The sequence below is a fragment of the Chelonoidis abingdonii genome, chromosome 1 (genome assembly GCF_003597395.2).
Source record: "Chelonoidis abingdonii isolate Lonesome George chromosome 1, CheloAbing_2.0, whole genome shotgun sequence".
NCBI lineage: Eukaryota > Metazoa > Chordata > Testudines > Testudinidae > Chelonoidis > Chelonoidis abingdonii.
Genome location: NC_133769.1, coordinates 68,814,101 through 68,865,266, shown reverse-complemented (window position 1 = coordinate 68,865,266; position 51,166 = coordinate 68,814,101). Strand labels below are relative to the sequence as shown.

The window sequence follows — 51,166 nt, the reverse complement described above, 5'->3', positions numbered from 1 at the left end:
CTGTGCGGGCGCTGGGCTGGCACGGGATGGGGGGGATGGTACAGGATCTGTGCGGGCGCTGGGCTGGCACGGGATGGGGGGAATGGTACAGGATCTGTGCGGGCGCTGGGCTGGCACGGGATGGGGGGGATGGTACAGGATCTGTGCGGGCGCTGGGCTGGCACGGGATGGGGGGGATGGTACAGGATCTGTGCGGGCACTGGGCTGGCACGGGATGGGACAGGACCTGTGTGGGCGCTGGGCTGGCACGGAATGGGGGGATGGTACAGGACCTGTGCGGGCTGGCACGGGATGGGGGGATGGTACGGGACCTGTGCGGGCACTGGGCTGGCACCGGCTGGGGGGGATGGGACAGGACCTGTGCGGGCACTGGGCTGGCACGGGATGGGGGGATGGTACAGGACCTGTGTGGGCACTGGGCTGGCATGGGATGGGGGGATGGTACAGGACATGTGTGGGCACTGGGTTGGCACAGGCTGGGGGGGATGGGACAGGACCTGTGCGGCCACTGGGCTGGCATGGGATGGGGGGGATGGGACAGGACCTGTGCGGGCACTGGGCTGGCATGGGATGGTACAGGACCTGTGTGGGCACTGAGCTGCTACGGGATGGGGGGGATGGTGCAGGACCCGTGTGGGCACTGGGCCGGCACGGGATGGGTGCAGAACCTGTGTGAGCACTGGGCTGGTACAGGAAAGAGGGATGGTGCAGAACCTGTGTGGGCACTGGGCTGGTACCGGAAAGAGGGATGGTGCAGGACCTGTGTGGGTACTGCACTAGCATAGACTTGTTCGTGTGGGCACTGGGGTACTGACCTAGAGTACAGGATGGAGGTTGCATGCTGGTACAAGAACTGTGTGGCACCAGGCTAGCACAAGATGTGGGTGGCTTATGGACACTCATCCAGTAGCGGGTCTCTTAACTGAGACGAACTAAGGGGACATAGCACTTTGTTCTTATTTATGTAGTACAAGAGATGTATGAGGTGTTCGGCAGAATATGTAGAAAAATAAGGTTCTTGCTCCAAAGAAAATTGATTCAGACAAATATGATCCAAGGAACAAGTTTGAGATGAACTGGAACCATAGTATTTATTTGTAAAAACGTAGTTAAAACTTAAAATAGTATGCATATTCTAGGTGGTATCCTTGACATGTGAATTGGTTCTGTATTTGCACTGTTTCTGTGCATTACTGTCAGAAAATAGAACAAAAACTTCTTGCTTACTTTAATCACTGTTGTTTTAGAAGCAGAGTTACCTACCTGCTTATCTGACTGATTATGCTTTACAATGTGCCTATGGATATTTAAGTGCTGGGAGATCTGTTGCTGTTGGGAGCTAGGTGGAAAAATGGCACTGCTCACAGTGTATGTCCATTTGCTGTAGGGATTGAGTGAATATAAGAGGAACTTCAAATGGAAAAAGTCAGATCTGTCAGAGTTTTGTAAGCCTTCACAAGAGCAAAAATCCTCAAGGGCTGGACTTCGATCTGATCAGCTAGGTAAGCTATTAGAAATAACTGCCATAACTCATACATCATCTTTGCGCAGAGCCGAGGTTTTGCAGAGGTTGAACTTCTAGTTTACATTATTTATATAAAGCCAGAAATGTACGTCATTTAATGGTGTATGTCAAGCCCTAAACATAGGCACAGAGTTAGCACAAGATGGGTTGTATTGCAGGGGTACGGGGTGGACGTAGTAGTAAAGCAAATTAGTTATGATGAAATAGTTAGGCAGTATTGCTCTTTGCATGAAAGAAGACAGAGGCAGAAATGGGAAGAGATGAGTAGGAAAAGTTTGAACTAGCATAAGAGATTAATGAAGGGGTATAGATATGAAATAGTCTGAAGAGTGTACATACAGGTCTGTCGAATCTTACGCACATTTAATGTGCGATTTCAGCTTTACGCGGTTGGCAAAAACAAAAACAAAAAGAAGAAAAATAATTTTAATACTATGCCTGTAGTGCGGGCGATTCCACCCACCATTACACTCAATGTAATTTTGACTATACATGATTTTTGCTTTACATGCTGACTGCGGAACGTAACCCCAACATAAGATGCAACAGACCTGTATTAGAGTAAGGTTGGTTGCCTTGTTTGAGCTTGACATTTAAGCATTATAAGAGCTATCTACTGGTAGTAAAATTGGTTGTCAATGTAAGCACCAGGCAATTTGATAGGATAATTACTTGTCTTGCCAAAGCTACTTTCCACGTCATCAACTTCTGCTGTCAGGGTATGTCTACACTAGCTGCCGGATCGGCGGGTAGCGATCGATCCGGCGTGGGTCGATTTATCGCGTCTAATCTAGTCTAGAGAGCTCTCCTGCCAACTCCTGTACTCCACTGTGAGAGGCGCAGGCAGAGTTGACGGGGGAGCTTTGAATGAATTTAGCAGTGTTGATTTTTAAGTTAAACAGCTCCCACCACCTCCTTTGGAAAGTCCTCAGATGGAGTTTTGCAGGTGGCATTTAGAAATCACCTGGCCATCAGAGTTTTCTCTGTGTGTGTGTCCCAGGACACAAAATAAGAGGTCGGAACTATGTAATCTCTGCTGGTTCTCTCTGGTCTCGCAAACCAATGTGGTCTTCAAGTGGCCAGCGACAGCAACTCTCTCAAAGAATTTCCAAGAAAGCTACAAGCATTCCCTTTGATTTGAATCCAGTATTGCTAACACCAAACATTCAAAAATCATATCTTAGCCCCGCAGTCACAGATTTGGCTAAAATCTCAATTTGAAAAACTGGGTAATTTTTATTGCCTTCTGATTTGATCCTTTGTAAACTTGTCACATTTTCAAGCTTTTTTCCATAACCATGAGGGCTAGAAACTTTAAACTAAGATTCTCATCTAATCACATGCCTCTGGGAGCTAGGGATTTAAACTAAACATCAAATATCACAAGACTCAAAATCATGTGGGTTGGCAAAAAAGCCATCTGTTTTCATAGCTTTTGTTGTGCTTAGGTTATGTCTCCCAGGCCTTTGCTTCCATTTTATGCGTCCACCTGTTTTTCTAGTTACATTTAATCACACACATCCTTGGAACACTACTCACAGACACAGATTGGTGTCTCCACAGACTGCTAGTGTTTGGCTCACTTTTGGCTCTTTCTCTTGAAATGCATACTTAATAGTTTCTCTTAACAGATTGTGGCAATTTAAGAATTACTCATAACAGTAACCCAAACAAACAGATAGGTCTGCTTGAGTGCTGAAAATTTCATTCTGCCATATTCCCAGTGTTCCTTCAAAGGTTACATTACTACTAATGGCATTTATTTGCTTTGTGGCCTAAACATTCTATGCATCTGACATTTTATATGTGACCTTCTGCCTGAAAGACAGTTTATTCTCTTTCCAGCTGCATCCTAGTTCTCCATAGATTAGTTTATGTATTCTGCAACTATTCATCTCAGCAAAATAGAGTCCTTTGTTAGTTGTTTAATACTCTCCAGCAGGATTCTGTTGTCACACTTTATTTAACTACTTTATGTTTAACCACCCATTTTCCTCTTAAAATGACATAGTAATTTTGTTCTTATCTTACATAAGACAGCTATTTTTTTATTGTTTAAAACCGTCTCAGATAATCTGTGTCTCTTTTTTGTGTAAATATGAAAAGATGTTTCCTAAGCTTTAAAAATATTGTGTAATGTATTAAAGATATTAAGATATTTTAAAAGCTACTCTAGAAGATTTTGTTTTTTAAAAGAAGGAATCTGTGCAGGTGTCTGTGCAGAATATTATTACGCATATGGTAACAGGTCACTTTTCTCCAATGACTGTAAGGTGAAAACTTATTCAGCAATGCACCTATTCAACATGCATAAGTAGTTTAAGAAGTTCCATACCATGATTGGCCAGTGCAAGTTGATGATTTGATAATTTTAGTCCAATTAATCTTCTTAGTGGCTGCGGGTTAAATTTCTGCCCTCAGCTATGCACACTGACTCCCATTGACTACATTGAAAGTTGCAAAAGAGGTAGAATTTGGCTTATACGGCTAGATCGTGTGACAGGCTAAGCACCCACTCAGCTGGGAATTAAAGGCACTCAGCATGTATGTAAGAGTTCAGCATTTCACAGGCTCATAGTTTGTAAATTGTCTTTGCTCAAAGATATACAAAATTTATTAAAAATCAGTCTAGTGTTATATATTCATGTTCTCATCTCAGTATGTTAACATTCTGATCTTATGTTCCAGTGTCTTTAAATTCTAATAGACGTATTTTATTGTGCTCAAGCTTAATGCATGTTTTGTAGGGATCACAAGAGAGCCAAACTTCATTTCCAAGAGAAGGGTGCCTTACTTCAACCCACAGATTTCAAAGTCCTTTGAATGGAGAGGGGACAGCGATTTGGAGGGATATTTGGATGACGCTCCAGAAATTGAAGGCGCTGGGCCTGCAGAGTCACACACAGATAACAACAGTAATGATAGAAATCTGGAAAACATTGAAACACCTGAAGCACCCAGGCTTCCTAAAAAAATTCGGTCCCACTCTGCAGATTCTAGAATTGAATCAGCCATCACCCTTACAGAAAACAGTGGGAAGAAGTTGTCACCCCCAACTCCAGTGAATCAAAAAGCAGTATTTGTACCTCCCAAAAAGCACTTAGAAAAAATGGATAATGGGGTAGGATCATTAGAAAACCTTTTTCCCTTTCTTATAGTCTATGGTTGAAGTTAGTAATATGACTATTACAGTAAATTAAATACAGTTAAGCAAGCTTTCATGCTTAAAACTGTTTCTTATTTTTGTTATAACTTTGTCTCTATGCAACTCTCTGTATTTTGACGTTAATCTATGTTAAGACTCCATTGTGTTGGAAGAACTGTTTGTTAGGACCAGATTCTGATTCCACTTAAGTCCAAGTTTTACCATTTATTTGAAGTGAATAGAATTTAGTCCATAATTTGTAGTCTTCAAAGATGTTGTCAAGAATGAGATAGCATATCTTTCATTGAGTTAATTGGCCTGATCTAAAGATTATAACAGTTTAGTTAAAAGGAAATTCCAGCAACATAAAGTAGAGGAGAACAATAAATGGAGATTTTTCTGATTTATTGACAGTTTCAAAGAGTACTGCAAAAGAAATCAGGCATGAATATTTCACCTTCATATAGTTTCCCCAGAAATTCTGAATATCAAAGGCAGTTTTTATGGAAATCCCCCCCAAAAAACTCTCCAATTCTTGCAGCTGACCAGGTAATTTTAAAGAATCTGAAATATATAATTTAATTTATTAGTCAAGAAAGTCATTTAATTACCATAATTTCCTTATATTTTGTTGTGGTAGATTGGTATGTTATTTACAGTGCCACTTTTGTTTTCTAATATGTAAAAGCACATTAATTCACATATGATCCATTATAAAAGGATCTGATCCTGCATTCCCCTGTGCAAGCAAAACTCCCATTGCAATTTCATGTACTTTAGTGAAAATTTTCCTTGTGTAGGGTTGGTCTGCAGGATCAGTTCAATAATAGGTAGGTGTTGTAATATCACATTGTTTAAATGATGAAAGACTTCACAGAGAGCTCCTTTTCATTGAGATTCTATTACTAATCTGTATGATGCTCTCCTAATTGGTGCTCATTAAAACTGCTGTTCCATAGCGAAGAACAGGAAGTCTGAAGCAGTAAGTGTTTTTTTTTTTGTTTTTTTTTTTGCACAGTTTACTCCAAAAACATATAGCATAAGGGCTCTGATCCTACAAATGCTCACAAGTGTGCTTAAATTTATTACTGTTTACTACAAATTTGAGATCAATGGGACTACTCAGAATAGTAAAGTTATACACATGTAAAGTGTTAGCAGTATCAGGTTTTAAGATCAAATTTTTATCATGAGATTTTAGTGTTATTAAGAGACTATTGTACCTTGACTTTCTGACCTATATCTGTAAACCACCTAACAAAAAGTACATCTGAATATTACAGTAGTAGAGATACCTGATCTTTGAACAGGTGTATTAAGAATACCCAAATTATCTTGACCTCAAGATAATTGGTCAAATCCAAGCTCATATAGCAAAGCTGAGGAAAATTTCATCTCTGTGGCATATGGCGTGTCCTTTAAGTCTCAATAGTCTGTGGGAAGATCAGGTCTAATCAGTTGTAATAGTCAAGCAAATTCTACATCTTAATTTATAACACAGAATTAATTGCAGAAAAGGGAACGGATCAAATTACTGTGCAGTAAGAGCTTTATTTTAAACCATGAAAGAGTCTATCAGTACTTGCTGACAAGGTGTCATGTAGGTTTTATTGTATATTGTTTCAAAAATTTGTGATCTTGGAATATAAATCTAAAAGTGAATTGCAAAGATTTGTCAACCACCTTCGTCCCCAACCAAAGAAAATATGCTTTTTTTTTTTTTTTAAGTCACAAATAAGGAAAAGTAGTTGGATCTAGACTTAGAGATTTCTCTGCATTATATCCCTGCTAAGAAATAAACTTAAAAATAATTACTGAAATTAAGTCATTTCCCCATTTATCCTATAAATCTAATAGGTAACTTTGCCACATGCAGTATTTGTTCACCCTTTGCTTCTCTGTATGCATATTGGAGGAGTCACTAAGGTAACTGATTTTGAAAATTTGACCTTAAGATTAGCAAATTAACTTTTTTTGTTTTTTTTAAATTCAAAGGTTATTCACAATACAAGTAAATCCATTCCCCCATTTAAGTCTTCCGCAATTATCCCTGAAACTGAATATGAGAGAAGTTTCAAAGTTTCTCCTCCAGCAATGGGACCAAAACTGAGGTGTGATTTGGAAGAGAGAGAGTTTCCTGTATGTACACCAGTAAATATCTCTCCTGAAAAAAAGGTATATACATCTTTGAATGGTATTTCAGTAATATGTTTTTAGTGTTTTTTTCTGTTAGGTTTTATAATTATTACATTTGACATTGCAGTCCATTGGGAATGGTTTTGCTCTAAAAAGAGACTCTAAAAATAACATTGTGGGGCTCCATGGTTGCGTGTCTGTGATTTCTGTGTCAAGTACGTTCAGTTTACAAGTGAAAAGATTTTTCTTTTTGCTAACTGCCAAACCAAATCCTTAGCTTGGCTCTGAGATTCTTTCATTTCTGTGTACTGCTGCCATCAATAAAGATTCTGCCAGCCAAGTTATGCTCAAGAAGGAGTAGAATTCAATTAACTTTCTATTGAGTGTGATGGTTGTTTAAGTCTAACAGGAGTAAAAAGCAATAATTTTTTTGTAATCACAAAAGCCCAAAGCTATGCATTTGAGCATGTACAAGGAATAAATCCAGTGTGTGTAAAGGTACCAATTTTACAGTCAATTTTCAGACTATAGTTACATTTAAAAAAAAAAAAAAGGGTGCAGGGATTGTAATTTTTATTCAACTCACTTTTTAAATTGATAGCACATCATGTAGTATAGATAGATTCCAGTGTCTAGTTCAAACATTAGGATGCGTTTTGTAAAGCCCAGACAGCAGTCAGCTGCCTTTCAGGTCTTACGTACACTAAGCTATTTTGCCAAAGATTTTGTACCATTGCTATTGCCAGTTCAGCTGCACTACCACCAATGCACTTGAAGTTTAGAGAAGCTGTGGGTTGTTGATGCCAGGTTTGGTACCAATTCATCTTGATTGAGTTGGTTTAGAATACACTATGGTAAAAACACCGGTGGTGACAAGGGCTTTTCCCCAGTAGCAGAGCTGAACCAATTATACCAGTAGTGGAAAATGTTTGGAAAAAAAAATCAGTGGGGACACAGTCTTCAGGGAACATAATGATAGTCTTTTCATTAAAGTCAGATCCACTGGAACAGTAGTATTCTGTCCAGCTGAAGAACCTTGAAGTATCAGAGGAAAGTAACCTCAGTTCCAGAATACTTACTTTGCACAGTAGTAGGATAAACAAGATTTTTCTAGTATGTTGCTCACTGTGTTTACCCCATTTTAAAACCATACAACGTAGGTTATGCATTCTCCAGCAATGAGGTATGGATGAGACTCTGTTCAGTCCATCATATCTGTTTCTTGATAAACCAGCTTGTGCCCTCTCTTGCTTCTCTAGCAAGTATGAAGAAAGTCTGAAAAGTTTGGGGTTTGGTTTGTTTTAAGTTTTCTGCTTATTTTTAAACATTGGAAATACAGGTCACTGTGTACCCTGGAAGGAAACTGGAGAATTAAGTAAAATTATAACATTGCAAGAGAAGAGACAGATGAGCAAATGAAGGAGTAACACTGTCTGAAACTTTTTTTTTGATACATATTTATCTTGAATGTTGAATATATATTGGGGAGAACAGTGTGTTTCTAAAGATTCATCACTCCTGCCCCTTCAATTATAGTTTGCTCTCGCAATATACATCTGAGGGCCTTCAGCAAAACCAGACAACCACGTGTGACAAAGCTGTGTTTTCAGGTAAAAAACAAGCAAGAAAAATGAAAAATTTGAACAGGGGAAAAACCCTCAAACCTTTTTGTAAAGGCAGCAAAAAAGGGCACAAGCCCAGTTTTCTAAAAAATCCTAAAATTCTTCTCAGGTCACTTTCAGGGGCTTTCTCACAAAATAATAAAAGAAATGCAAAAATTCCTTCCACTTCAATGCAACATCAACTTTTTTTTTTAAATGTCAGAAATGCAAAGTTAAGATTTATATAGCAGTATTAACTTAGCCACCTTGCATAGTGCTATTTTATTCCTGTGGTTTCTTATTAAATGTGTAGTTTTATGTTAAATGTATTCCATAAAGTATATAGGATGTATGATGTGGCTGAGTGAATGTTGCAGTAGGAACCTGAATATTGGTATTTCCAGGCTTTGAGATTTTTTCAAAATAAACAAGCTTAATGTTGCTTTCTTGTAGAGTTTTTGCATTAAATATATGTATGAGAGCTTGTCTACATGTGTGTTAGTGCACACTAGCATGTTGTGCACTAACTGGCCATGTGGACCCTGCTGGCGTACACTAAAAGTTCTCTAGTGTGCACTGAATAGCTGGCTAGCCAGTAGTACTGCAGAAAAGAATTGGGGATTATAGTGGATTTTAAAATGAATATAAGCCAACAACATGATGCAGTTGCAAAAAAGGCTAATATGATTCTGGGACATATTAACAGATGTGTCATATGTAAAACACAGGACGTAATTGTTCCACTTTACTGAGCATTGGTGAGGTCTCTACTGGAGACTATGTCCAGTTTTGAGCTCCACATTTTAAGAAAGGTGTGGACAAATTGGAGATGGTCCAGAGAAGAGCAATAAAAATGAGAAAAGATTTTGAAAACCTGACCTGTGAAGAAAGGTTAAAAAAACTGGACATGTTTAGTCTTGAGAAAAGGAGGCTGAGCAAGGACCTGAGAAAAGTCATCAAATATAGTAAGGGGTGTTATAAAAAGGACTGTGATCAATTGTTCTCCATGTCCACTGAAGGTAGGACATGATGTAATGGGCTTAATTTGCAGCAAGGGATGTTTAGGTTCGATATTAGAAAAAACTTCCTAACTATAAGGGTAGTTAAGTTCTGGAATAGGCTTCCAAGAGAAGTTGTGGAATTTGCATCATTGGAGATTTTTAAAAACAGGTTGGACAAACAACTGTCAGGGATGGTTCTAGGGTTACTTGGTCCTGCCTCAGCACTGGGGGCAGGACTTGATGACTTCTTGAGGTCCCTTCCAGCCCTATATTTCTATGATTCTGTCTTTTTAAAATGTTAAAGTAAAAGGCTAGTATCACATAGAATTTAAGTTTGTAGAGTTTGTTTAGTTTGTTAGCTAATGTGGTATTTCTAAAATTGTCTTTGCCGTAGAATGAAAGGAAAGAAACATTCCTAAAGCCAGCGGGAGATTCACCAAAACAAGGGAAATCAGAAACAGAACAGAAACCACCTAAACAAAAAAATAAGCAACATATTACTCAAAAGCCTCTCTCTTTACATACAAGTCTTGGGTATGTATATATAGGAATACCGAACTAAGGTATTCAGCACTCTAATATTGTGAGGGATGGTGGGCATTCATCATTTTGACCTTGAAATCAAGTGCATTACCTTAGCATATCTGTATAACACCTCATATTCACATACCTCTTTTTTTCAACTTCATACCAGCATTGTGATTGTGCTTGCTGTGTATAAACCAAAACACGGCAGCATCCTCCACCAGCTCACTCTGGATCACTGCAGTGCTGGAAATAAACGCAGGAATTTGGTTAGTTCTCCCAGTCCAGTCCCCTATTGCAGCTGCTTATCTTTCAGTGACTGCTTTAAAAATGTAGACTGCTAACTCAGTCACCCGTCAAGCTGCTCACTTACTGTTCGCATGCTGGCTCTGAGGTTGTTCTCTGCTCTGCCCAGTCCCCACCACACCTCAGCATAGGAAGGCACACAAGCTTAACATGAAAACTTTCCTGAGCCAGAGTCACCTGAAAAACATGGAGAAAACTGAGTTAGTCAGATAGTGCTGTGAGTATTGCATACACCTTCTGCCTTTCAGCATTTTTTACATTGCCAGGATTGCCTTGGCAGTCCATACATTTTTTTTTTTTTAAAGCAGCAGCTCCTATGCTTCTGAGATCTGAAAAGGAGAAAGAAACCCCCAGAAAATGGACATTAATCAAAAATGTACAATCTACCCCTACCACCTTCATTCTCTAGTAAATCCATGTGCCTCCCCATTGTTCTTCTTCACCCACTTGTCTTTTTTAAGGTTTTACTGGGATGGGGTGGCTCAGTGTCTTCTGTACAGGCTTGGACCACTCCTGTCTCTGGACCTTGGAAGATAAGTTTGTTTTGCTACAAACCACGAAAAAACACAAAGGCAACAGATGCATTTATTCATGGAAAAATAAGTGAAAATAAAATGAGATTAGGCTCCTTAATTCTTTGCTCCTCAGTGTTTTGGCCTTCAGGCTCAGAGTCACTTGGCAGTGGCTTTTGAGGGAAGGCTGGTGATCCTCTGTCATGGTATCTGCTTTTGTAAGTCTGTAGCCCCTGCCCCTCATGATCCTATGGTGGCTATTTGTGCAGGATAGAAGCATTCAAAGCAGTTACTAGAGCAAACCGAAATTGTGAAAAGATGCAAACACTCACAGAAAGAATCTGCATCTGATATGCATCAATGCTTTGCAATATATACTCCTGAAACGGAATGACTAGTGTGGATGCACTGCAGTGTTGCCTTTTGAACTGGTTCATTCATACCATCATAAGTAGAACAAAAGGGACCAAGTTGTGTCAGTTTCAGGGGAGGTAAAACAGGACTCAGTTTGGCAAAAAGTTAGGACAGATGCCAACTATGAATTTTCCTCCATATTAATATATACTGGGTTAATTTTACTTATTAACTTTTGCCTTTTATAGTCCATATTCCTGAAGAGGTGTTGGACAAAAGGGTTATTTCAAGTTTGTGCTGAAAATGAAGTTAGTTGTATTTTGGGTCAAGATTAAAAGAGGATGATTGAAGTGCTGAGCACTTTAAGTAGACAGAGCTAATTTCTGTATGTGCTTGTATGTATGTATATTTTGCATAAGGGGAAGTGTGAGCTTTTAGTACGTGCTGAGCTCTTTTGAAAATCCCATTACTTCTTTAGGTGCCTAAATATGAATGAGCCTAACTTGAGGCACACATTTTTCAAAGTTTTGGCTTTGGAATTTGTTTTTAATTGTCATGCAGCTTTTACCCTGCAAGAGCACTTATAATTATATTTATGTAATTATGACATTTGTTTTTAGTCTCATAGATGATAAAAAAAATCAACTTTTACTGTTTTCCCCCCATCTCTTAATGTTCTAGGAAGGTGAACACTGAATATAGATCAAAATTTTTGTCCCCAGCTCAATATTTATACAAAGATGGAGCTTGGTCACGTATCAGGAGAAACATACCAGATCAAGTGAGTATCCATATAAAATTTTCTAAGCATTCTTTTAGGGCCCCAGTGAGCAATGTCCTGAGGGTCCTCATCTCCCATTGAGAGAATTCAGGATTCATCCCCTTTGTAGAGGGACCAACCCCAAGGTATTCCATTCTATCAAATCCTTGCAATATCCTTGTATGGTCTATGGGGCAGGCATTGTGACTCCACAGTGGCCCTCTCTGCCTAGGACATGCTGAGAAGGTAGGTTCCAACTAGCTATGACCAAACCAAAATGGAAATGTAATTGATGTGGTCTGTGGGAAAGGCCTCTTGTTCTGAGTTTTTGCAGATTTGTTGTCCAGAGAAACTAATGCAGAGGGAGTGAAAAGGTATTGCGTCACTTGCTATACCAAGCAAGTTTAGTTTTCTTTGTTGAGTTAAAGATACATTTTGCCTAAATATGTATATAGTATTGTATAGGGAACTAATTTTGTAGTTTGTTGAGATGTCATTGTAAAATTTTAGAACAACTGAACCTCATAATAATTACTGTGAAACTAAACTCACGAGGACCGAAGGGGATTAAAAACAAACAGTATTTTTTACTTTTGGTATGTATTAAACCTCAGCTTAGTACAATTAAAATTTTAGGAATTTCAGAGTTATTGAGCACACTCTGATTGCAAGTGTTACGGAAACCCTTTGCTTTTAAAGTGAAATACCATTTCGACCATGACAACTTCCCATGCCTGTAAGATTTGAGATACTGTGGAAGGAGGGAGTTTGAGACAGTATGTGGCTGCAAGATGACCCAAACTGGTATGGAGTGGATGAGGGCAAGGAAATAAAATGTTTATCTGCAAGAATCTTTTTTCCTACTACTTTTTAGTCTAGCCATGCAGTACGTATCAAAGTCACGGATGAAGATGCTGTTAATGGAGAATTACTTTGTGCCTTATCAGGCAATAGTGATCCTTATTGAGGTCAGGTGGAGAGTTGTAGGAGGTAAATATGTGTGGCCTTTCATTAGAGAGTAAGAGGAATGAGCAGATTACCACACTCTAGGGCAGTGTTTCCCAAACTTGAGACACCGCTTATGTAGGGAAAGCCCCTGGTGGGCCGGGCCGGTTTGTTTAGTACCCCGTCCACAGGTCCAGCCGATTGTGGCTCCCAGGCCAATAGGTGCTGCCAGAAGCGGCGGTCAGTTTGCCCCTTGGCCTGCGCCATTTCCACCAGCTCCCATTGACCTGGAGCAGCGAACTGCGGCCAATGGGAGCCGCGATTGGCCGGACCTGTTGACGGGGCAGGTAAACAAACCGGCCCGGCCAGCCAGGGCCTTTCCGTACACAAGCGGCATCCCAAGTTTGGGAAACACTGCTCTAGGACAATAGACCTATGTTTCCAGTTGAGACTGGCATTTCCAGTGTCATGGTATCATTCCCCACTCTGAACCTTAGCGTCCAAAAGATGGGGTACCAGGATGAATTCGTCTAAGCTTGATTACCAGCTTAGAACCTGTAGCGCTGCCACCAACCAGGAATTCCAGTGCCTGGTACACTCTGGTCCCCCCAAGACCTTGCCCGGGGAACCCCAAGACCCAGATCCTCTGGATCTTAACACAAGGAAAGTAAATCCTTTCCCCCACCGTTGCCTCTCCCAGGCTTCCCCTCCCTGGGTTACCCTGGAAGATCACTGTGATTCAAACTCCTTGAATCTTAAACAGAGAGGAAAATTCACCTTCCCCCTCCTTCTCCTTCCCTCCCAGACTCTTCCTGAGAGAGACAGTAATCCTGACACAGAGAGAAATTAGCTTTTTCTCCTCCTTCCCTCCTTCTCCCCACCAATTCCCTGGTGATCCAGACCGTCCCCTGGGTCTCACACGAATAACAAAAACAATCAGGTTCTTTAACAAGAAACTTTAATTAAAGAGAGAAAAACAGTAAAATTTATCTTTGTAAATTTAAGATGGATCTAGGTAACCAGGGTTTTTCAGCTATAGACACTGGGAATACCCTCCCAGCCTAAGTATACAAGTACAAATTAAAATCCTTTCAGCAAAATACACATTTGAACTCCTCCCAGCCAAATACACATTTGCAAATAAAGAAAACAAACATAAGCCTAACTCGCCTTATCTACCTAGTACTCACTATTCTGAACTTATAAAAGCCTATATCGGAGAGACTGGAGAAAAACCTGGTTGCACGTCTGGTCCCTCTCAGAACCCAGAGAGAACAACCACCAAATTCTAACAGCACACACAAAAACTTCCCTCCCTCAAGATTTGAAAGTATCCTGTCCCTTGATTGGTCCTCTGCTCAGGTGACAGCCAGGCTTACTGAACTTGTTAACCCTTTACAGTCAAAAGATATGTAAAGTACTTCTGTTCTATTAATTTCTACTATCTGTTTATGACACCCAGGAAGATTTTTTTGTTTATGGGATGTCATAGAGAAAGCTGGTTGAAAGTCACATGGGAATGAAGAAGTTCCATGATGAAGTATTCAAAACAAAACTGGTGGAATTTTTTTCCTAAGAGCTTAGTATCTAAAGGATTTGGGTTGGATGGCTGAAAAAACTGGTACCTTTTAATACTAAAATATTATTAACTAAAATGGAATGTCTGTATTTTACTAATCTCATGTTTATATACACACAGACACATGCACACTCTTCTCTCCCCAGATTCTCTTTTACTTATGACAATATGTTTTTATAGTGTATACTTCAAAAGTTAACTTTCCCTTTTATCTTCCTTGACTGGGCTCTGCCATTCAGATTCTGATTTACACTTTGCCTGTAAGGATATCAGACTAGCTCTGCATGTGGACATAGAGCAGTATATAGCTTTTAGAGCAGGGGTGCAACAGCACTCCCTAGCTTGAAGTGGTTTCCATCATATACATGGTTTACAGTTCGGTTCAGTGGCTTTCAGCATCCCCACTAGAAAAAGTGTTCCAACACCGCTGTCCTGGAGGGGTGCTCTCATCTTGCTTTGAGGGGTTTAATCATATGGCACTTATTACTGCTACTGTGTCTGACTAATATCCCCACACAATGAAATGAGGATACAGTATAACCCTTAGTCTCTGAAATAGTTTCACTTGGGAGGCTTGCAGTCATTCTAACTGTACCTTTTAATTAATTAAAAATGAGTTGAAGTAGTAAAGGCTGAAAAGTAAGTTAAAGCTGGGAATTTATCACGCTCCAGGAGAAAAGGTACAAGAAGGGCTAAATGAACTCCTGGAGGAGCTAATTTAAAACAAGTTAAAAACTCTTATGGACCTGATCCTTGCTCCTCCACTAGTTTTTCTTGAGTTAAGGCCTGCAAGATCAGGCCCTATGTGACAATAAATGGAACTGAATAAAATATTTCAGATACATTTGCAATTTAACAGCATTCCACCATTTGAGAAATAGGTTTCTGCAAAACAGTGAGACAAATATAAATCCCTAACTGGAAGAAAAAGTGAATCTACGGTCAGTTAAGTAAAAAAAACAAAAACAACTGCCCCTCCTTTTCCCCCAAAAAGCCACTAAAAAACAGTGACACAAATGTGCTTTGGCCCTTCACAACTTAGCCCTCTTCTGCCTAGCTGATCTTTTAACTTATCACACTATTATCTACCACCGTCACTTTGCCAACACTGCTATTTTTTAATGTCCACCCTGTCAGCTTCTCCCCTCAACTACCATCCTGCTTTCTCCATGCCATCCCGGATGCATGGGGCAAAGTTCCATGAAAAGATCTACACAACTACTATCTTAATGCTATCAAATCTCTCCTTAAGACTGGCCTCTGCTCTGATATCTACAAAACATTGCTTGCTGATGATCATAGCTAGATAGGTGATGAGTTGTGACTGTCCCAATTCCCCTTCCTTCATTTTCCAGTCTTTTTATTAGTGATTCCTGCATTCCTGCCATTCCTCTTTACCTCTACCTCCAGTTTAAAAAGTGTAACAAAACTGTGCCACTCACGCTTGTATTTATTTCCTTGAGTGTTCTATTGCCATTTCCAGTCCCTTGGTCAGATCTAAATTCTGAAGGTTTACCAATATAGCTATATCAATATTTTATTTTGGCAACGTGCTCCTAGAGCGGACGCAGAATATAGTGACAAAACTGCTTTTTTACAGGTATAGTCATGGCAACTGCACCTGTATTTCCCCAGCAAGGGCACCCATTCTCAGGCTTCCAGATCCCCAGTTGTCGCCTTTTTCGTTGGAGACCTGCATCTCCCTCCCTCCCGACAGGGGTATTTCCAGTGTACACAGTTCTTTGCCTTCACTGTATAATCCCCAGCACAGACCGTTGCTCAAGGACACATGCTTGCTTTCTCTTCAGAGATGATTAATAGGTATAATTGGTACAGTTATAAGGTACCACACAGTACTTCCTATGCAAACCTACTTTATTCTGAAGGGAAAAAACAGTACAGAGAAAATATATTAAAAATAAAAGAACCTACATGCATGCTAATAAATTTACCAGAGTTCACCCTGAGGGCATATCTGCACTTGCGGAAAAAGTCCCTTTTTTGCACAAAAACCATGGGAGTGTCTATACTTGCCAATGACCTTTTGCAGTGAAACTCAGAAGTTTCACCGCAAAAAGAAAACCACCTCCACGAGTGACGTATAGCTCTTACTGATGATGCTTCTGCGATGATGTGCAAGTGAAGACACATTCTTCCTGTTTACACAGCTTATAGCCTCCGGAGGATATCCCACGGTGCTAGGTGACCATTCTGACCAGCAGCTCTGCTGCTATGATGCCAGGTAAACAGACATCCACCCCTCCCCAAGTAAAGCCCCTGGAACTTTGAAACTCCTGTCATAGTAATATTCCTCGATTTGAACCTTAGAGTTCAAATATAAGGTACTAGCATGAAGTCCTCTAAGCTTAATCTCCAGCTTAGATCTGATAGGCTGCCACCAGGTCAGGCATTGGATTAGTGGCCTGACCCCTTTCCTCTCTCTGGTTGTCCCTAACCCTCCCTGTGGTTGGTGTACGGTTTGCCAGATGACGTGCGTTCCAAGGAGATAAGCGTTCGTTTGCGCCTCAAGGACTTGATGATGCATAATCTTACCAATTCAGCTTGGCTTTTGTCCTTTCCCGGGTGGTCGCGGGCTCTTTGTCCCGTTAGGAAAGCAGACGATGAGGTACGCTGGTATACAGAGGTGTTTCACATTCTCTTCTTAGCTAAAAAATGAACTTCCACATGAGTTGAAAAGAATGCTTATGATTGAAAAAGTTATAATAATTTATCAGATGTATGTATAACTTTTGCTATAATATATAGTTTAATGTTACTGGTGTCTTTCCTGTACTTAATTTTTGTTGATTATGTTTTTGGTTATTTTTATTTTTTGTGAATCAGATCCCAGTCGATTTAAACTTATTGTGTTTTTCTTTCTATGTTTTTGGGTTTTGTTTTTTAATTAGTGTATTTGTTTTATTTCTTTTTTCTTAGGTTTTTTTGCAATTCAGGCACACTAGGTAAGTACATAAGCAAAGCATATCATCAGCCGATTTTTTACTTTTGTTTTCCGTTTGGTTGTAGGCTCATCTGCTTAGTATGACTTGGTTAGTAAGAACGATTTGGAATGTTGTATGCAAGATTTGTTATGCGGTTGTTTCCTTTTGTTGGTTGGTGGTTCCCAGTTTTTCCTGAGGTGAATGCATTACATAAGGAGGACCCAGCAATCCACATCTGTAAATACTAGGACACGAAAGGCTCCTATGGTCGGTCCGAATACTTGTTGCCGCTTTGTACTCAAGTACTTTGTTTGTGTAGATATAGGTGTAGATATTGATGGATTATATGATGGAACTTTGTTTTTGACGTCTATTTTATGTTTGGGCCGTTGATTGGGAAACAATACAATACGTGCGCCTTTCCTGTAGTTCTTTTGATCACAAATTTCTCCGCCCTCTGACTTTTTAATACATTGCGGTCAGTTTCTGTGGTGGTCTTCTGTGGTTTCAGTTGTTGGCTGTTGGTTACTTCGGTCTTTTCAGTATAGTTAAGAACGTATCTCTGGTACCTTTACGGCGTATCTACTTGATTTGACATCGCCCCCCAAAGGTCGACCCGAAGTTAAGAATTCACTGAGTGTAATTTCTTACTCTAACACTTTAAGAACATACAAGGTAAATACGAACACATGCACTAGAAATAAAGCATGCAAAGTACAAGACTCTCAACACTGTTTCAGACGTTTAACCAGTGTCTTCTGGAAACTCTCATGGGAGAGTGCATCAGCTACTTTGTTAGAAGCTCCTGAAATGTGTTGAATTTCAAAATCACAATCTTGGAGAGCGACTCCACGAAGAAGTTTCTTGTTGTTTCCTTTGGTGTATGAAGCCACTTAGCGCAGCATGGTCAGTTTGTAGCTGAACGCGTCCCCCAACGTAGGGACGTAGCTTTTCCAGGGCGTACACAATGCATAGCGTTCCTTTTCACTGATGACCAGTATCGGAAGGCCCACCTACCCGGCGAAAATGTCTGTTAGGCCTGGTACACTGCTTTAGCTTCTGGTGTTACCTAGAGCCATTGCTTCTGGCCATCGGGTAGCCAAGTCCACGAAAATCAGTACGTACTGCTCCCTGGGTGTCTTTCTCGGAAAAGGACCCAGAATATCCACGCTACTCGCTGAAATGGGACCTCAATTATGGGGAGTGGCTGAGAGGGGCCTGGACCAGATCTTGAGGCTTTCCACTGTTGGCACACCTCACAAGACTGGACATACTGGCAACTTCCTTGCCCCACCCTTCCAGTAGAAGGATTTCCCCAACCGTTGGCGCGGCTGCCACTCTTCTGGCGTCCACCAGAAAGAATTTCCTTGTATAAAAGTCCTTGGTCATAACAAACCGGGATCGGTTTAGAAGAGCTGAGAGGCGGTGGTTGTTCCGTGCCGCCACCCAAGCTTTCTGAAGGCTGTCATCTGCTTCCTGCTCAGTCTGGAACTTGTCCCTTGAAGCTGGGGACACAGTTCTTTCCTCAGACTGGGGACTTGGGCTTGGTCCCTCTGGAAGAGATGTAGATGATGGGGTTGTTTCTGTAGCTGGTGTACCGCTGTCCGCTGGTGCACCTGGTGGTATTTCAGGCTCTGCCTGAGCCCTCTCGTTATGGTCGTCTGTTGCTCTGCCAGTTCAGGCTCGTTGGTCCCTTCTGGCATTGGGATTGAAGAGGTGGTTGCACTTGCTGTGCTGGTGCTGGTTGCTGTTCCAGTTCTGGGTCTGGGACTGGAGGTGCGTGGCTGGTTCAGCCGTTGACATGGCTCCGGGTCCACTACCTCAGTCTGGGTGTCTGGTAGCACCAGACAGGTTGTCTGTGTCCGCACCTCTTTGTAGTTGGGAAATTTTCTGTGCGGTTGAACTACAACTGGTGTCGGAGGGTTAGGAGTGGTTGGAGCCTTTTGCCTAGCCAGCTCCATCTCTAAGGCCTGCTGTGGGCCTCTCTCTGTAGTTCCAGCTGCGTTGGAAGGCTGTCTCTTCTTCTTGTTGTTTTCTATGTAGGCCACTCATCTTCTTTTTGTTTGATTTGGGCGGCCAGCTCTAGTTCCAGAAGTTTTGCTTTTGTGTGCTGCGTTTTGGCTTCTTGTTCCCTTTTGTGTGCTGCCTCTTTTCTTCTTGTTTCTTTTGGTGTGCGCCTCTTCTTCTTTTTTCTTTGTGTGCTGCCTCTATGAGTTGTTCCTCTTGTGCTTTAGTTGAAGCTGCTTTTGTTTAATTCGAGATCCTGAAGTTTTTGTCTATGGTTTCTGTTTTATTGTGTTGGAGTGCCCTCTGGTGGTGTTTGCCTGATTGCCGACTTTCTGTCCTCTGGAGAGCTGCTTAGTAGCTCCTGTTTTGCTACCTCTGGCTCTGTGTGATAGCCCCGTGTATTGTACTGTGTGTGATTGCTGCAAGCACTCTCAAGGGAATGCTATGTTTACCCCAACGACCTTTATGGCTCTCTTAATGAGCCTACTAAAAATGCGAACTGCTGAAACAGGCAGGAAAAAAAATTTCTCTGTCGGCACTTTAAAACCAATCTCTCTGCCCAGCGGAGAGAAAAAAGAATGTAATGAGCTATGCTATGGATTTATACTTCCAATCCGCTGCACACCATGTCATAGTAATTCCTCGATTTGAACCTTAGCGTTCAAATATAAGGTACTAGCATGAAGTCCTCTAAGCTTAATCTCCACTTAGATTGATAGGCTGCCACCAGGTCAGAATTGAAGGGCCTGATCCCCCTTTCCTCTTCTGGTGTCCCTAACCCTCCTGGGGGACCTCCAGATAACCTGTTCTTTGCTTCCCAAGAGATAAGCGTTCTTTTCCCTCAGGACAATTGAGATGCAAAATACAACAGCTTGGCTTGCCTTTCCCCCGTTCCTGCCTTCCCGTGAGGGAGACAGATACCTGATACAGAGGTTTCAATTTCTCTGCCTTACTAGAAAAAGAACTTCCACAAGTTTTGAAAAAGAAAGCTTTTTAGAAAAAGAGAAAATACAGAATAATAACTTTGCATAAAAATAATACAGGCTCCTACTTAAGAAAATATGAACAACCCAGTCTGATTTAAAAAATAGGCCAATTTAAATAGACCAGCAATCACACAAGTAAGTACAAAGCAAAGCATATCATAGCCGATTTTACTTTGTTTTCCGTTTTGTACTCACTGCCTTTTAGTAGAATGAGAAGAAGATTGGAATTAGCAAGATAGCTTGTCCCTCAAGCCGAGGAAGCAACAAAGACCCAGCAATCCCATCTGTAATAACAAACACAAAGCTCCTCATAGCCGAATTACTTTGTTTCCCTTTGTACTCACAGACTTTTGGTAAGAATATTTGAGATAAGATGGAGTTAGAAGAAAACTTGTTTACTCATAGCCGAGGAAACACAAAGACCCCCGAGTATACAAATTCCCGCCCCTGACTTTTAAAGCAACCAGTTTCTCGTGACTGGTCCTCTGGTCAGGTGTTTGGTTACCCTTTCCAGGTAAAAGAAACTTAACCCTTACCTTACCTATCTACTTATGACAACTCCCCTTCCTGTTTTCTTGGCAAGTGCTCACTTATCTGGCCAGGTGACAATGCTTGCTCCACAGAGTAAACGGTCCTCTGCTTGGAGCAAGACTGAGCTACTGGAGCTTATCAGTGTTTGGGGAGAGGAGGCTGTGACGGGACCCCAGATGCCCCGCAATCACCCCCCCTTCCCACAAGACCCATTGTCAAACTGGAGAGAGATGCACTGTCAGATAACTGCCCTAGAGTGCTGCTCTCATCGGGGTTGGAAGTGCTGCTAATGCAGGGGTGGGCAAACTACAGTCTGCGGTGCTGCCGGCACCATATCCCTGTGGCTCCTGGGCGGAGGGGCGGGCAGAGGGCTCCATGCGTTGACCTTGCCTCCAGGCACCGCCCCCTCAACTCCCATCGGCCGGGAATGGGGAACCCCGGCCAATGAGAGCTTTGGGGGAGGTACCTGGAGGCACGGCAAGGGCAGTGCATGCAGAGCCCTCCGCCCCCACTTCCCCAGGGGCTGCGGTGCTTCCTGGAATGGTATGGGGCTGGGGACAGGGCAGGCGTGCAGGCCCCTGCCCTGGCCCCAGTGTGCACCACTGTGACCCCAGAGCCATTTGAGGTAAGTGGGGCTGGAGCCTGAACCCCTCCTGTACCCTACCCCCAACTCCCTGCCCTAAGCCCCTTGCCTGCACCTTGTACCCTTCTGCACCCCAACTCCTTTCCCTGAGCTCCCTGCTGCACCCTGCAGCCCTGTGCACCCCAACCCCATGCCCTGAGCCCCCTGCTGCACTGTGCACCCTCATGCACTCCAGTCCCCCTCCCTAAGTCCCCTCATACACCTCGTACCCCTCCAATGCCCCAATCCCTTGCCCTGAGCCCCTTCATGCACACCACACCCCTCTCCCACACCGTGCACTCCCTCCCTCCCGCACCCCAACCCCCTTCCCCAGCCCTGCATACTATTTCCCCACCCAGAGGTACTCTCAGCCCAAAAAGTTTGCCCACCCCTGTGCTAATGGAAACACTCTCTGATGCCTGAGGAATTGAGTGAGTACGCAAACCAGCACTTTACTTTCACTAGTTCCCTATCAACAGTGAAATTTAGAGTGCAAAAACTCTTCAAGTGTATACATGCCCTAACGTGGATGCTGTCAGGAGCAGTCCTTTAACCCCTTACCCAAGGGGATTGCTTGTGGCTACAAGTTCATGACAGCTTCAGCTCAGAACAAGCACTCAGATTTATGAGGCCTCAGTAGATCCAGTCTTTCCAACTCTTCTCAAAGGATAAGGGCCCTCCATGGACCAAGAGTCCACTCCATTTGCTGTATCAGGAAGAAGGCCAGGAGCCAGTTTAAAACCAAGGGGTTTATCCAAAAACCCTTTCTTTGTCTGTTGTTCTAGAGAATCCAGTTTGAATTAGTGTATGTACATCTTACCAGAGGGGTCGCCTCAAAGGGCTGATAATGGAGGAAGTACATTAGCATCCTCCTTCCTACTAGAGAAGGCACGGATGGTGCCACAATAACACATACACGATTGCATATTTAATACAGTGTACCCCAAGGGTACTAACCCAAATTCAATAAGGTTTAACCTAATTCAAAAAAATTTCTTAATTCCATACGATTTATTCAGGATATTGTCAGGCGGCCACATAGCTTATTTAAGCATCTCCTGAGCAAAAGTGCAATTTTGCTGGTGTACAGTAACTCCTCACTTAAAGTCGTCCCTGTTAACGTTGTTTCATTGTTATATTGCTGATCAGTTAGGGAACATGCTCATTTAAAGTTGTGCAATGCTCCCTTATAATGTCGTTTAGCAGCCATCTGCTTTGTTCATGGCTTGCAGGAAGAGCAGCCCGTTGCAGCTAGCTGGTGGGGGCTTGGAACCAGAGTGGACTGGTAGCCCCCCTTTTAGCTCCCGGTTTCCCTAAGTTCCCAGTGCAGCAGCCGCCCAGCAGGCTATCAATTGCCGGCAGTTCAGTTGTCCCTCCTCCCACCGCCATGTGCTGCTCCTGCCCCCTGCCTTGGAGCTGCTCCCGGGAGCCTTTTGCTTGCTGAGTGGGGGTGGAGGGAAGAGGGTGGCTAATATCAGGGTGTTCCCTCCCCCCCTGCTCCTGCCCCCTTCTTACCCCATTTCCATAGAGCGGGGGGAACAGGACAGGGCTCAGGACGAAGGAATTGTGCTGGCAGCAGCTACTGTCTCAACTTGCTGATCTACTTAAAAAGGCAGTGTACTTAGAGTGGGTTCAGCATACATAAAGGGACAATGTGCATCTTTCACAGAGGGTGTATGTCCTTGTCTCTGTCTGCCGTGCTATCTCCCTTCCTTCCATTTGTGCTGCCTTGTAGAGTGTGAGGCTACATTAACAACAATGTATTAACCCTTGAGGGCTCAGCCGAGTTCTAGTTCATCATTTAGCAGCAAGGCATTCCCTGGGAAATATCCCACCCCCTTCCACCCTCTGACTTCACCACCTCAGCCAAGCTTCACAATCATCATTGCTGTGTACCATATTAAATTGTTTGTTTAGAACTTATACTGTGTATGTGTGTGTATATATGTATGTGTGTGTGTGTGTGTGTGTGTGTATATATATATAAAATACAGTCTTTTGTCTGGTGAAAATTGTTTCCCTGTAACCTAAACCCCCCCATTTACATTAATTCCTATGGGGAAATTGGAATTGCTTAACATTGTTTTGCTTAAAGTCGCATTTTTCAGGAAGATAACTACAACATTAAATGAGGAGTTACTGTAACCGTAGCTACACTAGGGGGTCCTTGCCAGCACATACATGTCAGTTGGGGGTCACACATCATCATACCCTTCACCCCCATAGACAAAACCGTTTTTTCAGTCTTTAGTATCTTAAACGCCTGAAGCTGTTCTCTCATTTTGCAAAAGCATTCCCCAATGAGCTGAGACCACACAAACAATTTCAGCCCCAAAAGAGAGGTTCTAAAGCATGCGAAAACAAGGGTTATAACGAAAATCTCAGTATAACTTTAGCTATAATGATTGCTTCCAGGAAACTGTTCTAACATGTATTAGTAAGGGTTATTTTTCAGCAGTAGAATAGAAATCACTTTGAATCATCGCTTTAAAAAATTAATGTGAGGTAATTCATAATCACGGTAGGACTGTCTAGGGTCTGTGTCCTGCTGGGATAATGCTACCTCCTGGGTCATTGAAAGAGCTTGGTTTTCTTTGTACTTCACAATTCACTGGAGGCAGAGCATTCTCAGTATGCCTTTTCTCCCCCTGCAGAGTCCTATTGCTCTGAATTTATATTCTGACTGTTCTAGTTCAGTCTATCAACTATCATTAATTTTCATCCCTCTATTTAAACTGAATAATCTTACAAATTTCATTGTATTATCAAGCGTTCTGTAGTCTTAAATGACAAATTCTCAAAGAATAGTTTGGGTTTTTTTAAACTGAGAGGCCCAGTGAGCCAAAGTCTGCAGTTACATCGATGCAACCCGAGTGAATTTTCACTCCTCTGTGCAGTTGACTTCACTGTGATTATATGGGTACAACAGAAGACAGAATTGGGCCCCTTACAATAATTCTTTCAGCAGATTAATAGAGAAATCTAACATACGATTGAAGAGTAAATAAAAGAAACTAGTTGAGATTTAATACAAAAGCATACCTGCTCTCAGCCATTATATTATCATACTGGAGTGGTCCCCAACCTTTTTCGTCTGGAGACAACGAGCCACGGAGGACCATGGTGGTGGACAAGCATCCGCCGAAATGCTGCTGACAAGCGGCAACATCAATAGGCGTCACTGCCGAAATACTGCCGAAAATCAGTGGTATTTCGGTGGCGACGCCTCTGGATGACGCGGCATTTCGGCGGATGCTCGTTCTCTGGCCAGTACGTGGGCGCACTTAGACGCCCCAGGGACACCTGTCCTACTGCATTTCCATTAATCTTTTTCCTGAGCCAGTATCAGTATAGCAATAATATTGCTGCTGAGGGATCTTGTTTAATTCTTAAGAATATAAAAATATAACCAAGGGTTTTTTTATTAGCAAACAATATATGGGTGGAGGACAAGACTGGGTGTGTGTGTGATGTGGGAGCTCTCATAATCTAATTTCTTAATTTTGTGAAAATATTTTAGCAATAGAATTATGGCATTATCGTGACTAAAATTAAGGGGTTAAAATGTTTATATTTTAATTAAGACGAAAAATAATTTCTTACTGTTCTTAAAATGTATGTTTTCAATCTCATGCCTAGATGTTATAGTGACTGGTGTCTTAGCATGAACACTGTAGCTATTAATATTGATATTATAATAGCATCTAGAGGCCCCATGCAAAATCAGTTCCCCATTGTGCTAGGTTCTGTACAAACATATAGCAAGTGACTATTGCAGTGTTACAGAACTCACAGTCCAAGGTCTTCATCCTTCAAACACATTTGCATATGCTTAATTTTGTACATATGAGAAGGTCCATTGTCTTAAACATCCACCTTGAAGTATTCAGAAGTTACAGATTTAAAAGTGATCTGTTAGGCTCAGATGCTTAAATGTATCACTGCAAGAAATGCAAAGTATTGCTAAAACATAACAGATTACAACATTTTTGTACATAATCTCTAGGAGGCAGCATAGTGCTACAGTGACAGCTTTAGAATGGTTCATGGAGTAGTTATGTTAACATGTAATGTCGTAGAAAAGAAATATTAAGACTGTTTCTGTATTCCTCCCCCTAGGATTCTCAAAACATCCTAAATTACATGTGGTTTATGGAGGTTGGTTGCACTTAAGTTCTTGTTTTAATGCTTGGAACAATTTCATGATTTCTGAACATTGACGAAGAAATAGAATCCAGCACTAAACTTGTTCATAGATGCTGCATAATTTTTTCATGCTTATTGAATAAGTGATCGGTAACTATGCATTAGCTTGGCTGCTCAAACACATGCTTTCTAAATAAATATATTTGCTAGTTTGGCTTAACTTTTTGTTTTGTTGCTTTTATTGCACCTGGCAGTATTTTTGCTGTGACTGGTCCTGTACTGTGTGTAACATGCCTTTCTACTGTAATTAGTATTAGCTAGCTCAAATAATACTTCACAATAACTCCACTGAATTTTAAAATGGCAAACAAATGTACCCTGTGACATCTGTATATGCAGGTGAAGGAACTTCGAGAGAAAGCAGAGGCTTACAGGCAACGAGTACAGGGAACCCACTTCTCTCGGTATCATCTGAATCAGATTCTTTCAGATAACAACAGACTTTGGGACGTGTCCTCAAATTCCAGTTCCGAAGAAGCCATTAGTAACACCATCAGAGCGCTAGATCTAGCTGGGTAAGGTGCTTATTCTGGATGTGAAGGGAATGTAAAATTGTAGCTTTAAAAACCAAACTTTTTAAAAATTAAATTGAGTTTTAACACAACTTTAAGATCCCTAGTGTTTACTAGACTTTGCATAAATGTTTTTAAAGCAGATGGAAAGTCAAATACTTTTCTACTCAAATTTTATTATAATGTGTTGAGAACCCAAATATGAAATTTGACTACATTTACTGAAGGAACAAGGTAGGATACACTCCTCCGTAGCCTGATTCTCACTTGAAAAGAAGTCCTCACACACTACTGTATAGGTCCACCAGTGTTTTATTTGTCATCAGGGATGCTGGAATAATTTGTATAGTGGGGGTGCTGAGAGCCATTGAACCAAACCGTAAACCCTGTATATAATGGAAACCACGTCAAGCCAGGGGGTGCGGCAGCATCCCTACTTCCAGCAGCTATGTTTGTCATGTGCAGTTGTGTCTCTGCAGCTTAAGACGTTCCCCAAGCTTCACCCTTCTCTCTAGGTACAAGCTGGGGGTGGAGGATCTCTCTCTGTCTGAGATCCTGGGGTGCTTTGCCCTTCCTTTCCCCTCTCTTTTGCTGACTCCCTTTTAACCATCCTTATCTGATGAACTGAATTCTTTTGTTAACTGATTAATCTCCCAGTCCTTAATTAATTATCTCCTAATTTAGCAAATGCAGGGAAGTTTACAGAGTGGTGAGTTAGCTTTAGGCTACTCCCACTCCATCACAACCCTTCATTATGTAAATTTTGTCATGCCTACACACATTTGTATTGGTGTTTTTGTAGAAACAAATCAATAGGCTTGTGATTAGCAGATCTAGTCCCACTGCACTTCTGTTTCTAAAATCAAGAAAAAGCAATTATGTATTCTTGGTTTTTTGCTTCTGCCCTTTGGAGGCTATAAAGGTGGATGGAGCAGATACTAAATCTGTCATTTATTTTTAATAAGTTTTAGAGCTTTTTATTAATAATGTTGTATAGCTAATTATTCCTAAACCAAAAAAGCAGTTTGGTCACCTCACCTTAAATCTGATCGTTCAAAACATTGTGTGGAATACTATATATACAACCCTCTTTTTCCCAGGCAGTGTCTTAGAGGCACGGGGTTGGGGGGAGGAAGAATATTTGATCTATTTGTGTAATTGTAGCTATAATAAAAGCATGATGAAACTTAAGAGTATTTATTACATCATAATATCTGATGTCAAATACAAGGCCAGATTTTCAAAACTGGCTGGTTTTTGTGCAAAATGGATTCTTGTACACTAGTCTCATTTGCATGCACAAATGCCTGACTTCCGTGAACAATTTAAAGATTTTCAAAAGATGGAGCCATAAGATAGGCTCTAAAGTCTGTTTAACACCAGCCTAATTTTCAAAAGTGTTCAGCATCAAACAATTCCCATTGACTGAGGTCCACTAGGTGCTCAGCACGTCTGAAAATCAAGTAGGTGCTGAAGTATGGACTTAGAAGTCTACTGTAAGCTCCTTTTTTGAAATTAACTGATTAATCTGTATTCATTTTAATAACTAAACCCTTAATTGCTGACATGTTCTTGAATTGGATATATGCATTTTATGGAGACACATACATACGTAGTAAATTGGAAAAAAACCAAGTGAATATTTGGTGAATGAAACATCGTTTGCTTTGTTTTATAGAACTCCTGAGAAACAGATGTCTGCAAGCCAAAACGTGCTGCCGCAACCTGACTCAATAGAACAGTCCCAACAGAACAATACAGAGAAGTTAGGCATGTCAGATGCCTCCACTGTACCAGTCAGAAGACGTCTAGCTTGGGGTGAACAAGACAGTACTGAACAAGTGGATAATCAGCCACCAGGATTAGAGGAAGATGAAGAAAAAGAAAATAAACAGAAGTTAGCAAAGGCTCAGAAATTGGAAGAAAATGATAAGAATCCTACTGTGGACAATAAAATAAAAGGGTACATTTTAAAATGTCATTGTCTGTCTTCTTACTTTTCCATGCTTTATGGGGTGATTTAAAAAAAAACTAAACTTTACATGCTAGTGCACTTAACAGGTAATCAGCTAGGGCACTAGTTTGGCAAGAGTCTGTATGTTAATAATTAGCAACAAATAATTAGTCTTAAATTTCAAAATAAGAGAGGATTTGTTTCTTACACCAATTCCCTTCAGAGGCGAAGGGCAAAATGGAGGAAGAAATAGACCCTGAGCTGCTTCACAGATTTGGCTCAGTGAATGATTTCCATCAAATAAAATTAGATTTTAGTAATGCAAAACTTTTTTTTTAGAAGTACAATTTGTAGAAACTAAACTCAAAATACTATTTTGATTAATATGAGTAAATGTAATGCATAACATTTAAAATGTTAAAAGTTGTGTAGAAGGCCACTCAGAGTAGGCAAGTGATAGCACAACATGTAGCCATGTGGAAAATTAAAATTAGGCGTCTACTTCAGACTCAGTTTTGAAAGATTGGTAGGACTGAAAGGATAGTCTTATCTGTCACTGTTGAACGGACTGCATGATATAGTGCTTAAAAGTATATCTACACTGCAGATGGGAGAGTGCATCCCAGTGTGGGAAGACAGACATGCACTAGCTCCGCCTGAGCTAGTGCACTAAAATAGTAGGATGGCATGGCAGCACTGGTGGTGGCATAGGCTGGCAGCCAGAGTATGTACCCAGAGGATCAGGCAGGACTGTACTCAGATGCTAGCCCAATCCACTGCCCGTGTCGCTGCATCCACACTACTGTTTTTAGCTTGCTAGCTTGAGCAGAGTTAGTGTGTCTATCTATGTGCACTGGGAAGCACCCTCCCTAGCTGCTGTGTAGATATACCCTGTGACTTTTTCAACTAACTTGAACGGTGTTGATGGGCTTTGCAGGAAGCTGTGTCCAGATCTCCCTGGGTGTGGTTTCCTGGTACAGGAGAGAGGGCGGGAATGTATTGGTAACCTTGGAGTTCTGACAATGCCTGGGTGTAGGAAAAAAAGTAGGAAGATATTTAGAAATATCAAGGACTTATTTCTGAGTAGTGTTTGGCAGTTGGCTTGCCCATGCTTCCTCTAATTACAATTACAATTTACCATGCATGTTTTACAAACTCTGTTGGTAACACATGACATTCAGTCATATTTTCTATCTTAGAAAATACTTTTATGATCCTCCATCAATGTAGTATCTGACCCTCTGTGTCTTTAACATACTTATCCTCACAATACCCATGTGAGGTAAAGAGGTGCTGTTATCTCATTCTACAGACTGGGGACAGAGAGACTAAGTGACATGCCCAAGGTCACATGTGAAGTCTGTGGTAGAACAGGGACCGAGGCCAGAGCCCTAACCACTAGACCATCCTCCTCATTTTTGCAGAGAAAATGCCTCATTACTGAAGCCTTCAGCAGATAGGTCAGATTCTTCTTCAGTATCATCAGGAAAGCAGGGCAGGCTTTCTACTCCAAAGTTGAAAACACTTGGTGGAGCCCAAAGAACTCATCATGATCTTACCACGCCAACTGTCGGTAAAAATATTTAAAATGAAAAGCAACATTTTGAGGGAATTAATTTATTAAAAGCTTTTAATGTAACAAAATATTTTATCTTCTGTTACTCTAGGAGGTGCAGTTTTAGTGTCTCCATCTAAAATGAAGTCTTCGTCCCCACAGCAGAGAAAGAAAAAGTCTTTAGAAACACACTATTCTTCATCCAAACAAGTCTCAGGAGAAAGAAAATCCAGAGGGGTGAGACAAAGCAAGCATTTGTCAATATGCAGTATAGAAAAATATAGATAGGATATCCTTTTTATGTCAATTGGAATAATTGTTTTAAGCTTGTTTAAGGATTGGGATGTTCCAGTGTAAAATGTTCAATGTTATCTGTGATGGAGAGGCTGATAGCCACAGACGCCTACTTCCCCCTTCCCCATGAGTGCTCGACCGCCTGCCCTTCTGCCCCACTCCCCCCCTCAGCCTGCCTCCCATCCCCCTGCCCCACTCCCCCTCCTGCCCTTCTGCCCCTGTCGCTCCCCCGCCTGCCCTTCTGCCCCACCCCCACCCCACCTCTTTCCATCCCTGCCCTGCCCCCATTCTAACCTCTTCCCCAAAGTTCCTCCCCCAACCCCACCTCCTTCTTTCCCCTATTCCAACTCCTTCTCCAAATCCCCATCCCAGCCCTGCCTCTTCCCCGCCTCCTCCCCTGAGCGTGCTACGTTTCTGCTCCTCCCTCTCCCTCCCAAAGCGTGCTAACACTACCAGACAGCTGTTTAGCGGCGGCTGGGTGGGAAGCACTGGGAGGTAGGAGGAGTGGGGATGCAGTGCACTCAGGGGAGGGGGAGGAGGAGGAGGAGGAGGTGGGACGGGGGGCTGCCCGTGCACTTACTAATTTTCCCCCATGGAGTCGGCACCTATGCTGATAGTTATATATTTTTGTTAAGCAATGGAAACTGAAGGAGTATGGGAGGGAGTGCTGCATTATCTCCCATATATATTTCTGCTCTGAAGTGTGCAGAGTCCAGAGGAAAGACTGCTGCCAAGATCAGCTGACTTCCCTGCTACCCATATCCCAGCTCATTTCTGAAGTCATGCGGAGCTCCAAACTGCATGAGTTGGGTAGAGAAGTATGCCACATTGGGGTCTCTCTCCCCTTCCATTGTTTTTGGAATTTTCTGCTTCATTTTACTTCAGATATGATTTCTCTGTACATCCTAGCATAGGGGTCAAAAAAGATGCTAAGACAGTATTTAGTTTCACAGGTCTTCGTGGCTTATAGATTCTAAGGCCAGAAAGGACCACTATGATCATCTGATCTGGCCTCTTGCATAACAGGCCACAGAATTTTCCTGAATTAATTCCCATTTGAACTAGAGCATATCTTTTAGAGAAACATCCAATCTTGATTTAAAAACTGCCAGTGATGGAGAATCCACTACAACACTTGGCAAGTTTTTCCAAAGGTTAATTATCCTCTCTATTAAAAATGTACATTTTATTTCCAATCTGAGTTAATCTAGCTTCAATTTCTGAAAATTGGATATTGTCATACTTCTGTATTCTAGAGCCCATTATATTTTTGTTCCCCATGTAAGTACTTATAAACTCTGATAAATTCACCCCTTAGCTTTCTCCTTAAGCTAAATAGATTGGGCTCCTTGTGTTCCAAAAACCTTCACAGTCCTTAGTTGCATCACTTCACAACAATTGTGGTCTCAATTTCTAAATATGTATCGGATTTCACTGCAGATTTCTCCCAGTGTGGTAGAATCTATAGTAGAAGCAGGAACACTAGTTGAATTTTTTTTTTTAAATTCAGAGTTCAACTTTTGCCCTGGGTAATAAGCCTCAGGTCTGAAATGACAAGTCAGCTGTAATTATCCTATGTCTTCCACTTTCCTATTTGGCTACCCACTAAAATTTATTCATAATCATAATTCCTTCTATCTTTATATCCTTCACTGTTTCCCCTCATGGAAATAAAATATTGGTTGTTCCCTTTATTCAGGATTTTCCTCAGTATCTAATAGTTGGTATTTTAACAGTGCCACAAATATTATTGCGTCCTGTCTCCCTAGGATCCTGTCACTGTAGCAATGTTCCCGGCTTCCCAAGTGTTCAAACATCTTTTAGTTGCTGGCTGTCTTTTTAGTAGAGTTTTAAATCCTTTAGGGGTTTTGTGACTAAATTAATGTTGTTTTATTGTTATAAAAGAGTCAGCCTGCTTTTCAAAGTCCTACATAGGTTTTCAGTGTTAATAATACTGAGCAATTCATAAACATTAACCTTCACAAAGCTCCTCTGAGGTAACTGAGTATTAATCCCCATATTAATCTCATAGTCCCATTTTGCAGATGTGGAATCAAAACACAGAGGTTGTGACCATAAAGTTGTTGTTAGAGGTAGGATTAGAAATTCAGGAATCCAACTACCAGGCTTTTGCTCAGTCCGTTAGTTTATAGTGTCTCCATGTGTTGTGTGCTCCTGGAGATAGTCATGGAGGCTTGGAAGTGATTTATTTTCCAAAGGAAAGAATCTGACCTGGTATTCTATGTGAATGCACCCATGGCGTAATAGTGCAGGGCCAGATTAAATTGAGAAAGCAGTCTAATGCTTTTACACATATGTAAAGCCTTCTTTTGGTCATGTTTAGATTATCCCTCATAATGCGAGCTTTGCTTAACATTGTCCCAAAGCCTTAAGTCACTTGCCTAGCCTGGAAGCTCCAGCAAGACACAGCCAACACATACCAGCTGCATATGCCTCTGTACTTGGAGTTTGATGTAACTCAAACAAATTTATATGTATAAACTAATAGTAGTCTTTTCTATGGTATTTCAGTTTGAAGGGGAAGCAGAAGCTGTATCACTACTTGCCTCCCCAGCTGCTGGATTGAAAACGTTAGATCCTTTGCCTCTGCGGAAGGATTCTTGGCCCACTGTCAATGCTTCTGATGAAAGAGCTTCTCCCACTTCAGCACATCCAACTACAGTTCCTGTGCAGAAATCAGTCAAAAGTACTAGTCCCTCCTACTGGAGTCCATGCTGTCGCATTCAAGGGACTCTCAGGGATCCAGAGTTCCAGCATAATGGTTGTTTTTTTTTAAATAGGATTTTTCCATCCACTGAGTTTGTGTCGTAATTGCTATCTTGCAAATGTGCAGGGCCCAAAATTTTGTCACTTCAACAAAGAATGACTGCCTATTGCAGAGAAACTCTTTTCTACCAGAATGTTTCATCTTGCTAGAACTGTACTATTCTCCACCTTAATGAGATACTTTGAGTTACACTGTTATGGGGAGATCTGGCCTTTGTTCTATGCTTAGGTTCCAGTAACTGTCTGTCTAATAGAGCTTTCTTGATTTTAGTAAGGAATTACTAGATACCTCAAATAATTGGTTCTGTGTGAACAGTTTTGTTATCTCTTCTGTAGGCAGCAGGGGGAAAACCTAGTACATTTCCCTGTTGGGTTACTCACACAGATGAGTAATTGGACACCTCCACAGCAACATCATACCACTCTACAGTACACCCTGTGTAAGGAGAAGAGCAAGGACAGTAGGTTAGGTGTGGTACAACACTTATTTCCCCCTTTCACTATAGCTTTCGAAGGGGAATCAGCTGAAAAGCTGAGGCTGTGATGTTTGCATGCCCTTTTATGTGCAGTGGAGCATCCACCTTTGTAGGGCTGGGATGTTCAGGAGAGAGTTGCTGGCAGATGAAAATCTGTCGTCATAGTCCCATCTGTGAGGATGGCCCTGGCCTCTACAGGATCACCAGACATGTATGTGGATTTTGAGAGAACTGTAGGTTTTTGAGGACCCTTGTGTGTGGAGTGGGAGAGAAGGGGACAATCCAGCCTTCTCTGTCTTTAAAAGGTCTGTTGGAATCTCAGCAGCATTTTCTGGTCCCTGCGGCTGTGTCAACACTGCACAGTACGTCCATGCTCTGACTCACCTTTGAGCCTAAGCCACCCTTCCATCCTCACACAAATGTGTCTGAGTTAGGTCAGCAAGTACTCAGGACCCAGGTCCTAAGGCCCTGCTAGTATGGTGGGCCAGAGCCCCAGTGCCTGCTGTGACTTGGGTCCAATTCTTGTCGTGTTGCAGCATGGATGCAGTTGAAGCCAAAGACCAGAGTCAGAAGGTCTGCATACCGCAGTATGGATGTGTTAGGACAGCTGAGAGACCTGGGTCCAGGCTTACAATACAGTGTGGTCACTCAAGCACAGGATTGTAAACACCGAGTCCATAAGCCTGGGTCCCACAGACGCAGGTTTACAATGCATTGTACTCATACTCTGTGTGAACTCTTCATTAGAGGAGCAGTTTGGGCCAGAGTGGCTCAGAGTAGTTTTAAACAACAATAGTAACCATACTGTGGTGGCATCTATGTGATAAATAACAAAATTCCACAATCGCTTAGATGTCAAAGTGAAATTTATGTGCTTAAGTCCCAGTTCCACAAAACTTTAACCACATGCTCTTGAAAAGCACACAAGTAAGTCCTTGCATCTTCAGAGATGGATAAAAAAGGTAATCGTTCCATTTTACAATGGAGCAAGTGGTAAACAGGTTCAGTGAGTTGCCTAAATCCAGAGAAAAGTCACTGTTAAAGCTGGGATTAGAACTAGGGCCATATCCTACCTCCAAGTCCTAAGTGCAAACCATTAGATCTTACTTCACTGTGTAACTACAGTAACAGCCTCCAAAGATGCTGCCTTGAAAAGAATACAAGGCAATACATTTATTCCATCCTCATCTCAGCACCATTTTCAGGCTACCGTTATAAGAAACTTATTACAATCAGAGTTATTATAATGAGGATAAGTAAAGGAGTCTCAGTCCTGTAATTAGTAAGTATGCAGTATCCTAATTGCTAGTTACTTTTTAGAAGTAATGTTCTGAATAGTTTTTGACATGAAGTGTCATCTCATATAGACTTCTGATACAAAAACAGCTCTTTTTAATGGCATAAGAATAACCCCTGTGGCCTTTTCTTATAGGGAACATTGCGAGTCCAAAGATGAGCCATCTCCAGTTACCGCTGCAGGAAAGAAACTATAATGATGAAGGTATTTTTCATTCTGAAGTATTAAACAGTATGTATCATATGGATGAATTCTGATGTTGTCTGCACCTCAATGGGAGATGGATGTATATAGAACATAATGCAGCCATCCCATACGTAGGCCAGTAAAACCTTTATGCATACCCAGACCATCATATCATCAAAAGAAATCAAAATATTTTTCTCTGCCCAGTAATCTGAAAAGTTAAATACAAACCCTATAAATAAACCATGAAATGTCATTAAAAATGAAACAGATCATAGCTGTGGCTCAGTATGGCTAATATAAGTATTTGTTCCAAACTCAGATTTAACTACCCTCTCCACCTCCCACATTTTCACAAGCCTTTCTGCTTCAAGCCTTGACTACAAGCAAAGTGCAAAAGTACTATGCCTGAGGGTGCTCTGGTATTTTTAATCCAACTAGATAGAATATAGAAGTATTTGTAACCTTATTGGATATCCTATTCTCATGAGAATTTGAATACAGGCTCCATGTATTCTCCAAGGGAGCTTTCAAAATTGAGTGTCTGTGCCAGGAGACTGTCTCTCTGACCTGATGCACTGCTGTATATCCATAGTATCATTACAGATTTTGTCACTACTCTAACAAGATGGTCACTATCAGTAACAGTCTTATCAATTTTCCAGACAAGGAGACTAAATAGTATTGTGACTTTTCAGAAATCAAACAGAACTTGACATTATACCCTGCTGTGTTTTCTGTGAGTTTAAATAAGATTGTTTAACATTCAGTACCATCTCTGAAACTTGCCTTAAATCTTTGAAAGCCTTTGGTCCAAACATTCTTAAATAGATTCCTGAATTGCACATACAAAAAATTCCCCTTTATGAGCAAACTGCTAATTGTAGCTGTGTATACAAGTATAAGGCTGAGCTTTCAATCCATTTGTATACATAACAAATTTATACACTCAAAATACCTGTATTTGGGCACAGTTGAGTCTATTTATGACAGCTCATGCTTCGTCACTGGTTTTTAGTAGCAAAGATGCAGTCTGGTACAGCGCTGTTATCTAAAATGTGTGGTGAGGTTGTGGGATGCTGCAGAGTACCGTTGAATTTCATATGCTTTATGTAGATATATAGATGCTTTGCTGAGCAATAATCACTGCCCACACGCTTTCCAGCCAGCTGCAGTGACTAAAATAAAAAGAATTGCCCTGATCTTCAGCTACAACCAAGGAGCACACAATGCATCTCAAGGCTGGGGTGGGGGGGTACAAAGGAGCTTTAAGCTCCGCTTGTCCTTCCAGTTCTAGACTAGCGGTGCAGCAGCTGGTCCCCTGGAGTAACTGAGAGCAGCTTGAGGACAGCTCTAATTTACACTAGCTACCATAAGCGCCAATACAGCACCCAGGGATTACTAGAACACGTGAACTAAAACCACACCAAATATGCTGGGGAAGGGGAAAAAGCCTTGGAGTTACTATGCCAATTCTATACTACTGGAGGATCATTTTATGCTATACAGATTGGGTACAATGGTGCCAGTTTTCAAAGGAGACCTCACTGCCTGACTCCCACTGCATTTCATTGAGAATTGAGCACCTAACTTAAAAATCTCAGTCAGCATCCTTGTAGCTCTATAATTATCTTCCCCTGCAACAACAAAGCTAACAATAATTTAGAAGTTTGTATTTGATTTTGTAGCATCCATTGTCATAAGAGGTATACAATCTTTTGCATTTGAGAAGTCAGTCACAGCTATCTTAATTGTTTAAAATTTATGTCTCATCTGTGGATTTAGTTACAGATTTGTTTTCCTCGTTGCATGCACTCACAGATGACAGATTGTCCCAGATCTCTGCTCGCTCTGCAGCCTCTAGCTCACTAGCATCTCAGATTCTGGAACGAGCTCAGAAGAGGAAAGAGAATTTCTGGGGCAAGTCGTAGCGTGTTCCACCAGGGAGTCACTGTTTTGTACGATGATGTATCTTTATTGCACAGTTGTGTTCTTTTGATTTTTGGGAAATTTTGTATTTTCGGCCTTTCATATACTGGTAAGATGGCCTGATCCTGTACGATGTCAAGCATTTGACACTTCTGTTGAAAGAGATGGGAGCTGTGGGTAGACAGTATCTACTATTTTACAGTAGCTTGCTTTTCATCTTTCAGTTATGGTATCTTTTGAAATTGACAGTAATTATTTTTATACAACATGTATATAATTTCTAAAGATGTTTTACTACAAGAATATAGTACACCAAGAACAGTATTCTGGGATGATACCATCATTTACCTAATACCAGACATTTGATTTCAAGCATGGCTGAGTTAGGAGACTCATAATGTAGCAACTATGTTAGGTGTTTGTTCATATTCCTGTGTGAATTCTGAATATGTACAGGACTGTGTTGTCATGAAGTCATTTAGCAGTATCTGACCCTACTACCCAAAACCCACATTTAATATTTCAACAAATGGGATGTGATATTTGCAACAAGTGTTGAGGTTTTGGTTAGGACTCCAGATTGTTCTAGTTAAAAAATAAACAATTAAAAAAAAACCCCACACTTGTTTCTTGTCTAGAAGACTTTGACAGCTGTACTGTTCTCAAGACCAGCTTCTAATGTTGGTTTTAGATACTAGGGGGTAAACCTTCATTTCAGACACAGGTATTTAATTACCCTCTCGTATTCCTCAATTACCTCATCATACTCCTCTTCTAGTTGTCTGTTTCTGGGTGAATGAACTACTGTAATGATGGTCACAGCTAAAATTGATTGTGATTTATGCTGATGGCCTTTTTCTTTTTAATTGACAAAAGCAAGTTACATGAAGTAGATGAAAATAATTGCTTAACCATTTAAAAAAAAAGTTAATGTTTGCTGTTTTTAAAAATATTTGTACAATGAAGAATTTGAATTTTGTATACATTTAAAAATAATAAAAAAAAAATCAAGTTTTCCTTGTTTCCATTCAGCTTATTATGCCCAACATAGGCAGTAGTTTTCCAGAAGGCCATTAAGAGTCAGTCTCAGTGGACCTGTCTTTTCCAACAGACAGAGGCAGCTGTTCAGACAATCTCTGTGGCCTTCTGGAGGCAAGCTGTTGCCCTGGAAGAATCCAGAACTTTATAAAAACTCAGTTACTCATGCACTATAGACAAGTTGACATTTGGAATCATGATTAACTTGATCTAGAACCAAAGACAATAGTCCAAGTTGAAAGACCGAGGCTCTCTCTGAACTGGACCCTTACAAACCAGCTTGCTACTCTATGTTGGTAGCAGGAATGAGCTCCTACCACTATTAACAAGATGTAAGAAACTTTTATACAACTGTTAACCCCAGAAGGGGAAGTTGTCTTAAAAAAAAAAAAAGTCCTCAGCTGAAGGAGTTCCTTTAGAAAGGTTTACCCTTTCCTATCAAGCTCTTCATGCCCATTACAAGAGGACTCGGATGCCATTTAAAATAGGGTTGGTTGAAAATGTTCAAGAGTGTTTGATAGAAAAAACAGGGTTTTGATGAAGCAACTTTATAAAAACAAAAGTTTTCCACCCAATCTTTCCATTTTCTGCCGAAATGGAATGGCTGGAATCAGAAATACTTATTTGGAAATAGTGCTGTGATGCCTTATGGCTAGGGCCCTATTAAATTCTCAGTCCATTTTGGTTATTTTCGCGGTCACAGGATTTAAAAAATCATACATTTCATTATTTCAGATATTTAAATCTGAAATTTCACAGTGTTGTATCTGTAGGGGTCCTGACCCAAAATGGGGTTGTGGGGTGTGTCACCATGCTTCTGTGGGTCACAACTTAGGACAAGCTACTGGGGAAAAGGGCAGACACACCACACTACTGGTGGTTATTCTTCCATGAGATATACCAAACCTGCAACAAAAGTAAACTTCTGTCTCACCACACTGGCTAACAAAAAGTCAGAAAGGCAGCCTCCATCGTTATTCCAGTCCTGGATTCAACACAAGACTTCATGATGAGTGGTTATTTAAAACCAATTTCATCAAACAAAAGGTTCTTTTGATCCCAAAGGACCAGCCATGCACCCATGTCAATATATAACTCAGATCTTATCCAATAATCACGCCATTGCCAATCATATAATATCTAAAATGTAAAGGTTTATTTATAAAAAGAAGGAAAGGTGTGAATTAAAATTAGTTAAAGGAATCAAATACACAATAATTATGATGTTCTTGGTTCAGGCTTGTAGCAGTGATGGAATAAACTGCTGGCTTGTTAAGTCTCTGGTTGCTTCCAAATCATTGGAAGGCCCTCAGTCCCTTGGTTAGAATGCCCCCATTAGTATAAGTTCATAGTCCAGAGGTTTGGGCAGGAAAGAGGCAAAATGGAGCCGAACCTTTTATAGCTTCTGTCAGGTGAAGGGAATCCCATTTTTCTCACTGTGGAAAATTACAGGTAACAAGATGGTGTTTGGAGTCACATGGGCAAGTCACATGTCCATGCATGATTTTACTTAGTCATAGCAGAGGCCATCACAGGAAAGTCCACTAAGTGTAGATAGGAGTCTTCCATGGTCCATTGTGAGTTAAGTGTTCCTTGATGAGCCATTTAGCTTGAATAGTCCATCCCAGATGTACCACAGGAGCAATCATTTGAAATACAGGTACATAGTTAATATTCATAACTTCAGATACAAAAATGATACATGCATACAAATAGCATAATCATATTCAGCAAATCATACCTTTCCATTGACCCCTTACTTGACAACCTCTGTACAAGATTTGTTGCAATTATATAAGAGTGGTAGCAACAATGATCTACCTGGTCATATTTTATCAAATAACATCATGGGGTGGGGGTCGCAAGGTTATTGTAGGGAGGTTGCAGAATTGCCACCCTTACTTCTGCGCTGCTGGCAGCGGCACTACCTTCAGAGCTGGGTGGTTGGAGAGCGGCAGCTGCTGGCCGGGAGCCCAGCTCTGAAGGCAGTGCTGTCGCCAGCGACAGCGCAGCAGTAAGGATGGCATGGTTTGGTATTGCCACCCTTAGTTCTGTGCAGCTGCCTTCAGAGTGGGCACCTGGCCAGCAGACGCCTCTCTCTGGCCACCCAGTTCTGAAGGCAGCACAGAAGTAAGGGTGGCAATACTGTGACCCCGCTGCCACCCTTTTTTGGATCAGGACCCCCAATTTGAGAAACGCTGGTCTCCCCCTGTGAAATTTGTATAATATAGGGTAGAAGCACACAAAAGACCAATTTTATGGAAGAGACCAGATTTCACGGTCCATGATGTGTTTTTCACGACCGTGAATTTGGTAGTGCTCTACTTATGAGAGTTATAGTTTGGTGGCCTCATTTATGCTAATCTTTGGCCTGAGTTTCCTATCTGGATTATGGTGACCCATGATGGATGCACCATGGCCAAGGACTCCCATGATGCACTGCTTCCTCTCTCCAAAAGGGGAGATCCTGGTGTTTCATGGGAGATGGAGTCAGGCCCAGCCTACGGAAGAGGCTCGAACACTCGTGAGATACTGTGGCAGCATCTCCAAATCAAAATGTTTATACTTTTTGCCAAAAATTTTCTGTTGTCAAATTGCCACTGGGAAAATAAAAATCAGATTTCTATGGAAAATTTAGACAAGATGAATTTGTCAGAATTTTCCACAAGTTTTTTTTGTCCAACTTTGAAGCTTTTGGGAGATTATTTTTTATGCTTTTCAAGGCAGCCACAGAAAGCTCAGTGCACATTTTCATTCAGTAGTACTGTTCAGATACCACATTAGCAATGCAGGTTTTTTGCCTTCAGTTAACTCTCAAACTCATTGTTAAACAATGTCCCTCCTGTTTTGAAGCAGGCTGGATATTGAGACGTCTCCCAAGATCCATTGTTAGCTAAGTACGCCCAGTTACTTGAATAACCCCTTCACACTATGTTGACCAAATCTGTCTTATGTGCTTCCTACAGAAAACACTTTAAATACAAGCATAGAGCCCACACTCATAACTTCAGATATAAAAATGATACATGCTTACAAGTAGGATGAATACATTCAGTAGAACATAACCTTTGCAAAGATATGTTACATGGCATATCTAGCATAAAACATTCCAGTTATGTCATATTTACACTCAAGCATATTTCTATAAACCATTATGGGGTGCAAAGTCACAAAGTGTTTCAGTAGAAGTGACCTAAATTAGCATCCTGAATCCATGCAATTATTCTAATCTTTACAGAAATGAGTCTCAGGACCAGAAGACAAGGACTATGCAGAAGTCTAACATTTTGTAACACAGTACAATCTACTACATGCAGCTAATGCTTTGCTCTTCAACGTATCTAATGAGGAAAGCACTATTTCAAATTAAGGCTGTCAATTAATCGCAGTTAACTTATGCAATTAACTCAAAAAAATTAATCACAATTAAAAAAATTAATAGTGATGAGTCGCACTTTTAATCATACTGTTAAACAATAGAATACCAATTTAAATTAATTAAATATTTTTGGATTGTTTTCTACATTTTCAGATACATTGATTTCAATTACAACACAGAATACTAAGTGTACAATGCTCACCCTATATTATTTTTATTACAAATATTTGCACTGAAAAAATGATAAAGAAATAATATTTTTCAATTCACCTCATACAAGTACAGAAGTGCAATCTCTTTATCATAAAAGTTCAACTTTCAAAAGTAGATTTTTGTTATACAACTGCACTTAAAAAAAAAATTAAAACTTTAGAGCTTACAAGTCCACTCAGTCCTACTTCTTGTTCAGCTAATTGCTAAAACAAACAAGTTTGTTTACATTTATGGTACATAATGCTGCCCATTTCTTATTTACAATGTCACCTAAAAGTGAGAACAGCTGTTTGCATTGCACTTTTGTAGCCGGCATTGCCATGTGCCAGTTATACTAAACATTCGTATACCCCTTCATGCTTTGGCCACTATTCCAGAGGACATGCTCCCGTGCTGATGATGCTTGTAAAAGAAAAAAAGAAAAAAAAAGAGTTAATTAAATTTGACTTAACTTCTTGGGGGAGACTTGTATGTCTCCTGCTCTGTTTTACCCTCATTTTGCCATATATTTCATGTAACAGCAGTCTCAGATGATGACCCAGCACACGTTCGTTTTAAGAACACTTTCACTGCAGATTTGCCAAAACACAAAGAAGGTACCAATGTGAGATTTCTAAAGATAGTTACAGCACTCAACTCAAGGTTAAAGAATCTGAAGAGCCTTCCAAAATCTGAGAGGGATGAGGTGTGAGCATGCTTTCAAAAGTCTTAAAAGAGCAACACTCAGTGCGGAAACTACAGAACTGAACCACCAAAAAAGAAAACCTTCTGCTGGTGGCATCTGACGCACATGATGCAAATGAATATGCATTGGTTCACACTGCTTTGGATAATTATTGAGCAGAACCCGTCATCAGCATGGATGCATGTCCTCTAGAATGGCGACTGACACACAAAGGGACATATGAATCTTTGCTGCATCTGGCACATGAATATCTTGCAACGCCAGCTACAACAGTGCCATGCAAACAGGTGTTGTCACTTTCAGGTGACATTGTAAACAAGAAGCGGGGGGCAGCATTATCTCCTGCAAATGTAAACAAACTTGTTTGTCTGAGTGATTGGCTGAACAGGAAGTAGGATGGAGTGGACTTGTAGGCTGTAAAGTTTTACACTGTTTTATTTTTGAGTGCAGTTATTTTTTTGTACATAATTCTACACTTGTAAGTTCAACTTTCGCGATAAAGAGATTGCACTACATTATTTGTATTAGGTGAACTGAAAAATACTATTTCTTTGTAATAAAAATAATACAAAGTGAGCCCTGTACACTTTATATTGTGTATTTCAATTGAAATAAATATATTTGAAAATGTAGAAAACATCCAAAAATATTTAAATAAGCGGTATTCTATTATTCTTTAACAGTGTAATTAATTGCGATTATTTTTTTAATTGCTAGACCATCCTATTTCAAATGGCTTCTATTAAAATAAAAGCATAAAATAAAGTGTGCAAGGTATGGCAGCTGTTGAGAAAGCTAGGAAAAGTTTCCTTTGGCAGCTTTGAGACAGTTGCTACTAAGGACATAGTAGATGTACTACATATATCCAAGCTTTCTGGCTCTGAATCTAATAGATTAGCCAATTTAGAAAAGAGGATTATTTGGAGTTTCAAATTAAATATTTATAAACGTAGAAGACACAAGTTCTCTAAATATTTTGATATTAACTACTACTTGGTTAAATGTAAGTCTATAGTAATGTGAGTAAAAGCCTACATACCATAGGTGAATCTCAGGCTCACTAATGTAATAAAGGATTAGCCCTACTTGCTCTATACTTAAATTTTGCTGGTAGAGTGATGTTGGTTAGGATTGTGGGGAAAAAAAACCCATTCCCCTCTAATGGGCATAGCTATGCCAGCAAAAAACCCTAATGCAGTCGTTTTGCCAGTAGAGCTTATTTTGTTTGAGGGGAATTGATATCAGCTACACTGGCAAAAGGATTCTTCAGTTGGCATAAGCCGTCTCTCGAATAGGAGGGTTTGCTTGTGTAGCTATATAGCTATACTGGCAAGCCCCTTCTCATGGAGATATGGCCTTAGATGGGAAAAAAGACAATAGCTGAAGTGGTCTTGTATCACGTCACTATTCAGATCCTCCAGAGACTGATAAATCCTCCAGCAGTGTGTGTGAAGGACTTAATACCCTAAATATTTCTATTTTAAGTTTATTTACATTAAATAGAAGTAATTGACAAGGTATTTTTTTGTTTTTCAGTTTACCTTTTGGCTCATTTTTTTAATCACACACAGCCACTGGGAGTTTGGGTCTTCACTTTACTCTTTATTTCAAGCTGTTTACATCTGTTGTATTCCATTCTAGTTCTCTGAAGATGACTAACAATGCCCTCTCAATGACTAAATAACCATGTTTGTTGGTTATGTTTCAACTGCACCTTTTCCTCTAAGGTCAGATGTACATGCTGTGTGTGTGTGTGTGTGTGTGTTTTTAATTACTATTGCTGCAGATACCTTGGATGATTATGCAATAAGACCTAGTCTACTAGATAAATTGAAAGGGGGTAATATTAAGGCAGCATTGAACTTCAGATTTTAATACAGCTTTGAAAAATTCTAAGCCCATTAGCAGTGGGGTTTTTGCATATGTCAGTAATTCCACTTTGCCAAGTCACTGAGTCACTGTCTTGCAGTCTGAGCAACCACTACCACCACACAACAGGAAATACAGAAATTTCAGTACACCTGACCTAACTTCTCAAGAGTTGTATATATGTAGGTCACTAAGTAGATCAGTGGTATCTCATAATTAGCATGATATAGCTTGGTTTTAATTTCCAAAAATCAAAGGAATCATACATATGGTGGAATAGCCGATAATGGTTTAGAACTTATTTACCATAAAATTGTGAACAGGTGAAATGAGATTCTGCTTTCTGTTTGTAAACTTGTACTTCTTCGGAGGGATGGCGCCTACCACAGCAGATCTGATTAATAACTCTTATTTATGCACTACTGATGTACAACAATACATCTATGGATGATTACTATTACTAGACACTGGGCTAGCCTCCTGCCTATTGTAGCGCTGTTGAAATAAACTGAGTCCAATGTTGTTTGCAAATTGTGTTGAATCTTCTTGTCACTACAATGGAAGTTATAATCACATCTAGCAGAATAATACTTGTAGCACCCATATATTGATACATAAAGCTGGCTCAGTAGGGGGTTTGATTGAGACCACATTCATCTCAGTTATTTTGGTAGAAGAATAAGAATATGTAAAAAAACAGCCACGCAAAGTTATTTAAAGTTTAGGCCACAATTAGCTAATAGTTCCTTCTCTATTCAGTTTCCTTATTATTAAAAAAGCATCACAGCATGACCCTTTCAAGAACAAAACCTTTAGATTATAATATTTAAGTAGCATCTCTTATTTAATGTACCATAACTGCACCAATTTAAAGTCAAAGACAACTCAACTTGTAGAAGAACCTCAGTAGTACAAGAGAAACTAGAAGTGTTATAACCATGGGAAATGGGTGAAACTCATGTCCCTCATGCAATGCCAGAGTACATAGGCTTTGTGCCAAGGACCAGCCCATGAACTGGGGAGGACCGAATCTCCCTAACCTATACCTAGTCAACTATAAGACAATTCCTGCGGGACCTTCCTGATGGTGTGCATAATGGATGTATATCAAAGCAGCGTTGGTTGTTTACCTGTGGGTTGATTGAAAAGCAAGGAGGAAGATTTGTGGCTTTAGGGGCAGAAGTGATGTAAACTGCCAGTCCTCCCCAAAAACAATATATGGGTTAGTAAGTCATTGTCGAGAATGTAAAACCACGGTAGTTTCCCGGTGAATTAGGGAAACCACATACGTAATTACACCTAAAGGGTTATCATTGGGGGTCAGTCATGGGGGACACTGCTATTTTCTGAGACGTCACTGGAAAAAATGATGTTAAGGATATGGAAGCTCATCGTGTGCAGTTTTAATATAATTAGTTGGGCTGATTTTTCAAAAAAACGTTATGAAGAACTTTTTTCTGAGGATAAGTTTTTGTTTTTTTTTGCAGTTTAAATGGAGTTACCATGGATCCACTTACTTGATTTAGACACTGTTATGGGAGCACCCGCCTGGCAGCCCAGTGAAGCATCACCATTACATTTCTGCCTCAGTTTCCCCTAATGGACTTTCAGTAAGCACACAAAGGCTTATGTCTATGTGCAGTGCCAGTTCATGGGTCTACTTACTTTAACTAAAAAAAATGAAGCTTTATACAAATAAGCCTCACCCCAGCATCTCAAGCAGGAGGAGGAGGGGACTGAGTTACCCTTAGTCCAGCAACCCCACTTATGTCCAAGTCCCTTTAACAGTGAAGCCTTCTTGACCTGGAACCTTTTTCTGGAGCCAGGGCCTCTTGTTATCAGCTGGGGAAGTGTATCGCCTCATGGATCTAGGTGCTTATAGAGGGGAAACTGTGACAACCCTTCCTCAGAACAGCACATACTCCCTCTGATCTGGGGACTCTGGTGCTACCTAGTGAAGTCCTTCTATGGGGGGCACATTCTGGTCAGACTAGGCCTTAGTAGCTCATCCCATTCAAACCTTTCCCATCACAGAGCATTCTTCTTAGTTTCCTCTCCTGGTGAGCCCCCTTCACATGGTTCCTCCTAAGAAGCCGTCCCCTTGGAACACTCTCACACAGGGGGCTGTTCCTTTCCTTACATCAAGCCCAGGGACTTCCCTGCCTAATTAACTGCCTTCCAGTTACTCAGTAAGTTAATTAATCCCATCTGAATCTGAGTTGCCTCATTTCCCTTGTGGAGTCAATCAGAGGTATGCTGCACTCCGGACCGTTTCAGAAGGCCAGCTATCCTCTGGCAGACATCTTTGCTAAACAGGGTGGCCAATGCCACACATTTAAAATTATGAGTCAGACCCTGCAAAAGAGTCATAAGACTTTTAAAAAAATAAATTGTGGTCTTTTCATTTGCCTTCTGTTTTCTGAGACATTTAGAGTTTGCATTTCCAAGTTTTCCTCTGCAACTGGAAGGGCTAGAAGGATGGGTTGATATATTCCAGAATCCTAGACTCTCCAAGGTTAAAGAGATTTAGGAAATTCATAAAAATGGGTACTGTACAAGAGGAAGTAATTAATACATGGGTGAGACTATCAGTATAGCCAAATTAAAACTAAACTTTGGCTGTGGAACTAGGAGACACAGTGAAGGAAAGAGAAAATTCATGGCCAACTATGACTCTCAAGATTTCTGATCGTAAGAGCAAAGGAGGGTGACTATGGAGTCAGACTTGTGATGTAAAAAAGCTTTTGCCAGGAGGAGGTTCACTCTTTGGAGGACTGAGCAAAAAGACATTATAAAGTAGGCAGGGGATGTGATATGACTGAGACAGTCATTTACTATACAGATGGAAGAGAGAGGCTCACGAAGCATTACTTGTGTTGTCTGGAAAAAAAAATATGTCCAAATTTCCAATTAGCAATACAGGAGAAGACAGATGGAGAAAAGGACGACGGTTACGCCTTCAATCACCACATAAAAGCAGGGATGAAAGAAAGATTCAGGACCCAGTTCTTCACTGCCTTGCACCTCATGTCATCATTTACACCTGTGCCATGTCAGGAGAGGGCACATGCAAAATGCAACCACAGCTGAATAGTAGCATTTTACACCCATATCTCGTAGGTATAAATGATGAAACAAGGCCAAAGGCAGTGAGGAGCTGGGCCTTCAAAGCCTTCAGGAGAAAGGAAAAGAACTGGATGGGATTGGACCAAATTCACCACTGGTGAAGGTGGATACAGTTCCACTAAAGTCAATGGAGTCACTTACACAGCTGATGAATCTGGCCCAGAGGACTCAAACCCAGAGAGAAGAGTGCAGGCAAAACTGGGTCTTGTTTGGCATGCTCATGGAGAGGGTGACTGACAGAACTAACAGACAACCAGGGTGGGGTCAGGTCAGATCAGAGGAGCCAGATGCCAAGCCCTGGGGTCAGTAGTTAATTACTGTGAAGGAGGATGTCTGAATCCTCACTGACAAAGGTTGATCCCTGGCAGTTCTCTTGCAGAAGCGGATGGAAAGATGAGAGAAGACCACCAGAGCCTTACTAAGGAAAAAGGGAGTTGGCTACAGGACAGCAATTAGTAACTGGGGAGTGGTTCAAGAAGGAAACTTGAGCCTCATACCCAACCTCTCTCTTTGTAGCTTTGCTCCCACTCTCCTTTCCACCTCTTCACATGCTGCCTGTCTTATAGCGCCCTCCTTCCACTGGGCCAGGTTTTGCTCTTGCTGAGCCAGCTCACGCTCTGGGGCAGATCTGCCTGAGCTCACTCAAGGAATCCAGGGAAGCAGTTTCCAGTGGGGTTAGTTTTATTTTAAGCCTTCATAACAAAACAAATCAAACCCTCATAGACTCTTCCCTCAAAAGCCTGTGCAGGCTGAGTATCCCTTCCCCAAGTCTGTCCCTCACACCAGTAACTTCAGCAACCCCAAATTTCCTGGCTCTTACCTCAGTGCCTCAGCAACAAAGGACATCACAGTGTCTCCCTTCTGTCCATTAGGCTTTTGGAGCAAATCATCTCAGCAGTAGCTCCCATAGCAGTCTATTGAGAGCATAGCACCCTGGCCCTCAGCTTCCTGGACAGAGTTGCAGTCTCCCCCTCTCTATTTCCTGCTGCCCTCTTTTATAATGATCAGCTAATTAATTTCCAGCTCTTTTCTCAGGTGCATCAGGAAGGGCTAATCAGTAAGCTAGCCAGCTGCAGGCTCTTGACCCCAAAGGAACAGTATCCCGTATACCTTGACATACCTCCCTGCTACCTCCATTTGAGTGGCCCTGGAGGAGCCCTCACCACAGAGCCCTCCGTCTTCTTTGATTCTTTGAAGGAAATCTGCCTTCCTGGGCCAGTGTTCTCTTTGAAATAAAAAAGGTTGTAAAGCTAAATAAGTACTGACTAGTCTCATTTGAGTCCTTTGAGGCCGTTCGAGTTCTTAGTGCCACATGGTCAGTGACTAAGACAAAGGATGGTCCAACCAGGAAGTATCTCAGTGCCTTTACAGCCAGGCATTCCCTCTTGAGGACAGAGTACTGGGTTTCCCAGTCTAAGGGTTTTCTACTTTTGTAAAAGCGAGGGTGCTCTTGCCCATGGAAAGTTTTGGATAGCAACACACCTCAGGTGTCTCTTTGTAAACTGAGTTCTTGAGAGAAATCAGGGATGGGCAATGCTAGCTTGCTGCAGAGAATCTCTTTGATTTTTTTAAATGCTTGATCACAGACGGGGACCATGTAACTTGTTGAGGGGCTGATTTTTTAACAAGGTCGGTAAGATATATGGCTAAAAAGGCAAAGCTGGGCACAAATTTGCTATGGTACCCTGCTAGGCCTAGGAAGGCCTAGATGTGCTTTTTAGTTTTTTGTATGGGGTGTTTGCTAGGGCTTCAACTTTATCAACTAGGGCTTGGACATTACTGTTCCTAACTAGATACCCCAAATATTTCTTTTTCAATTTTCCCACCTTGCACTTCTTTGGGTTTGCTGTTAGCTGGGCCCCTTATAGGGCTTGAAGTATGGCTGCTAGGTTCTGGAGGTGTGTGGGCCAGTCCGGACAACCACATTATCTAGGTAGGCCACAGCATAGTGATGATGAGGCCATAACATTTGGTACATCAATCTTTGAAAGGTGGCCAGAACCCCAGGCAACCCAAAGGGAATGGTAACAAATTGGAATAGGCCCACTGGGGTAGCAAAGATGTTTTTTTTCAGCAGTTGAGAGTAAGGGCAATTTACCAATAGTCCTTAGTTAGATCTAACGTGTTAAAGTGGGCTTGACTGAGGCGATCCAGCCAATTATTGACTTGGGGCATTGGATATGCATCAACGTCAGAAATGGCGTTACTCGCATGGAAACACAAATTGGAGAGGTTCCATCTGACTTTGGTGCAATCATCCACATACAGCCAGGGACTATGAACTCCTCAGTTTATTCCCAATCTTTACAATTCTTGAACTTCTGAACTAAAGAGCGTGTTAACCTCTATCTGCGTATTGCATGACTAACTTCCGCAATGCGGCTTGCCCCAGCCCTCTGTGGTAATGGCAATCACAAGCAAGGTTCTCTCTCTTGATAGGGGAAGACACACCTCCTCTGTACAGATCAGGAACTGTTGTATTTGTCTTCTCTCACCCAGCAGCCTTTTCTTCCCCAAGTGACACCTCCTCGTATCACCAGTCTTTCGGCCTGTTAGGGAAGCTCATGGCCACAGATCCTTCTCCTCCACATGCGATGAAGGTTCCTTACCTCTCCTCTGCCACGACTTTTAATGCATTACAGTTGATAGATATCTGCTTTTTTTTTTTGCTGATCTGGGCAATAAATTTTAATCATTGGTCCCACCCCATGGCCGGACCAGCTGTGCTGTGTGAACGGGCGATGGCACTTGGTAACACACAGTTCTCCGCAGAATTATAATTGTCGCATTTTGGTCTATTGGGCCTGAAGAAAGAGATATAAGTTGGTCCAGTGTCCCAGCTCGTTCTAACCTTCCCTCATTTTGAATGACACTATTGGAAAGACAGTGGTAGATGTGGGCTGGAGCTTGAGCTTTTCCCAAAACTATTCCACCAATCTATCTTTCTCAAGTCAGTCTCCCATCTTAAAAGCTTCCAAAAGGGGAGAGAAGCCAGTGAGGATGTGTTCGTACCTCTTGCACGCCAAAGAATGTGTGGGTGAGCGCTGTTCTTATGCCATGGTCCCAAGAGCATTAGATTTAACATATTTTCCATTGTAGCATCTGTCTAGGGAAGTAGGATTGAGGTCCGAGCAGTCTCTTTCACAGTGCCTCAAAACTTTGTGTGGAACACCTGGGATATGTAATTCATCCCCTTTGATCAGTGCATGACCTCTGATGAAGGCCAACTCCAGGGAACATATTGGAGTAAGGCTTTCACACTTAGGATGGTGAGTGAGAAAAGGTGGTTTTCAGATTATCGAAAGAATTGCGCTCCTAGTATCACGTCTGAGTATGAGACACCGAAGATACGCGCAAATAAATTGTGGACCTTCAGGTGTTCTTCTCCTGAGAGTCTATTATATCCCCACCCCTCAAAGGTGGTGCATGAGGGGAGGGGATATCTGGGGTGTCAGTTACCTGATCCTTCGGTTTTGGGGTTACGCATTTTTAGAGATATATCTGAATATGTAAGAGGCAGAAGGATTCGGCACCTGCACTTTATACCTTATCGGGGCCCAAAAGATCAAGCCAACATCTTTCTTGGGTTTACCCTTACCCTTGTTCGTCCGGATGGGTTAAGGGAATGGGGTAGCCATAGTGCTCCTGACAGCATGGTTGGGGACTAGGAGTTTGAGATCTAGTGTTCCTTAGATTCTCCTACTTCATACAAAAAATCTCTCTCATTAATCAAAGCAGGGAACCACTGATGAGATTCCTGTTGAGTGGTACCACCTGTGACTGTGGGTAGCTTGGTTGAATGCTATTCCAGAGTGTCTGGTTGTCGTGTTGAGTTGCCACAACTCAAGGATGTCACTCGAGGATGCTGTAGTCTGGGGCTGTTGAAGGGGCTCGTCGGATGTCTTGTGGATGGGAGATACCTACAAAACAGATCTGCGATGTTCCCTCCTCAGGGGTCTCCCCTTTGGGAAGGGTTCTTCTCTAGGCTCGCTCATGGAGTGGTCCTGCAGCACAGTCCAGGTTGTCCTCCATCCAAGACTTTCTTTGCTGGTTTTTCTGAACCCTGGGGACCTTCTTGAGACTTCAAAAAAAAGATCAGACTTGAGTGATGTGGAAATATGTCCTAGTGCTCCTCGGGCGCGTCCTTGATACATGTTGTCTTGCGTCTTTCTGGAAGGGGTCT

General features: G+C 41.3%; 1 protein-coding gene across 5 annotated transcripts; it reads left to right on the top strand.

Annotated features, from left to right (window-relative positions):
- Positions 1-1,367: 1,367 nt before the first annotated feature.
- Positions 1,368-37,688, top strand: MDM1 (Mdm1 nuclear protein). Of its 5 annotated transcripts, XM_075066284.1 has the most exons (14): positions 1,368-1,502; positions 4,273-4,646; positions 5,085-5,219; positions 6,666-6,845; positions 9,803-9,942; positions 11,787-11,886; positions 25,597-25,635; positions 26,023-26,198; positions 27,874-28,158; positions 29,574-29,722; positions 29,817-29,941; positions 32,531-32,780; positions 34,694-34,762; positions 36,566-37,688. In XM_075066284.1, the coding sequence occupies exons 2-14, from the start codon at positions 4,635-4,637 to the stop codon at positions 36,673-36,675; spliced, it is 1,770 nt and encodes a 589-aa protein (XP_074922385.1). In that variant the 5' UTR covers positions 1,368-1,502; positions 4,273-4,634; the 3' UTR covers positions 36,676-37,688. The 5 variants fall into 5 exon arrangements, with proteins under 5 accessions (XP_074922385.1, XP_074922390.1, XP_032652426.1 ...); XM_075066289.1 differs by lacking the exon at positions 4,273-4,646 and having other exon boundaries at positions 1,431-1,502; XM_032796535.2 differs by lacking the exon at positions 1,368-1,502 and having other exon boundaries at positions 4,547-4,646; positions 32,531-32,705.
- The last annotated feature ends 13,478 nt before the right edge of the window (positions 37,689-51,166 follow it).

Excerpts from the sequence above, each read along its gene's own strand:
- MDM1 (XM_075066284.1), top strand. Across the intron at positions 29,723-29,816 it reads TCTTACCACGCCAACTGTCG|GAGGTGCAGTTTTAGTGTCT; the intron begins GTAAAAATATTT and ends CTGTTACTCTAG. Across the intron at positions 29,942-32,530 it reads GAGAAAGAAAATCCAGAGGG|TTTGAAGGGGAAGCAGAAGC; the intron begins GTGAGACAAAGC and ends ATGGTATTTCAG.